This window comes from Xenopus laevis, chromosome 2S (genome assembly GCF_017654675.1).
Source record: "Xenopus laevis strain J_2021 chromosome 2S, Xenopus_laevis_v10.1, whole genome shotgun sequence".
Lineage (NCBI taxonomy): Eukaryota > Metazoa > Chordata > Amphibia > Anura > Pipidae > Xenopus > Xenopus laevis.
Genome location: NC_054374.1, coordinates 150,631,146 through 150,703,234, shown reverse-complemented (window position 1 = coordinate 150,703,234; position 72,089 = coordinate 150,631,146). Strand labels below are relative to the sequence as shown.

The 72,089-nt window shown below is 40.9% G+C and overlaps 1 protein-coding gene across 5 annotated transcripts; it reads right to left on the bottom strand.

Annotated features, from left to right (window-relative positions):
* Positions 1–17,060: 17,060 nt before the first annotated feature.
* Positions 17,061–71,304, bottom strand: yap1.S (Yes associated protein 1 S homeolog). Of its 5 annotated transcripts, none has more exons than XM_018247976.2 (8): positions 70,660–71,303; positions 54,099–54,346; positions 40,767–40,879; positions 34,214–34,327; positions 22,412–22,587; positions 20,632–20,762; positions 20,294–20,406; positions 17,061–18,658 (listed from the first exon to the last, which is right to left on the bottom strand). In XM_018247976.2, the coding sequence occupies exons 1-8, from the start codon at positions 70,885–70,887 to the stop codon at positions 18,420–18,422; spliced, it is 1,362 nt and encodes a 453-aa protein (XP_018103465.1). In that variant the 5' UTR covers positions 70,888–71,303; the 3' UTR covers positions 17,061–18,419.
* Between the last annotated feature and the right edge of the window lie 785 nt (positions 71,305–72,089).

Below are 72,089 nucleotides of genomic sequence, written 5' to 3'. Positions count from 1 at the left end.
ACTGTATTCATGGTATAATAATTGGGCGCCAGTGGTTCTTATAACTTAAACATGAACTGGTTTATTGAACATACACAATCCTCAGTGGAGTATACAATAGAGCATGACAGGATTTGGCATCACATTGAATAGGCAAAACTCACAGCACCATATGGTCATATGGCCACAGGCAAGAGGACGTGCTCAGCAGCAATAAAGGTACACTCAGCTTTCAGCCTTTACCCTAAGTGGAACCTGAGGGGAATCTATCTACCCTGATCCTATACACTTAGTCCCTACTTCTGGGCTATTAGTACCCGGGATCTTAATCCCTCTGACTCTTCTCGTCGGAGCCTTGAGCTGCTCAGCTAAATAACCTGTCTGTCTGTCACTCCTAAAGTGACCTATAATGGTGAGTAGCTTATTCTTACTAGACCTGACCTGTCTAGGTTCCACAGGGCTCTACCTGCCTGTTCAGGTCAGAGCCAGCACAAAATGGACACTGAAAGCATGGCTTCAGAGCCTTTTATATCCTAGCACAGTGCCATCTGCTGGTCACTGTGAGAAGTAGGAGGGGGCATAGCTTAGAGCAGAAAGAGCAAACAGTACCCCTCCCAACTGTATTTTAGGACCCAAATAGGTGTCCATAACATTGAGGGACTGCCTGCACATAATATTAGGGGTGGCTATTTTACACATCCCTACACTTGTCTGACTCCCCAACAGTTTTTAATCACCGGTAATAGAAGGTTTGGAAAGCCTGTTCTGTTGTTGTTAGAATTACACCTAGCTCTGGGCAGGGCCAAATTTACATAGGGGGCGCCCCTAGGCCCACTGCCCCCCTAAAATCCTGCTGGCCTAGGTGGCCTTTCCACAAATCCAGGCCTGGCTCTGGGTGAGCTGTAGCAGCAAAATCACATATTAAACATGGATGTGTCATTGGGGAGTGTTGCCTAATGTGCTGACTTGTGCTTTCTTGGCAAGCTCATTTGTTAGAACTTTATTGTCTGGCCCTGGCATTACTCACATTGGGCTGACTGCTGTCTATTAGTAATCACCAAGAGCCTAATGTCTTACATTTCCCATCTATATATTTCTACCCATATATCTAGGTATAGCCAAGAAATGCATTATATCTATACATACATAGCAGTGGTGTAACTAGATATTACTGGGCCCCACAGCAAATTATTTTTCAGGCCCCCAAAATGTTTAGAGGTTGACTTGTTTCTCCAATATTTATTGAAATTGTATATGAATTAGGGCCTCATGGGGCCCCTATACCTCCTGGGCCCCCCTGCAGCCGCAGGGTCTGCTTCCTCTATAGTTACGCCCCTGATACATAGTCTTCCATCCCTATAATAGATGATTCCATAGGAACATAATTAGCCACTATACTACTAAAAGGGTAGTAGCAAAGTTGGGAGTGTACCATTTTACAACTAACATTGCAACCACATGGTTATATATTTATTTTTAATAAGCCCATTAATGGAGATTTAAAACTAAAAAGAGAACCTACATGGTCACTGGCACTCTGATCTTCAAAGAGAGTGGCTGTGCTGAAAGCCTGGTATTAGCATTATAAAACTGCAAATATCTCAGAAACTGCTAAATTGTAAAACTGTAAAATAAGTAAGGGATTTAAAGGGATCCGGTCATCGGAAAACATGTTTTTTTTAAAACACATCAGTTAATAGTGCTGCTCCATCAGAATTCTGCACTGAAATCCATTTCTAAAAAGAGCAAACTGATTTTTTTATATTTAATTTTGAAATCTGACATGGGGCTAGACATATATGTCAGTTACCAAGGTGCCCTGAGTCATGTGACTTGTGTTCTGATAAACTTCAGTCACTCTTTACTGCTATACTGCAAGTTGGAGTGATATCACCCCCCCCCCCCAGCAGCCTAACAACAGAACAATGGGAAGGTAACCAGATAGCAGCTCCCTAACACAAGATAACAGCTGCCTGTTAGATATAAGAACAACACTCAATAGTAAAATCCAGGTCCCATTGCGACACATTCAGTTACATTGAGTAGGAGAAACAACAGCCTGCCAGAAAGCAGTTCCATCCTAAAGTGCTGGCTCTTTCTGAAAGCACATGACCAGGCAAAATGACCTGAGATGCACCTTCACACCAATATTACGACTAAAAAAATTCCACTAGCTGGTTCAGGAATTAAATTTTATATTGTAGAGTGAATTATTTGCAGTGTAAACAGTGTCATTTAGAAAGAAAAACGACACCATAAAATCATGACAGAATCCCTTTAAAATCAATGTATTATTTGGGTTTAGATCTCCTTTAATGTTGGGCAGCTGTTTTGATTAAATGAACCTTCATAGGGTTTTGCAGGTCAAATATTTTGATCATTTGAAATGACTGGCAATTGGTACAAGTTGTGGCAGCCACAACCTAGCGATCTTCAGCAATGACACTGGATTCCTGGGAAGGAACAAATAAAAACCTTGTTTGAAAACTGTATTTTGCACTATGCGCTGTGTTTGTTAAACAAGTTTCCAATTTCTTTGGAAAATCAAATTTTATCTGATATTTTTAAAAGTTCATATCAGAACATAATGTTTTTGCCATCATTCAATTATCTAATAACAGGTTCTGCCGTCCAATCAGATTGCCGAGCTGCTCGTAGGTTAATAGCAGAATCCAGCAAAGACACAAAATTGCTGTTTTTCAAAGGAGAAGTTTCTTGTTCCTTTCGGGAAGTGAGTGTGTGTGTGCCTCCCTGGCCTGGGGATCGGGTAGAAGTCCTGACTTGGGAGCAGGAAATCTTCACAAGTTTCCAAATTAACATCCATTTAAAAAAAATTGATTTACTGTAGTACAGAAGTTCTCAGCCTTCAGGTGATGGAGAGAACAAGCTGGGTCCTGCTGCCCAAAGCAGGTGTGTGGGACACAGGAACATTTCACTTTATAGAAAAAATATCAGTGAGGAGTTACGAAAGAGAAAAATACTATACATATTGTTTCACAGATTCTTCCATTGGCTGCTTCCATTAGGAACCAAAAGAACACTGATATGATCTTCAGGGACAAAAAGAGAAGTTTCATTGCACCCTGTCTTCTTCTTTCTCTCTTCTTCTTATATCTGCCACCTCTAGCTTCATTTTAACCTTCAGATGGTGGTTTTCTAAAATACCAGCTCCTAACAAACGTGGGTAAGAAGGATGAGGCTGAAAAGAAGACACATTTGTGGTCAGAGCCAGGGCCCCTCATACATAAATGTACAGGGAACATGAGTGAGTGCTTATGGTTACCAGTATCTCTTGTACTATCAGATTAATTCTGATCTTGAGATTATTTCATGATATTATCCATTGTTTTAATCATGTATGTCCCCAGTCTGAGGTTCTCTAGCACCACAACCTCTTTGCCTTGAAGAATTAATGGATCCCATACCTTTATTGTCTTTCAGGTAAGCCTTATCAAGGTACAATGTTAAAGAACTACCACGGAAATGAAAATTCAATATAATCAATTGAAAATTCTGTAGCGTTTCTGAAATAATCAAGTTTATATTCACTATTCCTCTCTCAGCATCTGTTTCTCTTCATTCTCTCTTCATTCAGCAGTTGGGTGTCAGATATTCATTGACAGTTAGATCCAATATATCTTATAGGGGACTTCCTTTCCTAGCAGATGTATTAGAGCTCACTCAAATAACTGATTCCAGTACAAACAAAATATAACAAAATAACTACCTTTTGCACAAATCCTGCATGTAGAATTTTATGTAGATTTTAATAATAATGATCTAATACATCTTCTAGGCAAAATAAGATATATTGCATCTAACTGTCAATGAATATCTGACACCCAACTGCTGAATGAAGAGATAATGAAGAGAAACAGATGCTGAGAGAGGAATAGTGAAGATAAACTTGATTATCTCAGAAACTGTACAGAGCTTTCCATTGTTTGTATTTAGAAAGTTTCTTATTTCAGTATGATGAAGCTTATATTACATTTTCATTTAAGTGATAGTTAAGGCTTATCTGAAAGACAATACAGGTATGGGATCTGTTATCCAGAAACCCATTATCCAGAAAGCTCAATATTACGGAATGGTCATCTCCCGTAGACTTCATTTTATCCAAATAATGCAAATTTTTAAACATGATTTCCCTTTGCTCTGTAAAAAAAAAAAAAAAAAAAGTTGCTTGTACTTGATACCAACTGAGATATAATTAATCCTCATTGGAGGCAGAACCAGCCTATTGGGTTTATTTGATGTTTATATGATTTTCTAGTAGACTTAAGGTATGAAGATCCAAATTACAGAAAGACCTGTTATCCAGAAAATATCAAGTCCCGATCATTGTGGATAACAGGTCCCATGCCTGTAATAGGTTGTCCCACTGCATTCAGCTGTTGGTATATTCCACAAGGCTCTATTGAGATTATTTCATGATATTATCCATTGGTTTAATCAAGTACATTCCCAGTTTGAGGTTCACTAGCACCACAACCTCCTTGCTTTAAAGTTTTAACACCTTATCATTGGTCCTTGGCTAGGGTTTATAAGAAAAGCAATTCAGCCATTGGTATGTTCCATAATCATACCCTCAGGGCATGGAAATTCTTCCTCTGACATTTATGTATATGGATGCTCTCTGGTCTCTGCAGTCAGGTGTGGGGTTGGCATTAGATACAAACAAAAACCATAAATATAACATTTTGGCAGACCTTATATCCCGTTAATCAAAATGAAAGAAAACCACACACTGTCGTTTCAATTAAAACCACCATATTCTTTGGCAAACGAACGGAATGGAAATCGTACAAAATATTTGCTCTAAATTAGATAAGCCTGATGAAATTTACTTTTTGTATTTGTGTTGCTTTGTTCTCTGGATTCTATGAAGCCGTTACTGATTCTGCCTGCAGCTTCAGACTTGCAAAGCTTCCTTGCTTTTCAAGCGGTTTGTCCAGGGTCGGACTAGGGACCCAGGTAGGGTTGCCACCCGGCCAGTATTTTACTAGCCTAGCCGGTAAAACACCTGCCAAGGCCGGGGCCAATATTACAAATTTACCAGCAGTGTAGCTGCTGGTAAATTTGTATTAAAGTTAAAAAAAGCACCGTGGCCTGCCCCCAGTCTGGTCAAAACTCACCTTCTTTGATCTTCCTGGAGCTGATCATTGTCGGAGTCTTTGCCACTTTGGCAATTCTTCTATCCATTGCAATGGTAGTTTTCCATTTTCTTCTGTCTTTCAGGTTTTGGTGCCATTTAAGATCATTTTAGCTGAGCAGCCTATAATTTTCTGCACTTCTCTATATGTTTTCCCCTCTCCAATCATTTGGAGATCAAAGTACTCTGTTCTTCTGAACAAAATCTGGAATGAGCCATTTGACTCCGATTATCAGAGAGAAATACACTATAACCAGCAGCACAACATTTGCTCCTTAAATAAGGGTCGGGATTGACTCCTGTTTTTTCACAGAATGAATGAGCTCACTAATTGGACTCCACACTGCTATTATCTGGAACAAGCTTTATTATTTGGAACAAGCCTCAATGAATGATTCAATGACACAGAATCAGCAGCATATCATGACTGTTGGGTCTATTGGTTTCTATTACTCTACTACACCTACTAGTAAATTATTTGCCATGTAGAAATACAGGCATAACCAGAAACCTGTAATGTGTCCAATAATTTCCATGATCTTCCCACCTACAAATAAAGAGAGGATCTCCTCGATCCTAGTGTGAAGCCTCTGGGAAAAGAATGCATGTACATATTGAAGTTCAACGTCATTCATCTGTTCTCAAGAAACCCAAACTATTTTAAAATCGTGTATTTAGCACCCCTAAATCACGGCTGCCTTCCTTACGTTGCCAGGACACAAGTGTTTGGAGCATCTAACCCCATGACCATCTAAACAGACTGGAAAACTTAAAGGCAACAAAGAATGGGGGCTCAGGCAGTTTCACTTTCCGTACTGAAAATTCAAGATTTAAGCACCAAAAGGAAGCATCCATAGACTGCAAGGGTTGGACACAAAGCTGGAAAATGGTCAAACTTATTATCTATGTCATTGCTTATATGGTCACAATTAGATGAACCAAATGACATTCCAAAGAGCTTGTAATGAAATGAGAGGGGGTGTCAGGCAAATAAATTCATTCACTTGGGGTGCCTAACCCTCGTAGGATATGAATATCCTTCTCCTTTAAGCTGTGAGCCCTCTCTCCTCATAAAAAGTTTTAGGGAATTACTCCCTACAGATTTAGCTTTACCGGTAGCTTTGAAAATAGTAAAATGTCACTTTCCTTACTTTGCCAAACAGAAGTTCTTCATCTTGTCCCAGGAGAGAATAGGAAATCTGAACTGGTCAAGTGGTGCCATAACTCAGCGTTAATCCCATTTCCCATCACTGAGCAGGCCATGTGTTCCTTTACCTCCAATGAGACTTTTGTTGAGCCGTTGATGATATAAAAGCACTGCGTATCTTGACAGCGCTTTATAAATAAATGATGATGATAATAGCTCCAGCAAAACCTTGGCCAAGGAAACACTAACGCTATTCACCAGCAGCGATGCAATGTCCCGTCAAATCAAATTATGACACATTTGTTTCTTGCTGGTGCAGCTGCCACCAAGTATTTTGAGGATAGCTGATCAACCTTCTCTGCTAGAAACTCCCTAAAGACATTACTTCCTTTTAAGTTTCAAACTATTCAACTAAAATGGTGTCACAGAGGAAGTTTTTCTAGATGAAGTTGGTGTGTGAACTACAGTCTGAAAGACCATGGTGGAGCCATCAGAATGTAGCCTTTGGCAAGCAATTGGTGGGAAAGAAGAATGAGGTTTATCTTGGAGACCATGTAGTTCCTATGCTACTCCTCAGCGTTCACAGATCTAATGTGGGACTTTGGTATTAAGACATCTCCTGAGATGAGGTTTTAGGATTAAGACGTCTCCTGAGATGGTGTTTTAGGATTAAGAAGTCTCCTGAGATGGGGCTTTGGGATTAAGATGTCTACTGAGATGGGGCTTTGGGATTAAGACGTCTCCTGAGATGACGCTTTGACATTAAGATGATTAAGATGGGGCTTTGGGATATAGGGCAGAGACAAATGCGAAGATTTGGGGTGGTTTAGTCGCCCAGCGACAAAACGCCTCTTCTTGGGGTGACTAATCTCCCCGAACTGCCTTCCCGTGGGCTAGAATCTAAATCACCAGCGTAATGACACTCTGAGCGCTTGTTTTCCGGAGGGCCATCCCGCCGGCAATTTAGATTCTAGCCAGCGGGAAGGCTTTTCAGGGTGACTAGTTGCCCAAAGAAGAGACGATTTGTCGTCGGGCTACTAAATCTCCCCGAATCTTCGCATGTGTCTCTGCCCTAAAATGTCTCCTGAGATGCGCCTTTGGGATTAAGACATCTCCTGAGACATTAGAAACAAAGAAAAATTTATTTCACCCTAAAGGCGGCCTTTCAAATTTTCTGATGAGATCCTTGCTGTGTGTACCCCCCCTTTACCATTTATGTAATAAGCCATGATAACATTTTGGTTTGGTCTTGAAGCAGTTTTATGGGTGCAAACCAGACCGGGACAACAAACTGCCTTGAGTGCCAAAGAGTTAGAAAACTTTTGTGTACATGAGATATGCTTTAACGCTAGGAAAATTGACATTCAACAAATACAATGTAAGACCGAGAACTACCAAAGTGCAACTTCGTGTTCCAAATTAACTCTTTTCCGGCACAAGTACAGTTGTGTTCAGAATAATAGCTGTCCAACTTCACTAACCTGATCAATCACTGCTTTTGATTTCTACGTGGCACACAATTTACTAGTAGGTGTAGTAGAGTAATAGAAACCAACAGACCCAACAGTCATGACATGCTGCTGATTCTGTGTCATTGAATCATTCATTGAGGCTTGTTCCATAATAATAATAATAATAATAATGATAGCTTGTTCCAGATAATAGCAGTGTGGAGTACAATTAGTGAGCTCATTCATTCTGTGAAAAAACAGGAGTCAAATAAGGTCCTTATTTAAGGAAGGAGCAGATGTGCTGCTGGTTATAGTGTATACCAGGGATCATGGATCAGTTTCAATACATCAAAATACATGAAGAGGTCATGTTGGCTTATGCCCAAGAGGAAATGTCCTTGAAATGGGGGTTTCAACAAGACAACGACCCCAAACACACCAGTAAATGAGCAACAGCTTGGTTCCAGACCAACAAGATTGACATTATGGAGTGACCCAATCCCCGGACCTTAATCCAATAGAAAACTTGTGGGGTGACATCAAAAATGCAGTTTCTGAGGCAAAAGCAAGAAATGCAGAAGAATTGTGGAATGTAACAGGTTGTTGGAAGTTGGTGGACTCCATGTAACACAGATGTGCAGCAGTTCTCAGAAACACTGATTATACAACTAAATATTAGTTCAGTCATTCAAAGGAAAGTAAAATCGTGAAACATGTTTCAATTTATACAGTGAATGTTTGTTTGTAAAGAAGAATGCAGACACTTGTTTTTTTTCTCTTCACTTTCTGTAAAGGAATAACACAAATTTTACAAATGTTTCTTCATGTTTTGATTTGGAATAGAATGTGCAGTGTTCCCAATGCATTTGTGTGTATGGAAATAAAAGCTGTTCTAAGGATATTGAGCTTTATTCGTCTTTTTAAACACACTGCTATTATTCTGATCACAACTGTATATTCATACCATGCAGGCTGTGGCACGTTCAGCAAATACTGAGCTTGGAGAGGGGAAGAGAGCTTCAAGCAAAAGTATTTTCTCATTAAAGCTGATCTTAAACAAATCTTCCAAGGTATTGCAATGTTGTAATTAGCAGCCAATATCATTTCTGTAACAAAATCTGACAATTATTCTAACTCTTAGAACATGATGTGTAAAACAGTTTCTTTCAGCTTTTCAGACTGACGAGTGACATATAAACCCTATGTCTGTAAAAGCTTGTGCTGCAGAGTAAAAAAATACGGCCAACACATCTGCTTTCTGCAGGCAATTACCTGCTAACGACTAATTGACTATACTGTAAAGACTCGTAAGAGTAAAGGCAAGAACTACAAGTCTTTACTTGTAAATAGCAGTTACTTACTGGTATGGATGCTAAAGACACTGACATTTTTGTGCCCATAGCCGTGCCTATTAGAAACATAAAAAGACATGTCTATCAAGTTCAACCTTTTAACTCTATTTTAACCTCCCTGCTAGTTGATCGAAAGGAAGGCGAAAAACCCCATGTGAAGCCTCTCCAATTTGCCTCTCCGAAATTCCTTCCTGACTCCAAGATGGCTGACTAGTCCCTTGATCATCATTTAATATTTACTGCCAATATTGCACATGCTTTTTTCAGGACCCATTTTGTTGCCCACGAAAAATCTTCATTACCACAGGCAACAAAACTTCCGAAACTTTGACCAAAGTTCAGGCGGCTTAGAAAGCCAAAGCACCATATATGTTTCACCGCCATTGATTTTAAAGGAACAGTAACACCAGCAAATGAAAGTGTATTGAATTAATTTAAATATAATGCACTGCTGGCCTGCACTGGTAAAACTGGTGCAACTCTACTATAGTTTATATATATATAAGCTGCTGTGTAGCCATGGGGGCAGCCATTCAAAGCTGAAAAACAAGAAAAGGCACAGGATACGCAGCAGATAACAGATAAGCTCTGTAGTATACAATGGGATTCTTCAGAACTTTATCTACTGTGTATCCTGTGCTTGAATGGTTGATCTCATGGCTAAACAGCACCTTGTTTATATTAAGTATAGTTGTGTTTCTGAAGCAAACATTCCAGCTTTACCAATACAGGGCAACATTTATTACTTAAAGGGCATGTAAAGGCAAAAAAATAAAATCCCATTTTTTTTAATGAAAAAGAAACCTATCTCCAATATCCTTTAACTAAAAAATGTGTACAGTTTTTATAAGAAACCTGACTGTATGCAGTGAAATTCTCCCTTCATTTACTGCTGTGGATAGGAATTGTCAGACAGTCCCTAACTGCTCTGCAGGGAAACAATCATACTTATGAACAGTAGGGGGAGCCACAGCCTTACTTCCCAGCCATGCAGAACTCAAGCAGCTTTGTTTGTTTCCTTGTAGCGCAGCTGGTGACTATGTAGAGAATTGTATCGGATTTTATTTTTGCCTTTACATCCCCTTTACTGTTTTCAACTCCAGCTGCAGGGACAAAGATCATGGAGCCAGATTCAAACAGATAAACTGGGATTTGGAGGATTATTTCGCTGCAGCCACTGGTTCTTCAGAGTTGGAGAAAGTTTGTATTAAACAATACAAAAACAGCAAAATCCACATTAGATTACATGACAACACAGCACCCAGTGCAGCCTGAAAAAAAAATAGATCCAACAACATACCGAAAATATATGAAAATGTATTACCGCTTATTTCACTAAGTGGGTAAAAATATATCCAACCACAGTATCAAGTAGAATTTGTAAAAAAAAAAAAATTAAAAAAAAAAAATGAATTGTCAAATATTTGTTTTTCATACAATGCTAAAAAATATTTTGGTCTGAACATTTTTTGAAGGGGGAGGGGAATAAAGTTTTTTTTAATTCAGAAAGTTCCATGTTAATTCAAAAATTAAAAGCAAGATATGTAAGCACAAGATATATATTTATATCACAAATATTTTTTTTAAATGTCTTACAGAAAGAAAATGTAACAGAGTTCATGTACCTAATATACCAACATGCTTTAATGTAAAGTAAACAATACTAACATATATTTGCCGTGTGCATTTAACCATAAGACAAAATATGAAAAGCTAAAAAACCAACAGAAAATGAAAAGCGCCCGGCACATCAATGTCTAGATAAACCGTAATGCGACTGTGGAATACGTTTTTGTACTAATTCGGCAGATGTGCAAAGCTTTAGTGTCGTTTCTGCATTGCTCGAGTTCCAACACTGATTTGTATCCCATGGCAGGATTCTCCCTTCCACCATAGAATTCTTTTTAAAGAATGTTTGATTAATGGCTGCGATAGAGTTGGCCATGAAATACTTTAATAAATCCACTGATCTTTCCCTTTAGGGACCATCATAGTCCTTTAAAGGAAATGGTGTTCTTATTAAAGGGATACTGTCATGGGAAAACGTTTTTCAGTTAATAGTGCTGCTCCAGCAGACTTCTACACTGAAATCCATTTCTCAAAAGAACAAACAGATTTTTTTATATTCTATTTTGAAATCTGACATGGGGCTAGACATATTGTCAGTTTCCCAGCTGCCCCCAGTCATGTGACTTGTGCTCTGATAAACTTCAGTCACTCTTTACTGCAAGTTGGAGTAATATCACCCCCCCAGCAGCCTAACAACAGAACAATGGGAAGGTAACCAGAAAGCAGCTCCCTAACACAAGATAACAGCTCCCTGGTAGATCTAAATACAACACTCAATCGTAAAAGCCAAGTCTAAAACTGATTCAGTTACATTAAGTAGTAGAAATAACAGCCTGCCAGAAAGTAGTTCCATCCTAAAGTGCAGGCACAAGTCACATGACTTGGGGCAGCTGGAAAACTGACAATTTGTCTAGCCTCGTGTCAGATTTCAAAATTGAATATAAAAAAAAAAAAATCAGTTTGCGCTTTTGAGAAATGGATTTCAATGCTGAAGTCTGCTGGAGCAGCACTATTAACTGATGTGTTTTGAAAAAAAACATGTTTTCCCATGACAGTATCCCTTTAAGGATCGAATAGTAAATTTGAATTTTCAAATTTATTTTGGTGTCAAAATTCACACATTCGAATTTAAATCCCCCTATTATAATCTAAATTTGAATATGATATTTATCCTTGGAAACGGTCCTAATTCAAATATTCACCACCTAAAACCTGCCGAGTTCATGTACAAGTCAATGGCAGAGGTCTGTTTGGAGATGTTAATAGCCTCGAAAAACTCTATTTGTACGATTCAAATACCATTCCAATACAATTAGAATTTTTGGGTCGGAACCATTGGGTCAAATATTAGACATTAAAATTTTTTCTTAAATAACCTCCCAGTCGAATTGTGGGTATATTCAAATTTATTGGAGTAAAAAAAAAATTCACATGAATTTGAAATTCGAACTTTGATAAATGGGCCTCCAAGAATGTATCTCCTTAGTTATGGTACATACTATAGTAGAGTCCACGTCCCAGATGCTATTGTTGCATAAGGAGAAAACCATGACAAAAAACATGACAACTTGCGTAATATATGTTGTCTTTGAAGTTCATGAATGAAAGACCAAACCCTACTTAGAAACAAGGTCTACAAAATGGTCAGGAACCTCAGTGTTACCCTGCTACCAGCCTTTATATGAAATGAAATGGTAGCAGCCACTTTCAAAAAGGCACGATCTGGTGGCAATGTTTGTGGCACTTGTCAAAGAATAAAGATGGGCACCTCTTGGTCTAAAGGTGGCCATAGACATAACAATTAAGATCTTTCCTGGAATAGATCTTTGCAAGAAAAATCGGTCGTTACAATTCACAAATGTAGAGCTGAATCGTCCGATATAGAGATCGAATTCTACTTGTATCTAACGATTTAGCACTAACAGTGGCTGATGTTTGGGGCACCTTCAAAGGTGCCCAAAAATCAAAACCGATCGACAAGCCAACTGATATCCAAGCCTTCTGCTATCGGTCAGCTTGTCTCCTGCCATACACGCACCGAATATCGTATGAAAACTTGTTCCAGACAAAATCAGTGTGTGTGTGGCCACCATAACGCTCTTTAGAATCAAGTGACTAAATTAAACCAGTGGAAACAGGAAAACTACCAGTACACGTGCCTTGGACAAGTCTTTGGCTTAGGTTAGGGGTTTGTTCATTTCATTCGGAAAAAAACAAATGACGGAAAACGTGAAAGGCGACAGGAGAACTAGAAAGCCAATGGAAGATCTATCACGTTAAATAGGCACAGTGAAGAAGAAAGGGAACATTTTGTTACAATGGATAAATCGCAATCTATTTACAAAGTCCCTCTGCAGTCTCCATTTGAGTAGTGCTGTTCTATCTCAGCCCCCCCTCCCGACTAGTTGGGGAGCAACAGCTAAAGCAGAGACATTTATAATGGAACTTAACACTTGAGATACACATGATTCTATCATATCAACATGACTAGATGCTACATATATCGTCCCAACAGAATACGTTATCTGCATTGTGATGGAGTGACATTTATATTTACACATTAATGTAGTGTGAAAGCAGAAACAAAATTGATCATCAATTTACAATTAAGGGGGCGGGGGTCCAACCTGAAAGAAGGATACCAAACCTGCATACCACAACAGCAGAAGGGCCGCAGGTTGCACATCACCAACATGAACACTGAGAATATCAGTCACTTTTTACCCATGGCAAAATAATATGTCATTTATTGGATTACTACGGACCCATTTGGAAATGGGCCTTGCTCAAGTCAGGAGCCCAGAGAATATGCCTCTGACTCACAGTGTATATTAAAACCAAGCCAATTGTGCCTTAACCCAAGAAAAGTTAAATGCAAAACCTTCAAACATGAGTTTAAAATGGATTTCAATTTTTATTTTGGATTCCTGAATACTTATTTGGATGGCATGCCTTTATACTGGGCTAGCAGCGGTTGGTAACTGTTAGACTGCTATAATGAAAATAAACTGCCAGTTAGTAGAAACTGCCTGCCAGCTAGTAGAAACTGGCAGTTACTTGCATCAGATATAATATAAAAAAATCAGGTCATATCTTAATAATGTGGGACTGCTATAATGGGTAAGACTGCCAGTTAGTAGAAACTGCCAGTTAGGGCCAGCTAGTAGAAACTGGCAGTTACTTGCATCAGATAAAAAAAAAATCAGGTCATATCTTAATAATGCATAGAATTTCTATTTATTCTAGATTAGTGAATCTTGTTTGTTCCGTTACCGATGTCCGTATGACTTCGCAGCTTCTCCGTACTGGTACCTTAGTATTATCTTTCTCAAACACATGCTATAAATTCATTATCAAAACCTCTAAAGACACATATGTTGCTAAAATGAGCAGCTGCACATACAAGGGTTCTTCTGAGATGGTATGAAACGTATAAAGATCAGTCTATTTTCATAAGATATTTGGCAAGTAGATATATCAGAAAGGTATGGCTATTGCAGAGCAGATATAGAGGTAGAACATGTAGTGTGTATATTAAAGAGCAAGCTTAGCCCCAAATGTAAAAAAGGTGATGCAAACGATGCACTGCATCATCTTCTAACTCTCAAAAGAATGGTAAAACCACTAAATCATTATACGTGGGCAAGTTTTTGCTTCAACACCATTGGTATGGCCCAGTTTGTCTGCATTCATGATAGAGAAGACTTATCTAAGCTGGGCATATTATTGCCAACATCCCAGGAGGAAGCAAATTGGCCACTGAGGAATTCATGGATGGGGTTCTTGCTAGATATTAAAAGGGAACAAATATAAAACATAAAAACATTTTTAAACTTACTCAAAATATTTTGACATTAGTTTTCATCAACTGGATCAATCAAACCTAAGGGGGAAACTAAATTGGCCGCATATGGGGAGACCCACTCGTTTGGAGGACTTGCCCAGGGTGGCTGCTGTTTGATACCATGCACGAGTCAAAATGCTCCCAACTTGGTCAGCAAAGTCGGTCGCTAACGTCGGCCTGTGAATGGCCAGCTATTTGCTTTAGCAGATCTAAACATACATAGGTAGGAGAATACTGGTAAAGATTTACAATTAGAAGTTAAAAGACATATAATAAAGGCACATCATTGCCAACTGAAATAAATGAATCCTGGTTTTTTTTTGGACCAATTAAACACACTCACAGATTGATATTGTGGAGATCAATGGCAAATGAATATATCTTGTGAAAACAATTAGCAGTGGGCCCTGGGACAACTGGCCGGTGGCTCCATAATTCACAAACAAGCTGCCTAAACTCAGGTTAGGTCTTTCATCCGACAATGGTTTATGCTTTATTCAGCATCCCCTCGGCAAACACCAACCAGATTTAGATTCTAAATGGGCAAAACCATGCTTAACAGAATCAGACATTGATCATTCTTACATGCTTCAGCAAAATACATCCTGAAAGAAACTTAAAGGAGAAGGAAAGCTACGGAGTCATTTTTTTTTGCCAATAGATTAGCCACAATAGTGCAAGCTAGAATGCTATATTTATTCTGTAGAATGTGTTACCATACCTGAGTAAAAAGCTCTAGAAGCTCTCTGTTTAGGATAGCAGCTGCCGTGTTAGTTTGGTGTGACATCACTTCCGGCCTGAGTCTCTCACTCATAGCTCTGGGCTCAGATTACAGCAGAGAAGGGGGGGGGAGGAGCAAACTGAGCATGCTCACTCCCAGGGCAAGGAGGTTTAAGCTGAAAACAGTAAATCTGATACAGAAGCCCATGAGTACACAATAGAAGGAAAGAAATGCTGTGTTTCTTTTGACAGAGGGTACAAAGCAGCATTACTTTGAGGGTCTACGGTTATATTTAGGTGGACCTTTCTCATAAGGCTTACTTAGTTATAACCTTTCCTTCTCCTTTAACAGTCAGTCAGTCAGATCACAGTCACACCCCATCTTCTATCTTGGATCACCAATCTCACTGGCCAGCAAGACCCCCCAAGTGTTGATGAGAAAAACTGGTAGTAAACTTGTTAAATGTTCACAGTGGACTTGACTGGTGCTAATCATAGTTGTGGATAATTTGAATTCACAACATTCTCAGCCAAATGATAAGAGCCGATGCCCAGTAGAAATAAAATGGCCATCAACAACAACTGCCTGTGATTAGTGTAAGTTATTGGTTCAAGTAAAGTTTACTGAAATTCTAGAATAGAAATATCCTCAAAACCCAATGTCCTCCCCCATTAAAGGACAAATGCTAAAAAACAAACATGTCTTACTATGGAAGCAAACCTAGGATTAGCCTAAGATATTGATCCCCAACCAGTGGCTTCGTGAGCAACAAGTCGCTCACCGAGCCCTTGGATGTTGCTCCCATTGGCCTTAAGCAGGTGCTTATTTTTGAATTCCAGGCTTGGAGGCAAATTATTTTGGTTGCATAAAAACCAGGTGTACTGCCAATCACAATACATATTTGGAGGACTATATTCTTGCTTGTGTTACTCCCCAACTCATTTTACAATTGAATGTGGTTTATGGGTAAAAAAAAGGTTGGGGGCCTCTGGCCTAAGACTACATTAATTAAACCATGGGCAGCCTCCAAACCTCTGACCTAAAATGGATGTGAAAGTGAACGCCCTGATTCTGATTGCACTTGGTGGGCACATCTAGGATAAACTCACAGTAGAACCGGGTCTACTCTTAACTCTGTTGAGATCTATGAAGCACTATTTATTGCAAGATGGCAGAACAACCTCCATCCCAACAATTATTTCATCGACACTGAGACAACTAGTTTAGGGGTTCACCTTGCAGCCTTTGATCCATCAAAGGTTCCTTTGAACCCTTTGTCATAATTTAAAAGCAACTTGGACACCTCAGCCACTGATAGTCCAACTACATAACACATTGTAGGCAAAATCTTACTAGCTTTTTAAAATGAATGAAAAGCAAATATTACTGCTGGAGAAGTTCAGAAATAGACTTCATCCACGCAGAGCTCTGTGATACCCCCTACCTGGCTGAGTTAGTGGTATCAAAGGTACTGCCCTTAGTTGGGCCATCTTTAGGTCTAGCCGGTTATATGCAACTCCCCATTAGTGTTATGTGCAAATTTTTGAATCTCTGTACAAAGACATGGAAGCTCCCGTTAAGAGCCGCCATCATCCCTGTTGCTGTTCAGCCACCATATGGCAGGGCTAGAACAGTAACCTATAGGATAACTACCTATGGGTCTTCTATAAAGGCAATAACTTCAAAGTGATTGATTTCATGTAGTGCTCTTGTGTAGGAATACAGCGTATCAGCCCTGAATATTGTTCGAAATGGCAAGACGATCCCACACATCACAGAATTATTTTTGGGGAAGGGTAGACAATTTTAAAATGACTTAACTCTGACACTTCAATGGAAAAATGTTGTTCCTACATATTTATCAGATATCTAAAAATATTATAAAACTTAAGAATTTCCAAAGCAAAAGTCAAAAAAGCATTTCTCGGAATTTTAGATTAAAAAAAGAAAATGACAAGAGGTAGGTCGGTAAACAGACACGTTCTGGGATTAGTATCTATACCAGGAAAGGCACAACTCTATGAATAGCCTTTGGTGCTGGGGGGGTTGTAGCTTATGATCATTGAGGACAAACACATCTTGGCATCCCTGGTGGTCTATCTATACACAGAAATCTATCCATAATTATGCAAACTTTAACACTTTCTCTGTTCAAGCTACCCTAAACATTCACATAATTTTTTGGCTAAAGGTGGCCATACATAAGGAGATCCGCTTGTTTGGCGATATCTCCCAGATATGCCCACATTGAGGTGGGCGATATCAGGCTGATCCGATCGTGGGCCCTAGGACTCAGAATGGAGATGATCAGAATGGAGGCCAAAAGGGCGGTCGGATCACGGGACTGCATCAACGAAAAGATGTGGCCTCGATTAGATGGGATTTTTTAACCTGCCCAATCGGCATCTGCCCGACTTTCGACGGTCAGATATCGATCGGGGACGCCCATCGGATGGTCCCACATAAGGCCAATAAAGCTACTGATTCGGTTTGTCTGAAGCTTTACTCGGCCAAGTGTATGGGGGCCTTTAGGAACATATCTTTAGTTTTTCAGCCTTCTCTTTCCATCACAAATGTTTATAGCCTGAAGTAGCACATGTACTTTCACACCAAACTTGTGTAGATCATTATACACTAACCAAAGATGCACCAGATTTTTTTCTCGGATACGGACAGGGACTTCCACAAAAAGTTGCCATGGGTATTGACAGAAAAAGGTAAAAAATAGCCAATGGATTGCTTAGGATACACAAAGTGAACGAGAAGCTATTGTAATAAAAACACTACATTTCTACAAAATAATTTTATAGAAAAGTTAATAATTGGGTTTAGGACGTGGTCTCTAGTCTCTGGGACTGGCTGGTGAACTCCAAATGATTTGCGTGCTATGTACATGAGCCCCTTCTGTCGCAGCGCTTTCCAGGCATTTTTTATCCATGTGTGCGCCAAACCAATGTCTGAAAAAGGCAGCTATAGCTGAAAAAAAATAAAATAAAAAGACCGATGTGGTTGATTCATAAGGCTCTTTCATCAAATAGATCAGGCGTAATGAAGCAGCAATGGGTGGAGAAATACTAAAAACATGAAAAAAAAATAGTTTTTGCTCGTTGCCTGATTTTCTGTAATATACCATAATCTCAATTCCACCTCCAGACAAGAACAAATCCTTCTGGGGTTTAGAAATCAGTTTTGCAGATGCTTCTATAACCACGTGAGAAAGCTTTCCTTATCTAGTTTGGTTGCTGCCAGAACGGTCTCCATGTCGTTAAGGATATCAGAACTGAGGGCTTCTTGAAGGCTCGGCATAAGTTCTTCCCCTTCCACATTCATTGCTTCTCCCTCTAGTGTGCCAAGGTCCACATTTGTGCCTGGAAGGGTTTCCAAATAGTCTGGGAACCGGTTCTGTTGGGTAGGAATTGTACTTTGGGTAATAGCTTCACCTAGGAACCAAATGCAAAAGAAACTTATTAGTTCGGAATTTAATTGGCTGTCCTGAAAATCTTGAAGGCACCTCATCCTCCTACAATTTCAGATTTTATGAACATTTATTTAGGTGTTTTTTTTTTATACTTGAAGTTTTATTAAGCCGAGGTTTCAAATACAAAGGTATATAATATCACACATTAAACATCATATATACAGTACAGGTATGGGATCCGTTATCTGGAAACCCGCTATCCAGAAAGCTCTGAATTACAGCATGGCCGTCTCCCATTTTATCCAAGTAATCCAAATTTTTAAAAAGGATTTTCTTTTTCTCTGTAATAATAAAACAGTAGCTTGTACTTGATCCCAACTAAGATATAATTAATCCTTATTGGAAGCAAAACCAGCCTATTGGGTTTATTTAATATTTACATGATTTTCTAGTAGACTTAAGGTATGAAGATCCAAATTACGGAAATATCAGTTATCCGGAAAACCCCAGGTCCTGAGCATTCTGGATAACAGGTCCCATACCTGTACTTTTTACAAGGATTTACCCTCAAAACATCATGTTGAGCTCAATATGGAACAAGGGGTTTTATTTTCACCAAATATCACCAAAAAGTTTTTAATAAAAATACCAGAGGGAAAAAAGAAAAAAAAAAGGAGATAAAAGCAACTGAAATAAGTTAGGTACCGTCCTAGGTATAGACTGTAAAGGTGAAACAGTAAGGGAAGAAATAGGAAAAAGAAAGATGTCTAATAGCACGTAATAGCATGTAATAAGCAAAAAGGATTTTTGGAAACATTTCCCACATTGTGAAAAAATAGCAATTTAAAGATAGATATTGAGCAAAGGAAACTGTTGCGAGTAGGTGCCATTATTCCACGGTGCCCATTTATTATGGTACTTATGCATTATTTGCTTGTTTCTTGCAAAGTAGGACTCCACCTTATTTGTTCCGTTTAATACACTGAGACATTTCTTTACGTCTGGGGTGTAAACTGACTTCCAATTCCTTGCAATTACCAATCTGGTGGTAGCAAGGATGTGAAAAATCTAAATTTTGGCTTTCCAGGCATTATGTTCCAGATCGAGGCTAAGAAAAGAGGGTTAGGCAGTTTTTTTGTAATAAATATTTTTTTTTTTTTTATAAAATTTCAAGTATTAAGTTGAGATGCATTTCACTGCATTGCTAAGCTCTTATTTCAATGTCTCGTCTACATTAGTACCATTTAAGACTTCAAATCCTTCACCACTGAGTTTAGCAATAAATATCGCTAGAATCTCAGCTATTAAGTAGGAGTCCTGCAATGGTTCAGATACTCACAGAATACCCTCAAAGTGGTGGGAATTTGGTAAGAGAACCCCGGCTCTGTGGGTCGTAAACTGTAGGGTAAATTGGGTGGGATGTGGATTTTTTCTTTGTGGAGACAAACAAAAAATTGTCCGGGGTCAGGAGTTTTCATTTTGTGACTCCACTTCTGGGGTCATGTGGTGCACAGTACAGGGGCAGGTTGGAAAGTTATTTGGCCCGGTTTGGATACACAGTGATACAAGTCTACCAAACTAGACCCTCCAGGACTGTCACCTTTAACCAAACGACTCAGACTGTAATTGTGTGGGACCACTGGTGAGACAGACTGACCTGTGTCCATTTCATCAACACTATTAAGGAAATCATCAGGAGTCCTGGGAACACTGTAACTGCTCATGCTTAATCCGCTGTCAGTGCTTTCGTCTCTGGAGTGATACGTTCCACTGAAAAGAAATAAGATGGAGTTAATCTCAGACAATGTATCTTCTATTACCAAGGGCAACATAAAGCCCTAATAAAACAGTTCATATTTACATTCCACTACCCATTAAATGTGCCCCGCGGTGTCTCCTACTGCCTGTTAGTGGGAATCAAACCACAGGAATCCATGGCGGCAGTGAAATATAACAAGGGGTCTCTAGGAGAGGGATGTAAGAATTGCCACAAACCTGTTGAGGAATGGATCTGAGCTGTTCATCGTCATTGTTCTCAGCTCCTGGGAAATCCCTGATGAACACACTGGATTCGGAGGGCCACTGTCCTGCTCCATTGGTGGGATCTGACTGCGGAGAGCAAGTTCCTGCAAAACAATGGATCCTGTGTACTATTAAATCCAATAATGAATTGCATGGCATAGGGCCACATCCCCATATTAGTTTTATTATTGAGCCCATTACATCACTGCAGACATAACCGTATGCATAGTGGCCACTGGCAGAGATTTTAAAGCTGCCCCAAACAGCAGCAGAATGTAATTTTGGGGGGCCTGCAGTGACCTGCAGTCTTCCCATACAGAAGACTATTATGGATGTGAAGACATTTGTAATCTATTTATTCTATGTAACATGAAAGCATCTAGTTCAGGGGTCCCCAACCTTTTTCACCCGTGAGCATTATTCAGATTTAAAAAGAGTTGGGGAGCAACACAAGCACGGAAAATGTTCCTAGGTGGTGCCAAATAAGGGCTGTGATTGGCTATTGGTAGCCCCTATGTGGACTGACCGCCTACAGGAGACACTGGTTGGCATTACATCTGGGTTTTAAGCAACAAAAACTTGCCTCCAAGCCTGGAATTCAAAAATAAGCTCCTGCTTTGAGGCCACTGAGAGCAACATCCAAGGGAATGGAGAGCAACATGTTACTCACGAGCTACTGGTTGGGGATCACTGATCTAGTTGGATGTAAGGCAGCCGGTGATTTTACATGTACGCATAAAAGCAATATGGCTGCTCACTCTACCTACACTCACGTAAATATGCAAAGTAAGAACTTTCCTCTCTATCGTTTCCGTTGAATAGAGAGACTGTAAACTTAGACCACCTTGACTTTTTTATGTTATATAAACCCTGTGTATAAACAGCTTTTATTCCTATGTGTAGGCAGCAATGATCAAAGGCTCAGGCACACAAAGGGTTCAAATCCCTCAAGGTAAACGTGTAGCCAACGCATGTCAGCGATTTGCTGTAGAAACAACTAAGTCACGGGAAAAACAGAACACAATATTGTTTGAGACGAGCTATGAAGGTTTCTGCTTAAAGACAGGTTTTTCAACCCAAAAACAAGAAAAACCAGAGGTTTATTTCAGGTATTCAGCGATGTGCTGCACGGCAATATATTGTTTGGCTTCAAAAGGGAACGATTAATCTGAACCCAAATGATATTATTTACAATGGAAGTAGGGACTGGCAGGAAATCAGGGTGCCACGTTGACGCCACAAGTTATACAGCAAATCAGTTGTTGGCGTAATGTATCTTGTGTGTGTGATCCAATTCATAGCAATGGCCCATAAACCAAAGATGGGCCTCAAAAACCACAAAGTAGGGCCAGGGCTTAATTACTCAGCAAGTAATGGTGACTGCCTCACCAGGGGAGGGTGTTGTTGGGTTAATGGTGCAGGCTGGTGGGTGAGCAAAAAGTTGTGAGTTTTCCCCAAAAGTAAAGACCAAAATGAAAATAAAAATTCAAATAATTTATTAGGACATACAGATGACAGCCTAACGCGTTTTGTGCCTACTGGGTCACTTACTCATAGGCTGGTGGGTGAGGTCAAACCTTGGAGCATAGTCATCGTTCATGCATTTCATGCCTATAAACTATCAATGATCTTTGAGGACCTCAAGTTGAGTATTCTCCAGCGACTGTCTCAGACACCTTCCCTTTTGCTACCACCAGGACAAGACAAACACATAGAGAAGGAACAAAAGGCGGCTTCTAACCTGTGGCCTCACCTGCCGAAGCAGTTCTTGATGCTTTAGCCGGAGCCGTTCTTTCTCCATCTGAAGCTGCTGGAGGCGCATTTGTTGGTTACCTCCACTGCCCAGCACCCCACTCGGAGGGCTCTGGGGCTGTAAGGCAGGTGGGGATTTGACAGGGGCGCTCTGGCTTAACCTCTGTTGATTCATAGCTGGAAAGTAAACAAATTGATCAATTTACCCTTGTTCTCCGTTAAAAATGTTGTTGCTGCAAACACACAGAACATTAAAGGAATTCGGTCATGATTTTTTATGATGTAGTTTTTATTTCTAAATTACACTGTTTACACTGCAAATAATTCACTCTAAAAATAAAATTCTATTCCTGAACCAACAAGTTTATTTTTTAGTTGTAATATTGGTGTGTAGGTGCATCTCAGGTCATTTTGCCTGGTTATGTGCTTTCAGAAAGAGCTAGCACTTTAGGAGAGAAATGCTTTCTGACAGGCTGTTGTTTCTCCTACTCAATGTAACTGAATGTGTCACAGTGGGACCTGGATTTTTACCATTGAGTAATGTTCTTAGGGCTTTAGCGCACAAGCAGATTTAGTTGCCTGGTGACTAATCACCTCTTCTTCAGAGCGAAAATCTCCCCAAATTTTCCGGAAATTGAAGCACCGCGAGTGCATTGCCGCAGGCGTTTTTTCATTTTAGCAGGCGGAAGGCAGTTCGGGGAGATTGTCACCCCGAAGAGGCGATTAGTCGCCAGGCGACTAAATCTCCCCGAATCTGCCAGTGTGCTAAAACCCTTAGATCTACCAGGGAGCGGTTATCTTGTGTTAGGGAGCTGCTATCTCATTACCTTCCCATTGTTCTGTTGTTAGGCAGCTGGGGGGAGGGGGAAGAAGGGGGTGATTTCACTCCAACTTGCAGTACAGCAGTAAAGAGTGACTGAAGTTTTTCAGAGCACAAGTCACATGACTGGGGGCAGCTGGGAAACTGACAATATGTCTAGCCCCATGTCAGATTTCAAAATTAAATATAAAAAAATCTGTTTGTTCTTTTGAGAGGGCAGGGCAGAATTCTGCTGGAGCAGCACTATTAACTGATGCGTTTTGCAAAAAAATAGGTTTTCCCATGACAGTATCCCTTTAAAATTTTTCCCCTGAAAAAGGATCACCATACTGGGGCAAAAAACACAGCAACCTCCCCCCCCCCGGGAATTAATCTATTCTTGCCCTCTAATAGTTATCAAGTCAGCATATCATGATTGGAGACAAGTCTTATGGCCCCCATAGACGCGACGATTCTTCTTTGCGAAACGACCGATTTCAGCGCAGCCCGACCGATTCATCAAATTATCGTGCGGTTAGTGGGATTCAAACGATCGAACATCTTACGATTTTTCGTCCGACATCTGCCAGGAAATTGATCGGCCAGGTTAAAAAATCTTTGTCGGTCCCAGTACAATCTATGGATGTTTGCAGGGCCAAGCAGGCAGCTCCCCTTTGTTTTCCTGGTAAATTGGTCGTTTTAGTTGATGGACAGTTCGAACGTTCGTACGATGGTTCTCAGAAGATCTTGGTCTCACGATGTGGATTGGATCTGTTGAAAATCTGTACATCTATGGCCAGCTTTAGATCCTCAGTTTAGGGTTGTTTAGAATTTTGGTTAGTTGGGCAGGTTTAAAATGTTGAAACTTCATTTTAGAAGCTTTGATCAGTGTGCACCCATGTCAGCCAGTGTAAAGGTGCCCATACACTTCAGATTGACATATGGTGGGGGCATAAGATCTATGCGCTCGTTTGTTGACCTCTCCAAACAGGAGATCTTCAAGTGTACGGCCAGCAAAGAGAAGCCACACCTCTTCTCTGTGCTCTTCCAAAACTTCAGCTATCAGCATTAATGAACACAAATGGACCTTTGTATGGATTCCACTCGTTTGGTCTGATCAGCAGATGGGCTGGTGTATGAATATGATTTAGATCAAGTGTCCCCAACCATTTATACCCGTGAGCCACATTGAAATGTAACAAGAGTTGGGGAGCAACACAAGCATGAAAAAAAGTTCCTAGGGGTGCCAAATAAGGGCTGTGATTGGTTATTCGGTAGCCCTATGTGGACTGTCAGCTTACAGAAGGCTCTGTTTGGCAGTACACCTGGTTTTATGTAACCAAAATGTGCCTCCAAATCTGGAATTCAAAAATGAGCACCTACTTTGAGGCCACTGGGAGCAACATCCAAGAGGTTGGTGAGCAACATGTTGCTTGCGAGCCACTGGTTGGGGATCACTGATTTAGAAGTACAATTCCATACAAGGTCAATATAAAAGCATAAGCCCTATTCAATGCACTCATGTTGAACAATGAGGTATACTGCCCCTAGTGATGTGCGGCCCGACCCGAAACCAGTGGGTCGGGCAGGTTTGGGCCGACTCGTGCACAAAATCTGCGGGTCGCGGGCAGGTGCGGGTCGAGCTCTTATCCTGCTCCCCCTGCCCATGACCTAGTACTGCTGGCTTCTGGTGCCAGAATTTATAGACTTCCGCCTTGTGAAATCACGGCGGGGTGGGCGCGGGTCTATAAAAAGAGGGAAGGAGCGGGCCTGGGCAGCGATATTCTCTACCTACACATCACTACTACCCCTCGAAATGTGACAAAAGGACAACCACTGAAAGTGGAGGAATCAAGGATTTCTTTAGGCAAGGGCAGTCAGATTCCAGAATATTGACTGTGAATTATTGACATCAAAAAAGTGGCCTCGTTACCTCTCTAGGAAAAAAGGTGGGTACAAAACGTCTCATTGTAAAGAATTGGGCGCAGGCAAATTCACCCGAGTAAAGTTGCAGCACTGAAACAACTTGCCCATTTGCAAACACCGCCATACGACTGGCCTTAGACGCAAAGATATAGTCATACGAAACAAAGATTCATACTATTTTCGGACTGTGAGCGGAATAAGAATAATCATCCAAACATTTCATGTACCTTGAAGATTGGTCATTTAGTTGCTCAGACAGGTTTCTGTCACATAATGATAATATTATCTGCGTGTATTGCGATATCAGTGAGCAACTGTTACGACTATTTGTCAGACATGACTTTTGTACGACTGCCGTCTGGCCAGAAGATCTGAATTGTTATTTTTCCTACTATTTAATCTGAATGATTAGTTGTAGATCGTTACAGTGAAACAGATGATCTTTCGTTGTACAATGAATAAACTCTACGTGTCTATGACCAGCTTTACTGACAAAGGCGAGATAAATAAAAAACGCACTTTTTTTACCCCCGGAGGGTAACAAGCCAAGAAACAGTCCACCCTAAACTCCTGGGTTTTGAATCAATAGCAGGATGAAAAAGTTAATGAGTATTTTAATGTGAGCGTAGGTAACCATTTACGGAAGATATTTATGAGTAACATATCTTCCCCCATCCGTGGACGAGTTCACAAGGCAATTTTTTTTTGTACAATGTCACAATCTTATTGGTAAATGGGGGCAGGAATTGAACTTTGCTACTCAGTTGTTAGGAACACAATGGCTGATCTAAGGAACAACTGAGGGCAGAGTATCAGCTCAGGGTTTGCTTTTGTTTTTTTTACAAATAAGATATTGTGAAGCTGTTGCAGATGATTAAAGGGCAACAAAAGCCCTGATACAATACCAAGCAGCCCTTGTAGATGTAATGCTTCTCTCAACCTCTCTACCAATTATCGGTCTCACCCATGGACTGAGCAGACAGATATTGGTCCCATAGAAAGGAGGCAGCCATATGTGGCTTAAAGGAGAACTAAAGCGTAACTAAAGAAGTAGCTAGAAATGTTGTACATTATGTTTGTGCTTCTGTACCAGCCCAAGGCAACTACGGCTCTTTAGCAGTAAAGATTTGTGTCTCCAAAGATGCCCCAGTAGCTCCCCATCTTCTTTTCTGCTGATTCACTGCACATGCTCTGTGCTGCTGTCACTTACTGAGCTTAGGGACCCACTCACAATATACAGTACACATAGAATAGAAATGTCACAATATAAGGCTGATTAGTAATTAATACAGATAATTACTACATGGCAGCACAGAAATCAGTGCAATTAGCATCAGAATTTAATAATCAGCCCTGTAGCATCAGCTTATATTACAGGGGAACCTCATTTTCTGCTGGATAATTAGTGACGAGCCCTAAGCTTAGCTTCTCAACAGCTGCTCAGAGCCCACTGAGCATGTGAGTGTCAGAGATCGAGATCTGGGCAACTTTCGGCCAGATCTCAATCGGGGAAGCCTGTTGGGGGGCCCCATACACAAGCCAATAGGCTGCTGACTTGGTCTGTCGGCAGCTTTTATCGGCCCGTGTATGGCCACCTTTAAAGCATGGATATCCATGTATGCGAGATTGACCTGTATGGCCACCATATTGTTGACATCAGTACATGGGAGCACAGTCTATGCCACGCAATACTGGAAGATGAAGCTTCTCTATCTCTCATTTGGCCAGTAAATGTTGATCTAGCAATTTAAAGTATTTTATACAATTCTCCAACAGCACCAACACCAAAAAAAAACAAGCCCAAATGCTGACTTGCCTAAAGAGCTTGTATTGAAGTCACTGCTTTAAGCCTATGTTCCCACGCATGGACTACGGATATGTCATGGACTGATCGGGCAATAAGGCCATGCACTAGTCTGGATAATTCCATTTTAAAGGAAGGAATTTACTTTGGTTGAGTAAAGCTGAATGTCGGCAGTCCCTGGAGATGGAATAAGCACCATATTGGCCTATGTATGGGGCCCACCAATGGGCAAGTCAGACCAATAGCTCTCAGCTGGGCAGCTTTGTAAATCTCATCGTCACTCTATGATCGTCATGGCCAGGTGTAAAACTAAATTTAACCCAGTAGCCTTTTCTCTACAAGTATTTAGCTATGTGCACAGAAATGTGCACTGATCTAAATGGATTATCCTCGATTCTTAAAAAAAATTTGCAGAGAGGCCCCTCATTTAAAAGAACAGTTCACCTTCAAGTTAAAGGCCCCCCATACACGGGCCGATAAAATCTGCAGACAGACCGAGTGGGCAGCTTATTGGCCCGTGTATGGGGACGGGCTTCCCCAATCGGTATCTGGCCGAAAGTCGGGCAGATTTTGATCGGTTAGGTTAAAAAATCCTGTGGGATCGCAGCCGCATCTGTGTGTCTATGTGGTCCCGCAATCCGACCGCCCGTATCATTGGGCCCTAGCCCGATATCGCCCACTTCAATGTGGGCATATCAGGGAGAGATCCAATCACCAAACAGGCAGATCTCTACGTCTATGGCCACCTAACTTTTAGCTTTTTATAGAATGGCGAATTCTAAGCAACTTTTCAATTGGGCTTCATTTTAGCTTTTCTGAATTATTTGCCTTTTTCTTTTGGCTCTTTCCAGCTTTCAAATAGGGGTCACTGACCCCGTCTGATTTCTCTGTAAGACTACAAATGTATTGTTATAGCTACTTTTTATTACTCCTCATTCTATTCAGGCCTCTCATTCATATTCCAGTCTCTTATTCAAATCAATGCATGGTTGCTAGGGGAATTCGGACCCTAGCAAACAGGTGGGTGAAACTGCAAAGTGGAGAGCAGCTGGATAAAAAGCTAAATAACTGGGAAAAAAAATAAAAACGAATTGCAAATTGTCTCTCTCTACATCATACTAAAAGTTAACTCAAAGGTGAACAACCCCGTTAAAGTGTCTGAACTACATTTTGTCGGATTTTCCCGTAAATGTGTAATGAATAGAGTTAAGTTTGAGGCCGGGCAGCTAAGACCTCACAAGCAGACAAACAACAAATGCTTTGTCCCATCGAGGGGGATCAGAAAATGGGGGTAGGGCGAGATTAAGTTTTCTTAGGTTTCCAAAATAGAGACAAGCTTCCAATTAAATCTTACAGTAAACAATCTGCCCTTTTATATTTAAGTACATTTCTGCCCCACAATGATAATTAACCTTCAATAAACAGCAATTAAGGGCAAGACCAAATGAGACGCTCGGGGGGGGGGAACGGCTGATCACATAAAGCAGAGCCTCTTATTTGAGGTAATTTGGATTCTTTCTTCTTTTTCTATGTTACCGCTCACACAAACAGGGCCACGCTGTAATGTCAGTTTTAAAATAAAAGCTGCAGCCTGCGTTTCTCTATTGTCTATTTATATCACCACTCACTGGGACTTTTGCGAAGGATTAACATTTAAAGGGGAAAAACACCCAACACATAAATATCCCTTGCATTTGATTTGTTCTTCCTTAAAGGGGTTGTTCACCTATGAGATAACTTTTAGTACGATGTAGAGAGTGATATTCTGAGACAATTGGTTTTCATTTTTTATTATTTGTGTTTTTTTTTAGTTAACCGTATTTAGCTTTTTATTCAGCAGCTCTCCAGTTGCAATTTCAGACACCTGGTTGCTAGGGTTCAAATTACCCTAGTAACCATGCATTGATTTGAAGAAGAGACTGGAATATGAATAGGAGTCTGAACAAAAGGATCAGTAATAAAAGTAGCAATAACTATACATTTGTAGCCTACAGAGCATTTGTTTTTTTTAGAAGGGAGTCAGCGACGCCCCTTTGAAAGCTGCAAAGAGTCAGAAAAAAACGCATATAACTATAAAAAAATAAATAATCAAGACCAATTGAAAAGTTGCTTAGAATTGGACGTTCTATAACATAATAAAAGTTACCTTAAAGCTGAACCACCCCTTTAAAGGAGAAGGAAAGGCTAAAATTAAGTAAGCTTTATCAGAAAGGTCTATATAAATACACCAGTAATGCTGCTCTGAGTCCTCTGTCAAAAGAAACACCACATTTCTTTCCTTCAAGTGTGTACTCATGGGCTTCTGTATCAGACTTCCTGTTTTCAGCTGAAACCTCGAGGGCAGGGCTTGAGCATGCTCAGTTTGCTCCTCTCCCCCTCCCTCCTCCCATCCCTGCTGTAATCTGAGCTCAGAGCTGTAAGTGAGCAGGGAGAGACTCAGGCAGGAAGTGATGCCACACCAAGGTTATATGGCAGCTTCTATCCTAAACAAACAGTGTCTAGAGCTGTTTACTCAGGTACGGTAAAGCATTCTGCAGAATAAATATAGCATTCTAGCTTGCACTTGTGGCTAATCTATTGGCAATAAACTGTATTGGAGCTTTCCTTCTCCTTTAAAGTGACCGATCATTCTGAAGCATCGTTTATGGCTGTCAGGCCTTTTCAGTTCAAGCTCGTCCTTGGTAGAGTTCCCCAACTGCCCCCTGCTCATAACTTGGTTACAAATACAAGAATATATTGGTATACAGGTATGGGATCCCTTATATGGAACCCAGTTATGCAGAATGTTCCGAAATATAGGCCATCCCCAGACACCAAATTATAAGCAAATAATTCAAATTTTTAAAAATGATTTCATTTTCCTGTAATAAAACAGTACAGGTATGGGATCCGTTATCCCATACCTGTACAAATCACATCTTCTTCGGGCGACTAATCTCTCCGAACTGCCTTCACGCCGGCTTGAAAAAAAATCACCGGCGAGGAAACTTCGGGCCACTTCTGAAAACAAAGCGATCCGTGTCCAATCCTGATGGCGATTTATGTTCTAGCCGGCGTGAATGCAGTTCGGGGAGATTAGTCACCCGAAGAAGATGCGATTTGTCGTTGGGCGACTAAATCTCCCCGAATCCTCACGTGCGTCTCTGCCCTTAAGGAAAAGGATACATTTTATATGTTTATCGGTCAGAGATTCGATCACTGTAAGACCACAGAGCTCTTATGTTCAGTAGATGGTTCCCACTATACACTTTAATGAACTGACAAAATATTGGTAATGGAGAAAGAGGAATTTAGGCAGAGTTTCACTTGCTTTGCAAACACAGCAAATAGCAATCATAGTTTAATATACTGAAACGGTGACATTCAAGGACCCAATAAACAATAGTCCTTTCATGCAGATGATTATTTATTATTTGTGGGGTTTCACTTTTGCTCAGCAACTCTTTGGAATTTCTGCAGTTACCTGGTTGCTAGGGCTCAAGTTACCATAGCAATCAGGGAAAAGCTTGAATAAGAGACTGGCGTATGAATAGGAGAGGCCTGAATAGAAAAATAATAGAAAAAAGAATAATTTTTTTTTGGCTGCTGGGGTAAGTGGTCCCAGTTTGAAACCCGGAGAGAGTCCGGGTAAAGTGGCAAATAATTACAAAACAATTATTTTTGAAAAATTAAAAAGTTGCTCAGAATTGGCCATTCTATAACATGCTAAAAGTTAAAGGAAACTTTATCCCCATAATGAATATTTAAGCAACAGATAGTTTATATCAAATTAAGTGTCATATTAAAGAATCTTACCAAACTGGAATATATATTTAAGTAAATATTGCCCTTGTACATCTCTTGCCTTGATCCACCATTTTGTGATGGTCTGTGTGCTGCCTCAGAGATCACCTGACCAGAAATACTGCAGCTATAACTGTAAAGCTGGCCATAGATGTTGAGATTTTTAAAAGATCAGATCCTCATCGTGAGACCATGATTTTCTCAGAACGATCGTAAAATCTGACCATTAACTAAAAAGACCAATTTGCCAGGAAAACAAAGGGGAGCTGATTGCTTGGCCCTGCAAACATAGAGAGATTGCACTGGGACCGACAACGATTTTTTGACCTGGCCGATCAATTTCCTGACAGATGTCGGCCGAAAAATCGTAAGATGTACGATCGTTCGAATCCCACTAACCGCACGATAATTTAGAAGGATTGGTCGGACTTCCCTAAAATCGGTCGTTCGGCAAGAAGAATCGTCGCGTCTATGGGGAGCTTAATGGTGTTATCTGTTATCCATTAGTTAACCTGTGCCATATAGCCGTTTTTCAATTTCCGCCATTGCTCCACAGCAGCTTGTTTATTTGAACTTTAGTAGTGTTTCTGAAGCAAACAGATCAGATTTCCCAGTTCAGGGCAACAGTACATGATATTTTCATTAAATTTTTTGGTGTTACTGTTCCTTTAAGGTGGCCATAGACGCACAGATAAAATGGCATGAAACTGATTTTCGTACGATATTCGGTGAGTGTACGGTGGAGTGTAAGAGCCGACTGATATCGGCAGAAGACTTTGATATCGGCTCGTCGATCTGGCTGGACGGAAATTTTTGATCAGGTGCCCTTGAAGGCACCCGAACATCGGCCATTGTTAGTGCTTAATTGTCAAATACAAGTAGAATTCTATTGTTTCTACCTGTATATCTGACAATTTAGATACACGTGTGTATTGAAACCAATGATCTTTCTTGGAAACATCTTTTCCATGAAAGATCATAATTGTTACGTCTATGGCCAACTTTAGTATTGAAAACAAACAAACTTTCCTGCAAAAGATTATAATTGTAACGTCTCTTGCCACCTTAACACAACCCTGAGCGGAGTGGGCACATCACAAAACCAAAGTAAGTGTACCCCACCTTGTGTTTAATCTGCAAATGACCCAGAACATAATAAGCTTTTGGATAAACATCTCTTGACATATCTCTGGGTTTCCGCGTTGCCGGTCTGTCGACATTATTTGATTTCGATTACATTCCTCCTCAATTGTTTTTACTTTTATTATTCCGTACGTCGTGCACCTAAATATTATGTGGTGTGGTAGTTGCTATGGCTACTGGTTTTGTTGCCCTTTTATTTGGGCTGGATGATTCAGGGTGTTTCTTTGTACAGTTTCTGTTTGTGCTGATGTAGGGCCAAGTTCAAACCAAAAGGCTGATTGTACAATAAACATTTTTTTTCTATGACTTATAGTAAGAGATGGAACTCAATAGCTTAGGCCTAGTCTAGAGGACTTGAACCTCCCTAGTAATTGGAAAGGGCTGGTTATACACAGACATGTGCAATGATCGGTTAAACTTTACGGGGTTGTTCACTTTTCAATTAACTTTTCTTATGATAACAGCTTCAGAATGGCACCGACTCCAAACAGGACTGTATTTAGGTTCGAAGCTGCCCTACGCCATGCGTGACATCAGCGCATCGCACAATGGAAATCCGTGGAAGAGGCTGGGTGATTTTTTTTTTTTAATTTCAAAAAAATTATTTATAGGTACCCGAGGGCCGCCCCCCCAAAACCTGCCGCCCTAGGCACAGGCCCTAGGATGCCTTAATATAAATACGGCCCTGACTCCCACTAAACAGTGAGACAGGCTATGCTGTAAACATTGCATAATGTACCCTTGGACAAAACAGATTTGCTTGCCCTGGGAACGTTGTAAGCAGAATCCATAGGCTCTCAATCAGCCAATTAAAGGAGAAGGAAAGGCTAAAATTAAGTAAGCTTTATCAGAAAGGTCTATATAAATACACCAGTAAACCGTCAAAACGAATGCTGCTCTGAGTCCTCTGTCAAAAGAAACACCTCATTTCTTTCCTTCTATCGTGTACACATGGGCTTCTGTATCAGACTTTGCCTTTAGCTTAAACCTCCAGGGCTAGGGCTTGAGCATGCTCAGTTTGCTTCTCTCTCCCTTCCCCCTCCCCCTGTTGTAATCTGAGCCCAGAGCTATGAATGAGCAGGGAGAGACTAAGGCAGGAAGTGAAGTCACACCAAGCTAATATGGCAGCTGCTATACTAAACAAACAGAGAGAGCTTCTAGAGTAGTTTATCCAGGTATGTTAAAGCATTCTACACAATAAATATAGTGTTAGATAGCTTGCACTATTGTGGCTAAACTATTGGCAATAAACTGCTTTGTTAGCTTTCCATCTCCTTTAAACCTGCAAGTTTCGGTAAAAAAAAAAAAAAAAAATCTGTCCACTCAGCCTTCTTTATGGCCATGGGAAAGAACACAGGCAACTGTGGCATTATTAAGAATAAAGCTCAAATTATCCAGCGGCTGCATTCTGTGCCAACATATTGCACAGCAGTAGTACGACAGAAGAGTGAATATATCGCACCGACTACATACAAATACTGACCAATACAAGCGGTAAGGTCCATGCTAAAGTGAGCTTGCAATCTATGAAGTGACATCAAGAGGCACATCTATCGAGGGTCGAATATTGAATTCATGTAAGTTTTTTTAAACTCCCATAAAGTCGAAAGTCAGACTAGTCGAAATATATTAATAACATTGAATTTTTTTTAAACGCGGACGAATTTAAACAACCCGAAAATTTGAATCGAATTCGATTCTAATTCAATCAAACTTGATTCGAGTTTTTTTCTCCAAAAAAACCTTGAATGTCGGGAAAGCTGCAAACATCTCCAACTTGACCTCTCCCACTGACTTAAACAGTAATTCATGGTAACATTGAAAAAAGACACACGTCCATCAAGTTCAACCTTTTTACTTTTTTAACCTGCCTATCTGCCAATTCGGCAGGTTTTAGGTGGCGAATTAATTTGAATTCTTAAAGGGTCAGAGTATGATAAATCTCAAAAATCTAATTTTTTTTTTTTTTAAAAAACTCTAATCGAATTTGGTTAACTCCCTAGTCTAATTTCACAGTTTTGACCATTACAAAAATTTGAATTCGAATTTTCAATTCGACCCTTGAAAAACCTGCCCCCAAAGTGTGCAAAGTGTATAATTCCTTCTGATTCCTACAAGGACAATATTCCAGCCATAAAGTGGCCAACCAGCTATCATAGCTTATCAAATAGGTCCTTGGGTCAAATGCATACAGACTGTATCTACGGACACAGTACAGCCTCCTTCCTACTTTCGTGTGGGCATCACACATTATGTTGATGACATCAATATAGACTTTGAGGGAGACTATGTTAGCCAGTATGAAAATGAGGTTACTCTATGAGCTGGAGAACTGAATAGGTCCTTACCGAAACGTGGGTCTAACCGTGGGTCTAGCCAAGATGTGGTTTTGTTCTTATGATTTATGAAGTATGTTTCCCCTTCTGGAGTCAGTGCCTGTTCCCACCCGTCGGGCAGTGGACCTATAACAAAATAAAATAACATCTTCAGTTGCATGCCATGTTCAATCAGGGAAGATGGCAATTTATACCAGTGACTAAATTTCAGAGAGGAACTTTCACTTGCTAATCTGTATTTAGACACCGCTCCATTGCGGTAAACGAAAATCAACAGCGGATTCGGTATAAAGCCAGTGGCAGAAACGTTAATGTTAGTGGGATTATGGTTTGTAGAGTAAACACTGCCTAGAGTTGGGAGGTCCCTCAAGCTGTTACATGAGGAGGTCTGGTTCCTCTTGGGTTGGTGGCACGTAGTGTTTTCTAAGGACTCATCAAACGGGCAAATGAGAGGAGAGGATTCTGGGTCATGGGCTTCTTTTGGCACATCTGGTCACTGCATCAACATTAACCGGAACCTTCTGCTTTTTGATCATCCCAACACTGTGTGTGATGTCACAGATAGACATCCAGTGAATGATGGACATCCAGTGAATGATGGACAAAAAGGGTTTAATGCACAAGATGAGACATTTGTAGAGGAGAAACAGTGGCAGCCAGAACATAAGGACCACCACCTCAAATATTTTCTCTTACTCAAAATGTTAACACCAGTGGTGCTCTATTCAGTCACTGCTGTTGACGACCCCCACCCCAAAAACTATACTTTCTTACTCAACATGTTACCACCAGTGGTGCTGTATTCAGTCACTGCTGTTGAAGACAGTTGATCTCAAAGGGCTCATGCCAGAGAACTTTAGAACAAGGCATATATTCTAATAAAAATGTATAGGTGTGGAACCCCAACTTGACTATTATTCACAAACGGAGCTAATCAAACATGCCAGTATTCTGCTTCGGGTCAGCAGTTGAACATTCTTATCTAATCATATGATTGCAAGCCACTGAAGAAATCACATTGCTATGTCCAGGTAAAAAAAACTGGGGGCCGACCCTCCTAAAAGCTCAGCTGGAAGGCAAATTTAAAGGGATTCTGTCATGATTTTTTGATGTTGTTTTTATTTCTACATTACACTTAATTCACTCTACAATATGAAATGTTATTCCTGAACCAGCAAATGTATTTTTTAATTGTAGTATTGGTGTGTAGGTGAATCTTGGGTCATTTTGCCTGGTCATGTGCTTTCAGAAAGAGCCAGCACTTTAGGACAGAACTGCTTTCTGGCAGGCTGCTGTTTTCCCTTCTCAATGTAACTGAATGTGTTGCAGTGGGACCTGGATTTTACTATTGAGTGTTTTTCTTATATCTACCAGGCAGCTGTTAACTTGTGTTAGGGAGCCGTTATCTGGCTACCTTCCCATTGTTTCTGTAATTCGGATCTTTCTAGATAACGGGTTTCCGGATACCAGATCCCCTACCTGTACAAGGTACTGTTTTTTTTAAAAACTATTTCCTTTTTCTCTGTAATAATAAATGTTTTGGATAAAATGTAGTCTATGGGAGGCAGCGTAGCGTTCCTTAATTCGGAGCTTTCTGGATAATGGGTTTCAGGATAACTGATCCTATACCTGTATAAGCAGCAGGAATGCCATCATGGTTGCTACCTGTGTGAAACTGGCCACAACCTGGTAGATCCAACTGTTGTACACAATGAGCAATGACGCCAAAACAAGTGGGCCAAACTCTCCAATAAAGGACTACAGTATATCCAGTGTTTTTTAAGTCTTCTGACTCTTTCCATCTTTCAGATTAGGGTCAGTGACCTCATCTACAAACAAAGGCGATGTAAGGCGTCAAATGTTTACTCTTCTTTCTATACAGGCTCCCCTATTCATATTCCATTCTCTTATTTAAATCATGCATGGTTGCTTTTGGACCCTAGCAACCAGAAGGCTGAAATTGCAGACTGGAGAAGTGCAGAATAAAAAGCTAAATAACTCAAAAACAAATAATGAAAAATGAAACCCAATAGCAAAATATCACTCTCTACATCATACTAAAAGTTAATTTAAAGGTGAACAACCCCTTAGTCCTACCAAGCAGATAGCAGGAGAATTTCCAAGTTTTAAGGGGCAGATTTATCAAGGGTTGAATAGTAAATTCGAATTTTAATTTCTAATTCACACATTCAAATTGTAATCCCCTTATTCAAATGTAAATTCGAATGTGAGATTTATCAACCATCGACCATGGAAACCGTTCTAATTCGAATATTCACCCCCTAAAACATGCTGAGTTGATATACAAGTCAATGGCAGAGGTCTGTTGAGTAATTTGAAGATGTCAATAGCCTTCCTGACATTCAATTATATTTTTTTTTCAGAGAAAATTTTGATTCTTACGAATCGAATAAGATTCTAACTTTCGGGTTGGAAGCATTGATCGAATATTTTTTAACCTCCCAGTCGAATTGTGAGTATGTTCGAATTAAAAATTAGACCTTTGATAAATGGGCCTCCAAGTATCAAAACAACAATAATCTTATCACCTTGAAATGGTCTTGGAATACTGCTTCTTACATCATACTAAAAGTTATCTTTAAGGAGAATAACCTCATTAAAACATAATTTTTACGCTTTTGCTAGTGTCAAACCAAGTTCCACCAATCCGCCATTGCTTGGAGTAAGTAGGAAGGAACTGCCACTTTCTCAACTGGAAATACAACTGCCATATAAAAGGGAAACGGACACTTAACATTCACAGATTAAAGTGTTTTGAGTTTTTCTGCAGAATCAGTTAGTATCAGATAACTTTGTTCTGGATAGGTCATGTCTAACCTGGTTTCCATTTAGCAGATAAAGGAACTTCTGGCATTCCCCAGAGCTTCAATCAGTCATTGCTTTATCTGTGATATGAGGGGAATCCTTTGTGTTCCTTGTCACTTACACACACATATATCAGTCAGTCATCAGCTTAGCCCTATAGGCCAAACACTCAAAAATATTTCTGATAAAGAGCAATTTGCGGACATCATAACGTAATAACAGGACGGCGAGAAAAGGGGCTTCAAAGGTAGAACAATTATACATTAGAGCAGTGATCCCCAACTTTTTTTTTTTTACCCTTGAGCCACATTCAGAGTTGGGGAGCAACACAAGCATGAAAAAAACTCCATGGGGTGCCAAATATGGGTTGTAATTGGCTATTTGGTAGCTCCTATCTGGACTGGCAGCCTACAGGAGACTCTTTGGCAGTGCATCTAGTTTTATGCAACCGAAACTGGTCTCCAAACCATTAATTCAAAAATAAGCACCTGCTTTGAGGCTACTGGAAGCAACATCCAAGGGGTTGGTGAGAAACCTGTTGGTCGCAAGCAACTGGTTGGGGATCACTGCTTTAGAGCATAGAACAGTTCAGCATTCAAGGAAACCTCCCCTTCATAAGTGTTTAATTGAAAACAAAAAATACATTTGCAATGACTCAAGAGATATTAAAGTATCATCTATTGTCTACACTGGAGGGGGAGGTCCCCAATTTTTTTTTTTTTTTTTTTTACTCATCCACAACATTCAGAGCTGGGGAGCAACACAAACTTGGAAAACGTTCCTCTGTGGTGCAAAATAAGGGCTGAGATCGGATATTTCACAGCTCCTATGAGGACTGGCAGCCTACAGGAGTCTCTGTTTGGCAGTACAGCTGGTTTTTATACAACCAAAACTTGCCTCTGAGCCAGGAATTAAAATATAAACAGCTGCTTTGAGACCACTGGGAGCCATCTTGCTCACAAGCCACTGGGATTACTGGTCTACACATACAGCAAGGCTATCTTAGTACATTATCAAGCCGTAAAAATCAATAGTGGGTCAAATAGCGCTTCGTTTTCCGAAGTCACCCCAAAGTTTCGTCATGAGGCAACTTCGGAAAACGAAGAGCCGCATGTGCTTTAGCGCAGGCAACTTTTCATTATAGCGGATGGGAAGACACGGGAAGGCAGTTTAGGGTGATTGTCGCCCAGAAGAAGAGGCGATTAGTCGCCAGGCGACAAAATCTCCCCGAATCTCCTCGTGTGGACTAACCCTTAGAGAGAAATGAGCACACAGAGGCCTATACACTCTATGGGACCATTAACTTACCGTCTGTGCAGTGGAGCAAAACTACAGCGTTCTACTTATTGACCCACTTGCCAAGTGATTGGATATCTACAGATTCAGGCCATCCTAAATCTGGTCACACACAGAGTAACCATTTGTGTAACCGGAGCTCTGAACAAGGCCAACAACACCAGAGCTTGTCTCCACAGACAAATAAATGCCACTAAAACCCTTCCATGGCTGTAGGTAAGATAGCTGGACTCGTCCCCGCCCAAATATTTCCCAAACTGTCGGACCTGGGTGCCTCTAAAGAGGTTGGAAGGTCAATTTGGGTGAGATCTGGGGTGAAAATGTTTCCAAAAAAAGATATTCCAGAAAACTATAGCTGAATGGCTCATAACCAGAGCTTTCCTAAAACCTTGAGCGTGGTTCTCAGCCTGCGGAAGAATCAAAGATCTAATGGCTTCTGCTACTGTGTCTTCACCAAGAGGCACTGGGTAAGTCTGGGAGCGGTCACACGGAATATATATATATATATTACCTCTCAGCACATATTAGCCCCATTGGGCAGTAGCCAAAGAGAACCAGAAGCAAAGGTTGGATGTCCAAGTTTGATATAAAACAAAGTCCAACAAGCATTGCACTAGAGAAAGGAAAATGTAAAACAATCTAGAGGCTCTGGGGTGTGTGCTTATCTAAATCTACAAACATTGCATTGTGAAATAAATCAGAGAGATTGACATATTGATATGCGCAGAACATGCTGTACTCCCTATAAGGAATGCACTGCTACAAAACAGGTCAGGAAGCCCTGAGCACAATAACACAAAAATTGCTTCTTGTGAGCAATACACTTGCACTGCATAGGGCACTCATCACAACTTCATGTAAAAAGACAAATTATAGCTAGTGATGAGCGAATTTATTCCTCAGTCACGGATTGGTGGCAAAATTCAGAGTTTCACCATGTGCGAATTTTTTCACGAAACGGTGGTGAAAATTCACAGTGGAAAAATTCACCCCATAAAAACGCCAATGAGAAAAAACGCCCATTGACTTTACGCATTGGGACAAAAAAGTCAACATAAGAAAAAACACCCTTTGACTTTAATGCATTTGGAGCGAGAAAAATTGTCACACATAAAAACGCACGTTGACTCCAATCCAATTTTTGCAGTCTCACAAATTTTTTGGCGAAACGGGACAGATTCGCTCATCACTAATTATAGACATTTATCCCTGCAGTTATACTGCTAATCCAATCCACAGACATGATGGAACAGATAAGCAGTTCTGCGCAATATGTTGGCGCTCTAAAAAAAACATAATAATAATAACAATAATAATAATAAAAGACTCAAGATGGCAACACACAGGTCAGTCTGCTGCATATGCCACAGACTTGCCTGCAGTACAAATGGCCCAATAATTGTGCGATGTAGTGAAAGATGTGGGGACAGTCAAAATACACTGCCTTTATGTATCTGAAAACTGCATTAAAGGAGAAGTAAACCCCTTATTTAAAAAAACCCTACCCCCCACCCTACATAGACCCCCTTCCCTCCTCCCCCCCCGCCTAGCTGCTACCCCGGGCAAATGCCCCTAACTTTTTACTTACCCTTCGGTGCAGATTCACGGCATCGGAGTTCACAGCAGCCATCTTCTTCTCGTCGGTCTTCAACGGAAAGTAAGTTCCGTATCGGCGCATGCGCAGTCGGGTTCTTGTCAACTGTGCATGTGCCGAAAAGCGCCAGTAGAAGACCCGATGAAGACCGAAGAAGAAGATGGCTCCCGTGAACTCCAATGCCGTGAATCAGTACCGAGGGGTAAGTAAAAAGTTAGGGGCATTTGTCTGGGGTAGCAGCTAGTAGGGGTAGGTTTTTTTTTTTTAATAAGGGGTTTACTTCTCCTTTAAAGGAAAACTATACCCCTCAAACAATGTAGGTCTCTATAAAAAGATATTGCATAAAACAGCTTATATATAAAACAATTTTCATAATAATATACTTTTTAGTAGTATGTGCCATTAGGTAATCATAAATAGAAAACCGCCATTTTAAAAAAATAAGGCCCGCCCCCTGGGATCGTAGGATTCACGGTGCACACAAACAAACCATACATGTTAGGTCACATGAGCCAATTAACAGACATAGTCCTGTCTTTCCCTTCCACACTTCTTCCTGTTACAGTTAGAGCTGCAGTATTTCTGGTCAGGTGATCTCCGAGGCAGCACACAGACCATCATGAATTGGTGGCTCAAGGCAAGAGATGTAAAAAGGCAATATTCACTTAAAGATATAGACCAGTTTGGTAAGATTTTTTTTAATATGCTACTTAATTTTATATATGTTGCTCAAGTATTCATTTTGGGGGGGGGGGTATAGTTTTTCTTTAAAACAGAAGTGTTCTATACGCCCCAGTATTGTCGGCACTTTATTATTTATATACTGTGACATTATAATTATTGTTTTACCTGTTGGGGTCATTATGTTCTGCTGCACGGGAGGGCTTGTTGGAGCAGTAACGTTTATCTGAGAGAGCATGGCCTTCCTTGGATCCTGCCATGTCGTCGTTTGGTCAACGTGACTGAAAATTAAGAAAAAAACAGAATTTTAAGTACACATACGTCTATAACATTATGTTGTACTGCTGATCTGAAAAACTGCCTGGCACCCAAGGATAATCGGCACAAGATTACTAAAGGGGGATGAGGGAAACAGTACCTGGAGTTTCTATTCATCTTGGTTTAAAAAAAAAAAAAAAAATGGAAACATGATTGTAATGCTTAGTTACACACATGTACATGGGGAGGCACATTTATCAAAGGTCGAATTTAGAATTCATGGGAGTTATTATAAGCTCATCAACTTAAAATTCGACCAATCGATTTTTAAAAAGATTTTTTTAAAACTCGGATGAATTGAATCGACCTGAAAACTTGAAATTTGATTTGAGTTTTTTCTCAAAAAAAACAAAAAAAAAAAACAGGAAGGTTGCAAATAGCTTCAAATTGATCCCTGGACGTCTCCCATTGACTCACACAGCAATTCGGCAAGTTTTAGGTCGCGAATAGTCGAATTCGAATACCAGAGTACAATAAATTTTGAAAATCTAATTCAAATCGAATTTAAATAACTCACTACTCAAATTTGACAGTTTTGACCATAAACATTTTCAAAAATGTAAAATTTCCAATTCAAATTTTCTATTCCACCATTAATAAATTAGCCCCTAACATGTTAGCTTGGGCACATGCCGCAAATGACTGCACTCTCCGAGTGCGGGGGGGGGGGTCCAGTGCTTGCACAAAACTATTTATATATGACAGGTGCCCTTTACATGACATGTTCATAAGGTAACAAACGGTAACTTTCCCCAGAATGAACGCTGGGTTGTGCAGGGGGTATTACAGAAACATAAAAGTCTCCCTCTTTTGTGGATCTGGCTTGGTAAGCAAATATGCCTCGCAGTGCTGGGGTCCTAGCTTTGATTCAAGCCAGGGCACAATCTGGAAGGAGTTTGTAGGAGCACCCCAAGTCTGCTTGGCTCCCACCCTCCAACACCCACCCTAAAGGCACCTTAAAGTAGAACTAAACTCTTAACAATGAATATGGCTAAAAATGGCATATTTTATATACTGAACTTATTGCACGAGGCTAAAGTTTCAGCTTGTCAATAGCAGCAATGATCCAGGACTTCAAACTTGTCACAGGGGGTCACCATCTTGGAAAGTGTCTGTGACACTCACATGTTCAGTGGGCTCTGAGCAGCTGTTGAGAAGCTAAGCTTAGGGCTCGTCACTAATTATCCAGCAGAAAATGAGGTTCCCCTGTAATATAAGCTGATGCTACAGGGCTGATTATTAAATTCTGATGCTAATTGCACTGGTTTCTGTGCTGCCATGTCGTAATTATCTGTATTAATTACTAATCATCCTTATATTGTGACATTTCTATTCTATGTGTGCTGTATATTGTGAGTGGGTCCCTAAGCTCAGTAAGTGACAGCAGCACAGAGCATGTGCAGTGAATCCGCAGAAAAGAAGATGGGGAGCTACTGGGGCATCTTTGGAGACACAGATCTTTACTGCTAAAGGGCTGTGGTTGCCTTGGGCTGATACAGAAGCCCGAAACACTGTGTACAGCATTATTAACTACTTCTTTAGTTAGGCTTTAGTTTTCCTTTAATTGGCTCCTAATAAAATATACTCCAATGTGTGTACAACTGACAGGGGCCTTAGATTGTAAGCTCCACCGGGACAGGGACGGATCTCCGTAAAGAACTCCAGAAGAAATCAGTGCTAGATAAATAAAAGATAATAAAAACCACAATATAATCCCTTTATGGATCTGCAGGTAGTTTCTGCAGAAATATGCAGATTATTTGCCAGAAAGGTCCTGACTTGGCAGTTGCTTCAATACACGGGGCAATTGCTTTTTGCTGCTATGTTTTCTGCTTTGCTGAACAATGGCAGCATCTATCTCCCGTAGTCCAAACTAATAGTAGCTTCATAGTGGCCCCTACTGAAGGTCACAGGGGCAGATCCAAAGCCTTGAAGTATGACTTCCATGTGACGCCACTGCTTGGCTTCCTTGTCATGTTGTACTGCAACTGCCACACTGCTCAGAATGCTCAGTAACTGTAAATCCGTTTTTTTAAATGTGCATAATTAAAGAAAAAATTATTTAGCACTTTCCCAACATACGTTTGGTCCACGTTGTCAGTGTTTATTTGTAAATGTAATTAACACTGAAAGCAACCACCAATTAATGCTCAGGTTCTGACCCTTGAAAGAGTCTAGTACAAAGTCTCTTTTCCTCCAGGTCTGTTAATCAGCAGAAATCGGCAACATTGCTTAAAGGGGACCTATCGCAAAAAAAATTCAAGATAAAATAAAGTGTCCTCTCGCCGAAATAAGACGCTTTCTAAATTTAATGATTATAAGTTCTGTACCGTTTATGAAATAATCAAGTTATTCTTCAGTATCCCACTCTCAGCAACCCATCTGTTTAAATTAGGGATGCACCGAATTCAGTGGTTTGGGACTTGGCCAGGATTCGGCCAAATCCTTGTGCTTGGCTGAACTGAATTGGAATCCTAATTTGCATATGTAAATTAGGGGTGAGAAGGGAAATCAAGACTTTTCGTCACAAAACAAGGAAGTCAAATTTCCCCCCACTTTTTCCTTTCCCGTCCCTTATTTGCGAATTCAGTTTGGTGACTGGATGTCTAACATAATAGCCAGAACACTACTTCCTACTTTGCAGCGCTCTTGGCTTCCACTGAAAATTGACGCGTTTTAGCAGCAAAATCCCGTTGCAGGCAGTGCAGGAGTGGAGTTGCAGCGGGGATCGGATTCTCATTCTCGGCCTGAAGAGAAACACAGGCCGAAGTCCGCAATCGTCTGGCCCTAGCCTTAGGCTCCACCGACCCCAACAGACAAGGTGGGCATTCTTGGTTAACAGATAACGGATGGCTGAAACGTTTTTATGGATATAGGACATCACTAGCAATTGGTCCCATTCAAGTCATTTACTTGTCCTTCAAATGTAAATCTGAGGCTTACGGCACTGGAGGCTAATTAACCTCCATGTAGGAAGAGTATCAGGTTCTTAAGTAGTTCCTTCTCACTACCTTGGCGGGCATTAGGAAAGTAAATGTCTTTATGGTTGTAAAGGACCCTGGAAAAAGATTAATCCTTGTGACAGTAAAATGCTGGAGCGGCAAAGCTGGGGACAGAGTCCTATTGATGCACGCTGGCAGCTGGGATTTATTTCCCATTTATAAATCCCATGTTATTGTGTAGGGGATAGTTACTGTCACATGCTCCGGCCTGCTCTGAACTTGGAAAGCCTACAAGCCTAATTGACTCAATACTTAACATTGCATTGTTTGTTTAATCTCTGTGCAATGGCTGATGGCCTAAACCCTCCAAAACCCTATGATGCTAAATAGCAGCTCCCATCTAAATCTTTTACACCTCCAACCAACAGTGCAGTTTATACTGTGCAGCAGCAGCTTAAGGCAGCTTTCCTTAAAGGGGAACTATTGCGATAATTAAAATTTAATATAAGCTTCGTCATGCTGAAATGAGAAACTTTATATAATCAATTAAAAATTCTGCATTGTTTCTGAAATCAAGTTGATCTTCACTGTTCCTCTCTCAACATCTTTTTCTCTTCATTCTCTCTTCATGCAGCAGTTGGGTGTTGGATATTCATTGACAGTTAGACACAATATATTTTATAGGGGGGCTCCTTTTGCCTAGAAGAAGCTCACTCTATTAACTTGGTGCAATTTAGATCCGCTTGCAATAAGCACTTTCAAAACTCTGGATTAAAACCAGGGTCTGACAAGCGTCAGTGCCAATAAAATTTGTATACTAAGGATAGAAAAAGAACCCCTTATTAACCGATTAGCTAAATTATAAATCCCTTGTTAGGGTTAAAGTGCACATTCATTGGTGCTGTATTATTAACTGTATATTTTAATGATATGTCCCCACAACAAACAACCAATGGTTCTCTATGTTACAAAAAATGGATCAACAATGAATTAGTGCAATCAATTAAACCTCCTTCCAACAATAGAGGTATCTAAAGTGCAAGTGATCAATTATCTAAGCAATTATTTGGACGTCAATCCTTAATTAAATAGTAGCTGGTGCTAGTGAGAATGAATGATCCACAATGAATTAGTGCAAATAATCTCCTTCGATTCGTTGAGGTATCTAAAGTGCCTGTGCTTTAATAAATGAATAATCCATTGGGATAAAATGCTTAATTTTAATTAAGGATTGAATTCCAAATAATTGCTTAGATAATTGATCACTTGCACTTTAGATACCTCTATTGGTGGAAGGAGGTTTAATTTATTGCACTAATTCATTGTTGATTCAATTTTTGTAACAGAGAACCAACCATTGGTTGTTTGTTGTGGGGACATATTAATATTTGCAGTTACCGTAATAATACAGCACCAATAAATGTGCAAATTTGTAATTTAACCAATTGGTTAATAAGGGGGTTCTTTTTCTATCCTTATTATACAAAGCAAATCACCAGACATCATGTCTCTCTATATGCAGAATTTGTGCAAAAGGCAGTTATTTTGTTAGATTTTGTTTGTACTGTAATCATTTATTTAAATGAGTTAGGAAAGGAAGCCTCCCCTATAAGATATATTGGATCTAACTGGCAATGAATATCTGACACCCAACTGCTGAATAAAGACAGAATGTAGAGAAACAGATGCTGAGAGGGATAGTGAACATAAACTTGATTGGTACAGTATTTTTTATTGATTGTATTTAGAAAGTTTCCCATTTCAGTATGATGACGCTTATATAAAAATGTTCCCCTTTAAACAAAGTCTGCTACACATTTTAGAAATGAACTCAGAGTTTTCGGTTACAATGAAAGGAAAAAAAAAAGAGTGCAAAATAAAGTGTAAAAAACAAATTAGAGCAGGACTAGGCTAACCCAAGACAAAACCTAAGGTGACATGTGGAAGGTGCAAGGCTTGTACTTTATTTGAAGATTGTTTGAGGCCAATGCCCTCCCTGGTAAGATGAGACAGAAGTGAGGGAACATGGAAAATGTAAGCTCTTAGGGAGGAAGCACCTCATACATATAAGCCAACCAGTTGCTAAACAGCAAATTCCAAGCCTCCCCCAACAGTCCCATGAATTCTAAAGTTAATTTGGACTGTAAAGCGTCTCCAGACAGACTCTGGCACTAAACATTGATTTAACCTTTGCATAATGCTAATTCTTTATTGTAAACTCTTTTCAGTGGTGAGTGGTTAGCTTTAGGGCAGAGACACGCTGCTATTTCGGGAGATTGGTCACCCAGCGACAAATAGCTTCTTCTTTGGGTGACTAATCTCCCCAAACTGCCTTCCCACCGGATAGAATGTAAATCGCCAGTGAATGGCACTCTGAATGCTTCGTTTTCCGAAGTCGCCTCACGAGGAAACGAACGATCGGACTTCCCTATCTCCCGACCTGCCTCTAACCATTCAGATCAAATAAAGGTGAACAGAACAGATCAGCCGATGTTCTGCCCCTGACAGCAATCGTACGAAAGTTATGTCCGACAAAGCTGGCGACAGTCTCCCACTGAAAATCTTACGATCGGCAATACAAGCAGAGAAATTATCGGCAACCGACAGAAATCTTTTAACCTGTCCGATTGACCAAACGACCGATCTCCGCCGGACGAAAAACGTAGACTCCACACATGGTCCGAAAATCGTACGAATCGGATCTTTGCGTCTATGGCCAGCTTTAGGGACATCTAGGCCTCTGCTTTTGGACTGCACTTCTCTACATTTATGCTAGTGTCCAAGTGCCATATGCATTATAGTTCTTAAATCTTATCAAAAGCTGAAGGCCGTGGACAGGCCAGCAATGATCTTATGGAGGTTTCCCATGAAAGTATATGAAAGCACATTAGAGGCTTGCTACTTCTACTGACCACAGCCACACCAGCATCACTAAAAGTACCAGTATCAATGGGCAGAATTGCATAGAAGAATAAGGATTGCTTGGTGAATAAGAATCCCGGGGACATCACTGCTGAAATAGGACATGTTCTACCTTAGACGAGGCTCCAGTATTGCCCATGTTTCCCCATGCCAACAATGAAAACCAGAGTACACAGTGCAAAATGAGACCTTCTTCCCCAAGCTCAAGTTTGGCTTTTATTTCCTAACCTCACAGCCAAGAGAGAGAAGGTGAGATCCATAATTCTCAACAATAACAAATAACTAACATACAAGAAGAAGGGCTATTGTCCACCAGACAATTTATTTACAATGTGGGTATAAGTGTATTCCAAAAGAAGCAGAAAGTGCAAATTCTTTTAACCATGGATTTTGATTTAGTGTTTGGAAAACTCTAGAGGTAGAAGGCTTGTGCTACACCTTTGCCAATCCTTTATGCCAACTTTTACCCCAAATATGCAGAAACAAAGTTGCTATGTAAACCGAGAAATGAATTCCTTAAAAACAAAGGTTCCTCTGCAAATATGAACAGGGCAGAAGTTCCTTTAGAGGAAAGCATGCCGTTCTCAAATAGTTCCAAATGGCCTCATTAGTGAGGATTTTAGAAGGACAAGAGGTTGGTTCTCCATCAACACTACATCATCAAACCAGATGAAAGCTCACCTCCCTAACCTTCTCTGCGGCTTAAGCATCCTTCTCTGCGGCTTAAGTGTACTTTGATGAGTACACTCCTGCTTTTCTGTTTACTATTTGGCTTGAGAACAAATGGCCCTGAGAAGGCTGTTCTCCTTCCTACTGAAAACAAAAGAGCAGCATAAAATGGATGTAGGGGGGTCAGCTGTTTGTTCGATCACTGCAAAGAAAGAGCTACAAGAATTTGTTTAAAGGGATACTGTTTTTCAAAACGCATCAGTTAATAGTGCTGCTCCAGCAGAATTCTGCACTGAAATCTGTTTTTCAAAAGAGCAAACAGATTTTTTTTTATATTCAATTTTAAAAGATGACACGGGGCTCGACATATTGTCAGTTTCCCAGCTGCCCCCAGTCATGTGACTTGTGCTCTGATAAACTTCAGTCAGTCTTTACTGCTGTATTGCAAGTTGGAGTGATATCACACCCTCCCTTCCCCCCAGCAGCCTAACAACAGAACAATGGGAAGGTAACCAGATAACAGCTCCCTGGTAGAATTAAGAACACTCAATAGTAAAATCCAAGTCCCACTGAGATTGATTCAGTTACATTAAGTAGAAAAGATAGCCTGCCAGAAAGTAGCTCCATCCTAAAGTGCAGGCACAAGTCACATGACTGGGGGCAGCTGGGAAACTGACAATATGTCTAGCCTCATGTCAGATTTCAAAATTGAATAAAAAAAAAAATCTGTTTGCTCTTTTGAGAATTGGATATCAGTGCAGAATTCTGCTGGAGCAGCACTATTAACTGATGTGTTTTGAAAAGAAAAAAACATGTTTTCCCATGACAGTATCCCTTTAACACTGTATAACATAGCAAGTACAAAATGCACAATATTAAATACATTCAAACATATTTGTTAAAAATAAAAAAGTATGAGAAACCAAATTGAAAAAAACTAATTAGTAAACCAACAGTATCATGTGTTTGAGATGCTTAGTATGAAAACCGATGCTTTGTAAACCAAAACATTAAAAACCAAAGATCCAGAGTCCAGGTTGATTTCATGACACATCTGCTATAACATTAAACAGGCTACATGTGGTATTGGATAAATGCTCTTCTACTTACATAGAGAAACAAGAGAAAGAAAGATGGAAGAACATGGCTCATGGTGTAGGCTTCTCTACAGAGACACAAAGATGGGAACTGACAGTTTTGGTTTATATTAAAGGAGAAACAAACCCTTACTTAAAAATAAATAAATAAAAAAAACACCACCCAGCCTAGCTGCTACCCTACGCAAATGCCCCTCTTTACTTACCCCTCTGTGCAGATTCTGTCCAGTGGAATTCACGGTCGCCATCTTCAGGCGCTTCGATAATCTTCAAATGAGATCGGCGCTTCGGCAATTTTTAGCGCATGTGCAGTTGTCACGGAGCAGAAAACTGCTCCAACCGCGCATACGCAGCTCTCATTCCGAAGATTACTGAAGAGAAGAAGATGGCTGCTGTGAACCCCGCCGGACAGAATCTGCACGGAGGGGTAAGTAAAGAGTTAGGGGCATTTGCCGGGGTAGCTGCTAGGCTAGTGGGAGGAGGGAGGGGGGTAAGGTTTTTTTTTTTTAATTAAGGGTTTGTTTCTCCTTTAAGCATCCTCACAGAATGAGAAAGGAATAAAGAAAAACTATGTTTTGACTGCAGACTCCATCACATATAGTGAGAAAGAACATGGCTCTGGCTTTAGGCTTCTTTACATATAGAGAAAAAGATGGCAGAACATTGCTCTGGGTGTAGGTTTCGTTACATAGAAAAAAAGAAAGATGGGGGAACATTGCTCAAATGTATGCACAAGCACCTGAGGAAGGATCTTTGATCCAAAACATGCTGTGTATTTTCTAAATAAATGGATAACTGATGAAATGATGGTTCTCCAGAGTGAGATCTACAATGTGTGAAAGTTTGGAAGGTCTCAGTACCTTGTTGTGAAGGTTGAACCTTTTATACTTGATAACCAAGGATAACATCAACCAACTTGGCATGACTTATCTCTATGTGTGTGAAAATTATCACAAGATTAGATTGGATTTGGATGATATATTTTGGTAAATCTGTTCAGTTCTTGTACAGCAATAATGAAGCCGGTTGCTAGGCAGATACAGGTGGCAGATACAGGTGGCAGATACAGGTGGCAGATACAGGTGGCAGATACAGGTGGCAGCTTCTAGTCTCCCTGCCTGAACAAGTCCTATATGCTGGCATAACGTCTATCACAGATGCACAGACTCTCTCTCAATCCCACTGTTTGCAGGAAGGCTGGATTTAGGCCCTTTAAGGTCAGGGCACACAGGCAGATTCAGGGAGATTAGTCGCACAGCGACAAATCGCCTGTTCTTCGGGCGACTAATCTCCCCTAAATGCCTTCCTGCCGGCTAGAATGTAAATCGCCGGCGGGGTGGCACTTTGATCGATTCGGCTTTCCAAAGTCGCCCGAAGTTTCCTCGTGAGGCAACTTCGGAAAACAAAGTGTTCCGAGTGCAATCCCACTGGCAATTTCCATTGTAGCCGGCGGGAAGGCATTTAGGGGAGATTATATTTCCCAATCAGGCTGATTATTCCCAGAAAGCAGCTCTTTCAATCGTTGACTCATTTTTGACATGGATGGCTGAAAGAGAACAAATGCTCTCGCTCATTCAGGTGAGATTGCCAGTCCTGTGTGTACTTGGGCCCCTTATTGTTCCCTCTGAAACGCGAGACCTTAAAGGGGTGGTTCAACTTTAAGTTAACTTTTAGTATGTTGTAGAATGGCTAATTCAAAGCAACTTTTCAATGGGGCTTCATTTTTTCTTTTGTATAGTTTTTGAATTACTATCCTTTTTGTTCTGACTGTTTCCATCTTTCAAATGGGGGTCACTGACCACATCAAAAAAAAAAACAAATGCTCTGTAAGTCTTCAAATGCATTGTTTTTGCTACTTTTATTCACTCATCTTTCTATTCAGGCCTTTCCTATTCAAATTCCAGTGTCTTGTTCAATTCAATGCATGGTTGCTAGGGTAATTTGGACACTAGCAACCAGATGGCTGAAACTGCAAACTGGAGAGCTGCTGGATAAAAAGCTAAATATCTCAAAAACCACAAATAATAAAAAATGAAAACCAACTGCAAATTGTCTTCGAATATCCCTCTCTACATCATACTAATAGTTAACTCAAAGGTGAACAACTCCTTTAATACAAAGCGCAGGGCTGCAAGGAAAGAGATTCATGGACTGTGATATCCAGTCATCTCTCTCTGCCTATGGCTTATGCATTACTATGGCACTTTCATGGGTACATACAGGTGAGAATAGTTGGCAGTTAGCGTTGGCAGCTTATTGGGTTCACCTGACTGCCTGCCCAATACTGATTAAAAATAAACCAGATATGTGGTGCTCCCCAACAGGTTCCCCTAGTCCCCCGTTCTGATCTGATCTCTGCCCCGGGGGGGGGGATCATTCTGATTTGGCACAGTTCTTTTTGCTGCTAAATTAGAAACTGTGTTTACTACAAATTCCCTATTATAAAATTCAAAGTAGTGAATGCCAACAGAAGGAGTGTTCTTATCAATCTGTGACCATCATCCCCATTAATAAACACCACCTACATTTATTGAGAACAGTAATAAAAAGGAAGATAAGATTAATTGTGAGGCCATGAACCTGCTATTCATAATTAAACTGGGTCCCATTTAAAAAAAAAAAAAAAAGGTTACAGAGTCACTATATTCTAATCATTCCCAGCAGAACTGTGCTTATAATAGGGGTATGACTGCTTAATGAACAATTTAACCCGAAAAATGAATTTGACTAAAAACGCCATGTTTTATATACTGAACTTATTGCACCAGCCTTAAGTAGAGTCCTGAGCAGGTCCATTTTTTTGGAACCCGTACCCACAAACTGCAATCTGCAACCCGGAACCGCATTCTTACCTGCTTGGACGCGCTACCCGACCCGCAAGTACCTTATCCACAATCCGGACCCACGACCCGCTGACCATCAAGAATCAGGAAGTGCTGCCATTGTAAACAGGAAGTAGGCGTGATCAGAAAAAGGAGTCAAAATCGCTATTGAGAAGATCCGCAGCCCGACCCGCAAACCTGCAGAACCGCCGGCCCGCGTCTATACTCGCACCCGGAACTTCTACCCGCAACCCGCAGGTACCGGACCCTCTGCAGGACTCTAGCCTAAAGTTTTAGCTTGTCAATAGCAGCAATGATCCAGGACTTCATACTTGTCACAGGGGGTCACCATCTTGGAAAGTGTCACTCACATGCTCAGTGGGCTCTAAACAGCTGAGCTAAGCTTAGGGGTCGTCGCAAATTATCAAGCAGAACATGAGGCCTGTAATATAAGCTGATGCTACAGGGCTGATTATTCAAATCTGATGCACAATGTACAACATTTCTAGCTACTTCTTTAGTTAAGCTTTAGTTCTCCAAAGGTCATCTTCAGCCACTTTTGGTAGGTCATGCAGCGAACGATTTAATCCTACAACCTCTTGTTTTTTAAAAGCAGTATCGAACTGTTTATTTTCCCCCAAGTGCTGGTTCTGACTCTAGAAAACAATATACAGTAACATAACCCGGCTGATTAAAAGACCTGGAGTAGAACTGGCTTTTGCAAGATTGTTCCAAGAGGCAAAAACGAGCAACGAGTACAGAAACAATTTAAAAAAACACTGCATTCAATTTTATTTTTAGTGGATGTATACTGGATAGTTGCTCATAATTACTTCTTTCATTAAGTAAATGAAATGGTTTTAGGTTAAGGCCAGCACTCTGCATGTGTCTATTAGTTTGCTGCTGCCTCATCCACTCAGACCACTGCTCTGTCCATAAATCTTGTGCAGCAAAGTTACTAAACACACAACATGGGCCCAGGTTTATTAAAGGAAAACTAAACCAGACTAAAAGTCTGGCCTCTGTACAGTTCCTACCTCTGTCCACCCACCGCTGTCTACTCCCCAAATCGCAACCAAAATCCCTTTTTTGAGCCCAAGAGCAAGAAACTGTTAAAGGAACAGTAACATCAAAAAATGAAAGTGTCTTAAAAGTATATAATGCACGGTTGCCCTGCACTGGTAAAACTGATCTGTTTGCGTCAGAAACACTACTATAGTATAAACTAGGGATGCACTGAATCCACTATTTTGTATTCGGCTGAATCCTTCACAAAAGAATTGCCAAACCCCTGAATCCTATGCAAAAGATTTAGACCGAATACCAATCCGAATCCTAATTTGCGGGTGGGAAGGGGAAAACATTTTTTACTACCTTATTTTGTGACAAAATGTCACGCAATTTCCCTCCCGCCCCTAATATTCATATGCAAATTAGGATTCGGTTTGGCCGGGCAGAAGGATTCTGCCGAATCCTGAACCCTGGATTCGGTGCATCCCTAATATAAACAGAGGAAATTAAATTAAAAAAGGTCTATATGGCACACGTTAAATAGTGAATAACAGATAACACCATTATGTTCTACTGAGCTTATCTGCTGTGTAACCTGAGCCTTTTCTCCTTTGAATGGCTGCCCCCATTGCTACACAGCAGCTTATTTATATAAACAATAGTAGTGTTTCTGAAGCAAACACAGCAGTTTTACCAGTGCAGGGCAACACTGCATTATATTTTTATTACTTTAAAACAATTTAGTTTTTGATGTTACTGCTCCTTTAAAGAGGCAGCAGCTTATAGGCCCTTGTAGGGGGCCAATCAGAAATCTTGATAAAAAAGCAGATTTGGAGGTGTATGGTCAATTCAACAGATTTTGATCAGGTTCAGGAATCATTGTTGTTATCTTGACAAAGACCCCAAGTAAGGAATCAATTTAACAGCTATGGGGGTTTAGATCACCTTTAGGGCAGGGGCACATGGGCAGATTTCAGGAGATTTAGTCGCATGGCGACTAATTGCCTCTTCTCTGGGGCACAATCTCCCGAACTGCCTTCCACCTGCTATAATGAGAAAACGTTAGCGCAATGGCACTCACAGCACTTCGATTTCAGAAGTCGCCGAAGTTGCCTCACGAGGAAACTTCGGGTGACTTCGGAAATCGAAGCGGCGCGAGTGCATTGCCACAGGCCATTTTTCATTTTAGCAAGCAGAAGGCAGCTCGGGGAGATGTTGCCCCGAAGAAGAGGCAAATAGTCGCCAGGGGACTAAATCTCCCCGAATCTGCCCATCTGCCTCTGCCCTTAAACAGCACAAATCCTATTACCCTAGAGAAAGTATTGATGCACTATACTAGCCCCTTAGCCAGTGAATAGAAGAGTGTAGGTTTACGGAAGGAGAAATTTACACCTGTCACCCCCTCGATTAACAGCACCTGGGTTATGAAACTGTCCAGAGTAATGTTGTTAAAGAAAAGATAACATCAAAAAATAAGTGTTTTAAAGTAATAAAAATATAATGCAGTGTTGCCCTGCACTGGTAAAACTGGTGTGTTTGCTTCAGAAACACTACTATAGTTTTTATAAATAAGCTGCTGTGTAGCAATGGGGGCAGCCATTCAAAGGAGAAAGGCTCAGGTTACACAGCCGATAAGCTCTGTAGAACATAATGGTGTTATCCGTTATCCACTATTTAACCTGTACTAATGAACACTGATTCAAGAAATCAAAAACCTACTTTAGAAAGTATCGTTGCCCGGAGGGTGTCTTTGCCATTTCCCATCCAGGAGGGAGAGGAACATCATCTGGGATTTCGTAGGAAGACTGTCGGAGGTGCTGCGCAGAAGGTGGTGCTAGGCCAGTAATCACCCCCTGAGGGGAAAGAGCTCCGGGGGACACTGCCCCCAGCTGTAAGGAGGCCGGGGAGGAATGAGCTCGGACATGCTGAGGAGTTAGTGCTCCAGCTGATCCCCCATCTGTGCTGGCCTGTAAAAGAACAAGTGGCACAATATGAGTAAAGTCAACTTTGGGATTCTAGTTATGTGCAAAGACACTACTCGATGGACTTGCACTTGTATCAGCAATTATCAATTAACCATTGTCCAAAATAAACAGCACCAAAAAACACCATTCATTGCTTGGCACACACTGGCTTCTCTCATATTGTTCCAACAGTCAGAACCAGCAGTGCAGAGAATAGAAAGGGGCAGACGCTTTTAAGAGCAATCGCATTTGCAAACATTAATGGGGTGGTTCACCTTTAAGATAACTTTTAACATGTTATTGAATGGCCAATTCTAAGCAACTTTTCAATTGGTTTTCATCATTCATTTTTTACAGTTATTTGCCTTTTTCTTCTGGCTCTTTGCAGCTTTCAAATGGGCGTCGCTGACCCCTTATAAAAAACAAATGCTCTGTAAGGCAACAAATGTATTCTTATTGCTACTTTTTATTACTGATCTTTCTATTCAGGCCTCTCCTATTCATATTCCAGTCTCTTATTCAAATCAATGGTTGCTAGGGTAACCTGGACCCTAGCTACCAGATTGCTTAAAATGCAAATTGAAGAGCTGCTGAATGCAAAGCTAAATAACGCAAAAACCTTCAATAATAAAAAATTAAAACCGATTGCAAATAGTCTCAGAATATCACTCTCTACATCGTACCTAAAATTATGGCAAAGGTGAACAACCCCTTTAAAGCCACAGAACATTTGTACTAAGGATGCACCGAACCGGTTCGAGATTCAGCCTTTTTCAGCAGGATTCGGCCGAATCCGTGCCTGGCCGAACCAAATCCTAATTTGCATATGTAAATTAGTAGCAGGTAAAGAAATAACGTGACTTTGCATCACAAAAGAATTTTTTTTCCACTTTTTCCTTTCCTGACCCTAATTGCATATGCCAATTAGGATTCGGTTCGGTATTTGACCAAATCTTTCACCAGGGATTCAGCCGAATACCAAATAGTGGATTCGGTGTATCCCTAATTTGTACTGGATGTATTTTGATGCAAACAAGATGCTTAGCTGCTCAGTGTTACAGCACCCATGGAAAGGTGGGGTCTACGGTAAAAGGGCTGAAAGGCAAAGGCTGTATGTTGTTTATCTTGCCCCGGTCTGTTCATGAACTCCCCTCTATAGTGGGACAGGGAGCACAACATAATCCTGAAAAGTCTCACTGTCTGTTATTTTGGGTAACTACTCATCCCTCATGGCCTCAATGTGACACAGTAGACAATGTATATTTTAGTCTCGATATCCCAAAATATCCCTCGGCAGCACTTGGGACACGAGGTTTATATTTAGAGCTACGTCTCTCGTGATGCTGGATTTGGGGAAGGGCTCTGTGCTTTGAGTCAGCTATATAGCCAGAGGCCTATAGCTACAGCCCTGTATTCTCAATGGATTCTGTTTAATAGTTCCAGCCAGACTCCAGTGTCTGTCCCATTATATGCTCATGATGCATGCTTCCATTAAAGGAGAAGGAAAGGTTAAAACTAAGTAAGCCTTATCAGAAAGGTCCACCTAAATACACCAGTAAACCCTCAAAGTAATGCTGCTCTGAGTCCCCTGTCAAAAGAAACACTGCATTTCTTTCCTTCTATTGTGTACTCATGGGCTTCTGTATCAGACTTCCTGCCTTCAGCTTAAACCTCATTGCCCTGGGCAAGAGCATGCTCAGTTTGCTCCCCCCCCCTTCTCTGCTGTAATCTGAGCCCAGAGCAGGGAGAGACTCAGGGAGGAAGTGATGTCACACCACGTTAATACTGCAGCTCCTATCCTAACCAAACAAGAGTTTCTAGAGCTTTTTACTCGGGTATGGTAAAACATTCTACAGAATAAATATAGCATTCTAGCTTGCACTATTGCAGCTAATCCATTGGCAATAAAATGCCTCTTTAGCTTTCCTTCTCCTTTAAAGGGAGAAGGAAACAAAGTATGGTAAGGGGTAGAACAACAAGGGGACGAGAGCCTGTGAGCAGCCATTTATAGAGTTAAAACCAGTGAGCAGATCACTTTATATAGGTCTATAAGAGGCAGAGATACAGTGAAACCTCCATTTTAAGTCCCCTGATTTGAAGTTTTCCCGCATTTTACATTTTGTATTCGTGGTCCCACCAATTTATAATGCGGTTCAATTGGTGCATTTCCCTGATTTTTAGGGATGCAATGAATCCAGGATTTGGTTCGGGATTCGGCCTTTTTCAGCAGGATTCGGATTCGGCTGAATCCTTCTGCCTGGCCGAACAAAATCCGAATTTGCATATGCAAATTAGGGGTGGGAGAGAAATCATGTGTCTTTTTGTCACAAAACAATGATGTAAAAAATGTTTTCCAGCTTCCCAACCCTAATTTGCATATGCAAATTAGGATTCGGATTGGTATTCGGCCGAATCTTCTGTGAGGGATTCGGTGGTTCGGCCGAATCCAAAATAGTGGATTCGGTGCATCCCTACTGATTTTAAGTAATGTCTTCCTGAATTTTACATCAAAATTTTGTCCTGACGTACCCAAAAACTGCTTTTTTTCCCTCCGTGAATATTATTTGTAGGGATGCGCCAAATTCAGGATTCTGCCTTTTTCAGCAGGATTCAGATTCGGCCGAATCCTTCTGCCCGGCAGAACCGAAATCCAAATTTGCACATGCAAATTAGGGGTGGGGAGGGAGGGGTTTTGTTTATTTAATGTTTCCATTATTTTCTAGTAGACTTAAGGTGGCCATGGACATCCGCTCGTTTGACGACCCGATATGCCCACATTGAAGCGGGCTATATCGGGCTGATCCGGTCGTGGGCCCTAGGGACCAACAATCGGCTCATAATGGATCTGATATGGGCGGTTGGAACGTGGGACCGCATACACGCATAGATGCAGTGGCGATCAGAAGGGTTTTTTTTAACCTGCCGATCGAGATCTTTTGGCCAGATATCGATTGGGGAAGCCCGTCGGATGGACTCTGTCTGTCGGCAGCTTTTATCGGCCCCTGTATGTAGCACGACTGTAGCAAGAGCACGACTTCCTGCCTTTCAGCTCTCTAACTCTGAGTTAGTCAACGACTTTAAAGTGATACTGACACTAAACATTTTCTTTTAAAAATATTAATCTACATTAAAAGTTACCTATAGGTCATGTTGATCACTTTTCGCCGATAGTTCTGCTTTTGTAAGTCATTGTCACTTGAAGTTCCTAAACCTGACTGTCCCTTCTTAACTTGTCAGAGTTTCTAATGCTAACAGGCTCCTGCTGCACAAATATGGCAGCTCCCTCATAGAGGAACAGGGTCGTACGAAAGGTAATATAAAAGCATCAGGCAAATACTTTTATGGCAAAATTATAAATAGCATTCAAAGACAATGTTTTGATAGATAATAAAAAAAAGAAGGTTATTTTCTGATGTCAGTATCTCTTTAAAGGGATACTGTCATGGGAAATTTTTTTTTTTTTTAAAACGAATCAGTTAATAGTGCTACTCCAGCAGAATTCTGCACTGAAATCCGTTTCTCAAAAGGGCAAACAGATTTTTTTATATTCAATTTTGAAATCTGACACGGGGCTAGACATTTTGTCAATTTCCCAGCTGCCCCTGGTCATGTGACTTGTGCCTGCACTTTAGGAGAGAAATGCTTTCTGGCAGGCTGCTGTTTTTCCTTCTCAATGTAACTGAATGTGTCTCAGTGGGACATGGGTTTTTACTATTGAGTGTTGTTCTTAGATCTACCAGGCAGTTGTTATCTTGTGTTAGGGAGCTGCGATCTGGTTACCTTCCCATTGTTCTTTTGTTTGGCTGCTGGGGGGAAAGGGAGGGGGTGTGATATCACTCCAACTTGCAGTACAGCAGTAAAGAGTGATTGAAGTTTATCAGAGCACAAGTCACATGACTTGGGGCAGCTGGGAAATTGACAATATGTCTAGCCCCATGTCAGATTTCAAAATTGAATATAAAAAAATCCGTTTGTTCTTTTGAGAAATGGATTTCAGTGCAGAATTCTGCTGGAGCAGCACTATTAATGGATGATTTTTGAAAAAAACATTGTTTCCCATGACAGTATCCCTTTAAGGGTGGTGGCAGTTCCTCGCGCTGCAACTTCGGAAATCGAAGCTTCTGAGTGCTATCCCGCCAGCGACGTACATTCTAGTCGACGGGAAGGCATTTAGAGATTAGTCGCCCGAAGAAGAGACGATTTTTCCCCGTCGCCCCATCTGCCACCACGCTGAGGGGCCACATGGGACATAACTGTTCAGTGAGTTTGCAATTGATCCTCAGTATTCAGCTCAAATTCAAAAGCAACAGATATGGCCCATGTGGTCCCCCATTAAGTCACTGATTGGTTACTGCCTGGCAACCAATCAGTAGAAACCAAGAGAGCTGAAAAGCAGGAAGTAGTGTTCTGGCTATTATGTTAGACATCCAGTCACTCCAGCCTTTATACATTACATTTTTGGCTAACTAAATATATTAGAAACATTTTCTTAGCACAGCCTCTCTCTTTGCCTAGCTTTTATTTTTATACTGAACAATTCCTTTAAATTGACTCGTAGTCATGAAACCAGTGCAAACAACAAATTGGTACAGAAACCTCACCATTCACATACCATAAGCCTATTACATCATCTAACATTAAGCATCAAGGATCTCTTGGTAACAGTAATGTATACTGCAGTCACTAGGAAAAAAAGAGTTTTGGTTGGGGAAAGACAGGAGGGATTGTGGGAAGGATTGCACTGACAAGCCCCAATAAGGGTAAAACCAGTCTGCAGTTGGGAACAAATCAGAATATTGTCCTGGCTGTCCTTTAAAACACAGTAGGTGAGGCTCAGTCAACAGTATTTGAAGTATATGGAAATTTTAAGAATGATCCTGGGTATCCTTCCCAAAAGGTTTTGCATATCTAAACTGCTCTTTTAGCCACTCATTTGGAAGCCTTGTCTGCTTTTGAAGAAATGGTCCTTTATTTCATATTCCTTTAGCCTGACTCGTTTTGCTTTAGGCTAAAGGAATAAAAGGCAAAAGAGAGCCTATTTTATTTTTTATTGCATCTAAGTGAGTTTCCAGAGAGCGCAATTTCCTTGAAATAAGTTGGAAGGTTTTCCCCAGGCTACAGGTTCCTACATGTAGAGAAGTCCAACACAACTACAGTTTTTCTTTGTTTTCTACCCTCTAATTATTCCAGTTATGTTTCCTACTTTAGAGGTCGGTGACTGTACGGATAAAGATGTTTGGGCTCATACAAGATACGAACAAGGAGAGGAAACTATGCTGGAGAGAACCCCTGAATAGGTTTGGTGGGCTGCAACTTTAACTACATGGATGACAGCATTAAGACAATAGATAAAGAATATATTCCAAATACAAGTATAGGATCAGTTATCCAGAAAGCTCTGAATTACGGAAAGACCATCTCCAATAGACCACAGAGAAGGATCGGCACACAGACATTCAATTGCAGTGTTACCTGCTCGTTCATTGTGCGGACTGCAACGTTTCGGGGTGACGCCCCTTTGTCAAGCATGTGGAGACCATAGTGCAGACATTAGAAATAGGGTGTTCAATTAATAAATTAGCATATATAATTATACAAACATCTGAAACACAGTATATAAAGTGCAATAATTCTCGACTCCCCAGTGATCAAATTAGTGTCCATAGTCTCCATGATGATAAAAATCCATAATCCATTATATAAAAAATAAAAAAGTATCCAAAATAGTCCAATTAGATCTATTAAAGTAAGACTAAATGAACACAAGTCCAATATACGTAATTATAAACCACCTGTTCCAATGGCTGTCCCTATAGATAATAAAGGGCAAGAGAAAGTGAGAAAGGAAATTTTATTAGCCCGACATTTTTTTTACACAGGGGCATCGAGTATCCCAGTTGCGCTGGCAGATATTGGAGAAAGTGAAGGCACGACAGGGTTGTGATATAAAACGTGAACTTCTCCAGAGAGAATGTTTTTCGATCTGGTTACTTCAAACAAAAAATCCTAAGGGCCTGAATGAGGAGTATAATTTGTCCTGTTATTTATAAAGCAGTATCTAATACTGTTGTTATACATTTCTTTTCTTTTTTTTAACAGATAAGAAAACAGCTTGATATCTACCCAGGGACAGGTAAAATTTCCCTTTCCTTCAATGGTAAGGGTAGTAGATATTTTGTAGCTTTTATATGTTGGTATATGTAATCCTGCTAGGGACAGAAATATTTGATATTTTGTTGCCAATTAGTTGTTACTTCGGTCGGTGGGGAATTTTTATGTCATTTATTATAAAGATTGTTTCTATTTTAGGATGTTTTACAACACAAGAATTTTAATACACTTGGACTATTTTGGATACTTTTTTATTTTTTATCTAATGGATTATGGATTTTTATCATCATGGAGACTATGGACACTAATTTGTTCACTGGGGAGTCGAGAATTATTGCACTTTATATACTGTGTTTCAGATGTTTGCATAATTATATATGCTAATTTATAGAGATGCACCGAATCCAGGATTCGGTTCGGGATCCGGCCAGGATTCGGCCTTTTTCAGTAGGATTCGGCCGAATCCTTCTGCCTGGCCGAACCGAATCCAAATCCTAATCTGCATATGCAAATTAGGGGCGGGGAGGGAAATTGCGTGTCTTTTTGTCAGAAAACAAGGAAGTAAATTTTTTCCACTTCCCACCCCTAATTTGCATATGCAAATTAGGGTTCGGATTCGGTTCGGTATTCGCCCGAATCTTTCTCGAAGGATTCGGGGGTTCGGCCGTATCCAAAAAAGTGGATTTGGTGCATCCCTACTAATTTATTAATTGAACACCCTATTTCTAATGTCTGCACTATGGTCTCCACATGCTTGACAAAGGGGCGTCACCCCGAAACGTTGCAGTCCGCACAATAAACGAGCAGGTAACACTGCAATTGAATGTCTGTGTGCCGATCCTTCTCTCTGCTCTAACATAAGGGAGGCTGCCGGATCCTTTGGGATTGTGCACCGGGCTGATCTGGTGAAGGATGTGCGTCGGTTCTTTCTACTCTGGTGACATCTCCAATAGACTCCATTATAATCAAATAATTCAGATTTTAAAAAAGTATTGCCTTGTAGTAATGAAACTGTACATTGTACTTCTCCCCAACTAAGATATAATTAATCCTTATTGGATGCAAAACAATACTATTGGGTTTAATTAATGTTTTAGGTCTGGAGATCCAAATAACAGAAAGATCCCTTATCTGGAAAACCCCAGGTCCCTAGCGTGCTGGAGAACAGGTCCTATACATCTAGATTGAACACATTTTATTTATCCCACATAAAAAAAAACACAACAAGCTGCAGGGGACAAACCACATTTACAAGACCCCTATTGGGCTGAACAAATATAAACTGATCCACTGTGCAAACGTTTTGCCATATCTATCCCACAGGCTTCAATTTTGTACTTCTCTGGTCTGGTACACGCCTGTACTAGCAACTGCAATGCCCAGACAGAGCAACCTTTTCCCCTAGAATGCTTTCATTACAGGATATAATCCAGGTTATATATTAAAATAATGCATCCATCATTTAATGCAGTTGTCAAATATCAAATAACTCATCATGGGTACTTGCCCAAACACGATATACTGTGTGTCTTCTTCAAATATAGTTCTTACTAAGGAATGATTCTTCTTGTAAGGCCAGGCATATATGTTGCTCCCTCCATATCCCAATAAGGGATTCACTGATTATTAAAAGCTCGAGCAAGCTAATATGGCAGCTGCTATCCTAAACAAACAGAAACAGTGTCTAGAGCTGATTACTCAGATATGAAAAAGCATTCTAAAGAATAAAAATGGGGTTCTAGCTTGCACTGTTGTGGCGAATCTATTAGCAATACACTGCCTTGGTAGCTTTAAAGGGGACCTGTCACCGGAAAAAAATATTCCAAATCCTATTTTATCAAGTTAGTCAAGCAAAATTAACTTTATTTGCACTATATAACTTATTTGAATCTTGTTTCCTTCAGTCTGGGAATTCATAATTATAACAAGCAGGCAGCAGCCATTTTGTGGACACTGTTATTAAGACAAGCCTTGTATCATCTCAGAATCTTGTTTGTGCACCAGAATGGGGGACCTGATGTCCATCCCCATGCCCTGGCTACACAATTAAATGGATAAGAGAACGGGGGAATGTGGGGAGCGCAGTGACATCTAGGAAGTGCTGAATGGAAAGTGAAAGTAAAGGCATAGAAGAGGGACAGACAATATATGATTGACAGCTGATATTTTTAAATGAGTTTACATCAGCTATGACTGCGTTAATAAAAATAATAATTTGGATTTCATATCTAAATTGAAAATGACTTTTATCATACAGCTTTTTATGTCTAGGTGACAGGTCCACTTTAAACTGGAAGGTATGAATGGAAGGTATGAATGTCTTACTGGGCCAATAAGGGCAGGGCAGTGATTGTATGAATATGGGTAGTGGGTACAGACAGACCAACATGAGCTTCAGCCCACCCACAGTCATGTGTTCAGTCAGCCTGGGCAAAACAATCCAGATGTAGGCGCAGTATGTTCAGCTAAGCATACATCACTTGCATACAGAGAATTTTCATGCCTTGGTGTTACAGGCCTTTTGCAAGTGTGGACTCTTGGTCAGCTTGTGTTTATTATTGCTTTGCTTGCAACACCATGCTATATTTGATGGATTAACAGATGCTTCTGCAGTAGATGTTTGTGCTACTAAACTTTAGGCACCCATACAGAGGCAGCCTTGGGATGAAGACTGTGTTGACTAAATTGGTGGCTGGGATCAAATCAATTCCCAAAATGATCAAGATAAGTGTCCCATCGTGATCGATTGCAATTAGATCAGTCTGAGGAGGTCACATGGAGCGGAGCCTGAGTAAAGGTCAACCCAAATACTAGAAAAAGGGGCATCTCCATGCTTGCCATATTAAAGGGATTCATTTGAATGGAGATTGGGCACGGATCGGTACCGCTTCTTTTAGCCTTCATAAAAATCTGCAGGCTGAGAGCAGTGGCGCCTATATTCAATAGTTTCTCCCAAATGACTTATTGTCCGGCTTATCAACAGATTAGTAGAGTAACCATCTCCACAGCAGTATCATATAAGAAGAAAACCGGAGAGCCTTCCGGTGTGAACAAATGTAGTTTTTATTGAAGCACTACATGTTTCGGACCTCAAGGATCCTTCCTCTGGTGCAGGAAAAATGTCGGGACTCTCCACACGCGGTTCGAAAATCGTACGAATCATCGATTCGTACTATTGGATCTTTGCGTCTATGGCCAGCTTTAATCACGAAGAAGTGAAGAATTTGCTCTGCAACCCCCTACCCCCCACGATTATAATCACCAACTTCCAACCCCAGGCTGGTTCACTTCTTTCATGGAAAGTGCACTGGTGCAGGATAGTAGTAGGGAGCACATCAGAATCCCTCTTAGTATATTGTGCCTCAAAATTTAAACAGACCTTAAAGGAGAAGGAAATGCATATTTAATTGGGTCATCCCCAAGTGATTGTATATACTTACCTGAGAACCCGGGCCAGTGCTCCTATCAGGAGATGCATGCGGAGTAGAGCGAAATAGCTGACTTTTTAGTTAAAGATCTGCTCTACTGCGCATGTGCAGTGACGAGAAGAAAGAAGAAGAAGGAAGACTAACGCTCCGTGGTGCTCACTGGAAGAACCCCCGGACTGGTGCAGTTTTCTCCTGATAGGAGCACCGGCCTGGGCACCCCCAAGTAAAGAGTGCCTTTCATTCTCCTTTAAACATGAAATTATTCCAATATTTAAATTAAAAATAAAACAGGAATATAGGTGTTCATTATTCAAAACCTGTGTGTAGTGCTTTGCACAAGAATGTTGTGAGCTAAGGATAAATGTTCAAACAAATCAGCGAGTTCTTGTTCCAGTACAGAATCTGGGTGGTCAGAATAGGAAAAGTAATGTATAACATTCACGGAGGGGGAAGGGAGTTTTCCCCACCTCCCCGGACCTTTTATGAAAAGCAGCAGGGAGAGGGGAAAACAGTTTAACTGCACCCTACAGCCCGTCAAGTAGGAATAACACTCTTTAATTGGCCAAATGTGACCAGCTTCCAACATCAGGGTGACAGATCAAGCACCGGCCTGCAAGCTGTTTAGATAGTAAATAGGTGAAACAGAGAAAAGTAAACAGCTAAGAAACTCCAGACTGAAGTTCTCTCCCCTGCCTGGAAACATTCCTACACTTTCATGTCCTTTTAAATAGACGCCCCCCTCCCCTTAGATCCATCCCCTCCTGCCTTCCTCCCTGGGGCCATCAATGGGAAAACCAGCAGATAGAACTTGTACAGAACAATCGCAATGCTTTTTACTGGGAAATAACATCTTCAAGCACACACACAAAAACCCTATATTGTTTTCAGTACAAGCTTTTTACAAAGGAGGTAAAACAAAATTGTTATCCAATCAGATGTCTTAACCCTGCCCAAACCCGGTGCCAGACAAACCTCCCAAACCCGCAGGAACGAGGCTTTTTGGTTTAGACTAAAAGGCATGAACTTCACGTGTGTTTATAAACAAATTCACGTCTTCTTACAATTTCATATTTGATATAACAACATTCCTTTTAATTCGACTTGCCGGAAGAGAATACAATTACCCAAAAGTCTGTGCACTCTCTCTTGTAAACTCAATGTTCAAACTAAAACGGATACAGGGAGGCACACTTATCAAGGGTCGAATTTCGAATTCATGCGAGTTTTTTTTTTTTTAATTTTTTTAAACTCCCTTAAGTAAAATGTAATTATTATAAATCGGATGAAAATGAACGACCCGAAAACTCGAATCGAAATTCGATCAAACACTAGAAAATACTCGAACGTCAGGAAGGCTGCAAACATCTCCAAATTGATCCCTGGACCTCTCCCATGGACTAAAACAGTAATTCTGCAGGTTTAAGGTGGCGAATAGTCGAATTCTTAAAGGGCCAAAGTATGTTAAATCTCAAAAATCGTATTCAAACTTTTTCCAAAAACGCTAATTTAATTTGGATAACACCCTAGTCAAATGAACATTATGTTTTTGAACATAAATTCGACCCTTCTATGGGTGGCCTTTTATTTCCTGGAAAATAACAAAATGCATTAAAGTTGTTGTTCACTTTCCAAACACTTTTCTTTCAGTTCAGTTGCTTTCAGATTGTTCACCATAAACAAAGACTTTTTTCAATTGCTTTCCATCTTTTATTCTGTACCGTTCTCCCAAAATTTAAGTTTTAAAGTTCCATGTGTCTAGTGTTTCAGTCTGGCAGCTCAATGATCCAGGAGCAGATTATGAACTGTTACAATTTGCTTCATTTTGTTGCTACAATTAGTTGATACATTTCTCAGCAGCATCTGTGGAATATCAGCAACTATTGTTTCAATTCACAGCTGCCTGTAATGAAACTCAGGGATTCTGCTCAGCAGGGACAAAGATAACAAATGTATCAACTAAGGGGCACATTTACTTAGGATCAAATTTTGAAGTTAAAAAACTTGAAATTCGACCATCGAATTTGATACTTCGATAGTCTAAGTATTTTTTCGATCGAATACGCTCGATCGATCATTTCGAATGATTTTACAAAAAAATACTTAGAAAGGTTATAGAGGTCCCCCATAGGCTAAACAGCAATTCGGCAGGTTTAGGGTGGCGAAGTGTCCAATTCGAAGTTTTTTAAAGAGACAGTACTTCGATTTTCAAATGGTCAAGTTTGTTAAGTATTTTCAATTCAAATAGAATTTTGGCCTATTCGATGGTCGAAGTACCCAAAAATTCCTTTGAAATTCGACGTTTTTGAATTCGAAAATTCATTTCGACCCTTAGTAAACGGGCCCCTAAATGTATCAATTTAGAACAGTTTAAGAGTCGGCGACAGCCCCCCCCCCCCCAAGCTGCTTTAGGGCAGAGACACAAGTGGAGATTCGGGGAGATTGATTCGCCCGGCAACAAATCGCCTCTTCTTCAGGAGACTAATCTTCACGAACTGCCTTCCCACCAGCTAGAATCTAAATCGCTAAAGGGATGGCACTCGGAGCACTTCGTTTTCCAGAAAGTCGCACAAAGTTGCCTAAATCTCCGGCAGGATTGGCACTTGGATTGCTTTGTTTTAACAAATAAAAGATGGAAAGCAATTGAAAAAAGTCTGTTTATGGTGAGCAATCTGAAAACAACTGAAAAGTGTTTGGAAGGTGAATGTTTGGAAGGTGAACAACCCCTTTAGGGCAGAGACACATGGAGATTCTAGATTAGTCGCTTGGCGACAAATCGCCTCTTCTTCAGGCTACTGATCTCCCTGAACTGCCTTCCCGCCGGCTAGAATCTAAATCGCCAGCGGGATGGCACTTGGAGCGCTTAGTTTTCCGAAGTCACACGAAGTTGCCTCAAGAGGAAACTTCGGAAAACGAAGTGTTCCGAGTGCCATCCCACCGGCGATTTAGATTTTAGCTGGTGGGAAGGCAGTTCGGGGCGATTAGTCGCCCAAAGAAGAGACGATTTGTCTAATCTCCCCAAATCTCCACGTGTGTCTCTGCCCTTAGGAGTTGAAAACTGAAAATTTCAATATTAGAAAAACAATCACAAATAGAAAGTAAATTGGAAAAAATATTTATTTGTTGTGAACCATCTGAAACTAACTGAACTGAAAAAAATTGTTTGAAGGTGAAGAAGAGGAGCAGGCAGAGTTTGGAAACAGAGGTAGACAGCTCAATCAGACAAATTTTAATCACTGTCAGCGCTGCATGCCTCCATCTCCAGCAGTTCCTGCTCTCCTGTTTCAAGGCTAAAACTTCTAACTCCAAAATCCTTTAAAATCGTCCCTTTTTTGAGGCACATAGAGCTAGCCGGCTATATTGTAAGCACAGTTCTGCAGGAGTCGGCTCAGAAATGAACGAAAGAAAAGCAAAACATGGAAATTGTGCCGCAGGATGTGCTGAATTTCAAGCTGAGCAGAAAATGTTGGCACGGCCAAATGTAGTCTCTGTCACTTGGATAGAGTTGTGCTTGAGTTAGTGCACAAGGAGTTAATAGGCACACATCTCTTAACGAAAGAAAGTAGAAAAAAAAACAACATAGTACCAATAGGGAAGAGCCATATAAAGCGATTAATAAATGACTTCCAGAGGAGCAGCATTATAACCCAGTGCACAGCAGTAAAAAGCAAGAGATCACCTCCCCCACAGATGTGGCAGTTGCACGACACTACTTGTTCCCTTCCCCACCCCTTCCAGTCTGCCTTTATCTCAATAGCAGGGGGGGGGGGGCGTAAAGTTGGAGAAATCCGTAAAGTACCTTTACCATGTATAGAAGCTACACCAGGACTTCACAAAACAGCAGTTGCACAAACATTCAGCAAAGTGCAGAAATATTAGGAATTCACCAGCCCCCCCCCACTGCCTCCAGCCAGCAACTGGTTAAAACGACAGAGAAATATGAAGCCAGAACCGACAGTTTAGACACATTCCCCAGAATAGAGAATGAACTGGTTCAAAGCAATTGGCAGTAGGGTTAAAGAAACGAATGCTCGGGAGATGGTATTGCAATGCTTAAAGGGGTTGTCCATCTTTGAGTTAACGTTTACTATGATGTAGAGAGGGATATTCTGAAACAATTTGCAATCGGTTTTCATTTTTTATGGTATGTTGTTTTTGAGTTCATTCGGTTTTTTTTTAATTCAGCGGCTCTCCAGTTTGCAATTTCAAAGATCTGGTTGCTAGAGTACAACTTAACCTAGCAACCATGCCTTGATTTGTATAAGAGACCGGAATATGAATAGGAAAGACCAGAGTAGGAAGAGTAATAAAAAGTAGCAATAACAATAAGTGTGTAGCCTTACAGAGGCTTTGTTTTTAGAGGGGGTCAGTTGCCCTCGATTTCAAAGTTGGAAAGATTCAGAAGAAGGCAAATATTTATAACTATAAGAAATAAGGAGACCAATTGAAAAGTTGCTTAGAACTGCCCATTGCATAACATACTAAAAATTAACTTAAAGGTGAACCACCCCTTTAAAGGATCAGTAACAACAAAAAAATGTGTTAGTATGCTATGACAAAAAGACACCAACACATATGAAACTTTTAATTCTTTATTAAGAAATAACTTACCAAAACTCCGCTTGCACTCTTCTTTAGAAATGTCCATCGGCAATCCATCATGCGGCGCTCCATTTCTCCTTCCTGCCTTCCTATATAGGAGATAGCCAGGGAGGAGAAATTGAGCACCGCACGATGGATCGTCCCCCTGTCGCTGTTTCTAAAGAGGAGCACAAGCAGAGTTTCGGTAAGTTATTTCTTAATAAATTCTTAGTGTTTTTAAAGTTTAATATGTGTTGCCGTCTTTTTTTTGTAGCAAACAAACTAATTTTTTTTTAGAAAATGTTTGCTGTTACTGGTCCTTTAAGTCGGATGGCAAAAGGTAAGACACACGAGCCTTTGTATCTGCCAGTGAAAGAATGTGGCAGGGGCCTAGGATCCAAGACTGCCGCTGCTAGGGATGCAGTTTGTTTGGATCCGTCTCGTTAAAAACTTTAATTAACACACCAAGAACACAAAATAGTTTCCCCTTTCTCTGAAGTTCTGGAGTTACTGCCCACCAATATATAAAAATAACACTTAACCACAGAACTAGGATGCCACATTTTCTGGAAAAAAATACCGGCCTTCCGATATAGTTATCTTTTTTACCTATTAAATAACTTTGGGATCAACCATCATGGATACCGGCCAGGAGCCAACCATAGCCACAACTAAACAGAAACAGCTACAAGGTATCAGGGAAAATCCACACTTATTATAGGAGAAAGGGCACAGCCTGCCAACAAAACCTCTTAAATGTCCCATATGTGCCTTAAAGGAGAAGGAAAGTCATCTTGCACTAGGGGGTGCCAAATGTTAGGCACCCCCAAGAAATTGTATTGACTTACCTGAAACCCCGGGCAGGTGCTCCTATCAGCAGAAAACTGCACCGGCCCAGGGTTATACCAATGAGCACCACGGAGTGATCATCGTCCGTCTTCCCCTTTCTTCGCGCGGTTGCGCATGCAAAGTAGAACGAAAAGCCAAACTTTAACTAAAAAGTCAACTATTTCGTTCAATTGCGCATGCATTTGTCGCGGGAAATTTGAAGAAAGAAGAAGCCGGAAGAGGATCACTCCGTGGTGCTCACTGGTATAACCCCGGGGTTGGTGCAGTTTTCTGCTGATAGGAACACAGGCCCGGGGTTTCAGGCACGTAAATACAATCACTTGGGGGTGCCTTACATTTGGCACCCCCAAGCCTTTCCTTCTCCATTAAGCTGGCCATAGACGTTAAGATTTTTCTCTCCCAAATGACCAATTCTTGTGTGATCCGACAAATCAAATTATCGCGAGGTTAGTGGGAATCGAACGATTGCGTATCTAGCTACTCTCAGTTTTTCTGGCTTCAACTAGACTACATCGCTTGAAATGGGCTTTTTGGTTATCGTTTCAAGATAAGCTTGTTCTTACAATAACCAAAAGATCTTTTAGAAATGTTAACATCTATGGCCAGCTTTACAGCCATCAATATACCACGAACAGTAGCTGAGTACAACTCTCACCTCCAGCCAACAGCAGACCCTGGGTTTTATTGATCATTGTTTGAAGGCCCGCAGGCGTCTGCGTCAGGCCAAAACCAAAAAAGTTGGCGGATTTTAACTAAAGATGGCCAAATACAAAAATAAACTTGTCGGGTAAATCCACTCCACCAATAACAACACAGAGGAGGTGTATATGACCCCTGGGGTTGGGGAATGGATTCAATGCCTGATCTAATGGTTTGACTAAAGGGCTGGAGGTGAATATTCATCACTATCCCTTGATCTGCCCCAAGGTCACACGGCTTTGCATACAAGCCCAGGGCTAGAACTATAGAGGAAACTAATGAGGAGTCTGGAAGGAATAAGGGGCCCAGTGAGCGTCATACTAATAAGCGGGGGCCGTAACTACAAAGGAAGCAGATCCTGCAGCTGCAGGGGGCCCCATGAGGCCCCCTGAATTTATATATGAGGACATATATAAATTCAATAAATATTGGTAAAACAGGTCTATTTGGGGCCCATTACACCACTGGGTTTAATATAGGATTATATAAAAATCTTCCATTCTTTAGAGGGTCCTAAAATGATGTGGTTGTGGGGCCCAGTAAACTATATTTATGGCACAGCTGTACTGGGGCCACAGAATGCAACACTAATGCTTCAGTAAGACACTGGTGGGCCCCAGGGCCCCTAAGAAGCCAGTATTGGGTATATACCTGCCGTGAGTGGGACTTGGGCTCGGGCTGCTTGAAGAACGAGTCCGGGAGTTTCCTCATGCGCATGGGCAGAGTCTGGGGCACATTCGCATTCTTCGGGTTCATGACGGCGTTAAACAGAGTCTCCAAGTCGGTCTCCGAGTCGGTCCGGACATGCACGATCTGGTGTCCCACAGGGGGAGGCTGCTGACCCGGGGCGGAAGGTTGTTGCTGGGAGCCGGGCTCCATGGTGGGGGAGGCTGTGTGTAGGGAGGACGCGGTAGGAAACTGGGGGACAGTCCACTGGGCAGGTAATACAGGGGGAGCAATAACTAGTGGATCCCAAAGATAGAATATGCGGGTCGCTTCGTCTCACAGTGCCTGGGGCTCCCGCTCATCTCAAGGAGAGTTGGAGGGGTCCTTCGCCTCCCTCTCCCCCCGGGGTTGGTTCGTTCCCGCAATCACTGCTCCGTAAAGTTTCCCACAAAGTCGCTCGGCTCCGTCGCGAGGTACAAGGCAAGTCACGGGCCGCGGCCACTCTCACTCCGGAAACTCGAAGGGACAACAAGCAGAAAACTTTCCTCGCATCCCGTTGGGACCGCAAACTTTTCCTAGGGCACGTGACCACCCCCTAGGCCACGCCCATGGATAAAAGTTGATCTCACCAAGGAGAAGGGGCGTGAACTTAGCGTTTACTTTTTAACTGCGCATGCGCCTTCAGCAATCGTCTGGGCATTACTCGGCTTCTGGGGAGGAGGGAGAGAGCGGTGGGCTAGGGGTGGGTTCTTCATCATTCCCTGTGAGAGAAGCAGTTTGGTTCGTGTGGAGCAGCAACTTTGTGTGTCAGTCACACGGCTTGAGGCCATCTTGGCTTTGCTCTGCTCTTGTAGGTGCTGTGTAGGTTTATATAGTGAATAAAGTCCCCCCTATTGTAGAATATAAGAATATTATAAGTCACACAGGAGTTCCATGACCCTATGTTTTTATACAGGTCCTGGAACTCCGAGGGAACTTCTAATATGCGCATAGTTTTCTTTATTTATTATAATTCACAAGTTTCAGTGAGTCGTGACACAAATGACATCACTAGTCACCGCTTATAAGGATATCATTTATAAGATAATCATGGCTTTTGTGTATTATATTTATTTACATTGCGCTGTTTGAGGGCAAAGCACTGGACTGCAGCAGAACAATAAATAAGTAGAACTAACGGGGTCATTGCAATAGAAAATATAAAGTACAGGTACAACAGAACGAGACAAAAGGATGGAGGTCCCTACCTGAGGCTGCTGATTCTGCTGCCCCTCACACTCACCTTTATGCACTGGAGGAGGGTCTACAATATCGGTGGTGGGGTCCAGGAGGTAGCGTCCTGCTCGGAACCAATTTCTAAGACCCCAAATCCATGGCCTGCGACCTGAACTGCAACCAGCATATTTACCCACTAT

What these genes read in the sequence shown, in the direction of transcription:
- yap1.S (XM_018247975.2), bottom strand. Translation starts at nt 70,887, where the DNA reads ATGGAGCCCGGCTCCCAGCAACAACCTTCCGCCCCGGGTCAGCAGCCT. An exon ending in GGGCAACGATACTTTCTAAA is followed by an intron (nt 40,880 to 54,098) that starts GTAGGTTTTTGA and finishes CTTAATTTTCAG; the next exon opens with TCACGTTGACCAAACGACGA. An exon ending in TCAGATCCATTCCTCAACAG is followed by an intron (nt 20,407 to 20,631) that starts GTTTGTGGCAAT and finishes ATTTCTTTTCAG; the next exon opens with TGGAACGTATCACTCCAGAG.